Genomic DNA, 69,958 nt, shown 5'->3' with positions numbered 1-69,958 from the left:
TATGCTAATTTAATACAATTAACTTGCAAATTAAAGGCTACAGGCACAGTGCCAATGTCTGTAATTATGTTATGTGTTTTTTTATTCATTATTTGAGCTAACCTGTGTGTTACTGGAAGTGTTTGAAAATAATATTGTTTTTGCTATTCTGTTTGTTAAATGACACACTTTCTCTTAAATTTGAAGTATTAATGAATTCTAGTTGAATTGCGCAGTTTTGCATCTGCACAGGATTCCTTTTATTAAATCAGGTAGAAGAGCAACTACATCATTGTGAACTGAAGTGTCCAAAATATCTGGGAATATTTCCACACTATGGTATCTAAAAGAAACTTAAAGAGAGAAATTTTGTTTTGTAGGATTGCTGTTGATTTGTTGGAAAATCCCAGCTGATGTTTTTTAAGTTGGTGATGTTGAAGATGTGTGGAGATCTACTTTGAAAACGTGATCGAATTAAAGCAGTCAGAGCTAGGAATTTACTTTTCAAGCTCAAAGCTTAAGGGCCCCATGAACTGTCACTCATTTTGACAGCTACGTCTGTTTTGAATGTTACACTTTCTTCTTTAGCATGAAAAAATAATCTGATTGACAATAGACATACGAGACTGAGTGCCTGCATTTTGAATCTGTCACTTAATGTAAATATAATGAAAAGCAAGTAATGATTCTGATATTACTTTAATTTGGAGACAAGGTTAGAAACAACAACAACAAAGCAGAAGCATCATACACCTGTTTTTCTGAGGCAGCACACTACTGTAATGTAGATGCCTCAGACAAGAAAATTAAATGTACACATTCCTTGCAAATGTATAAGACACAAGAATCTAGAACAGTGTTTTTTAAATGAACTGAGATGATGTTGGTTACACACACCCTGATAAAGGCATGTAGTTGCAACGCATAAATGTACCTTTTACCAAAATAATTTTAACGTATAAAGCCAGTGATGCAATAAAGGCTTTTTAACTTTTCACTATAATTCGAGTGCCTTGGAGTTCTTGTCCTTAAATATATATTATCCCATACAACCAAAGAGCACCAAGATTTCATACCCACAATTTATGAGGGGGCTGGTTAAAATAAGGAATAAACCTATAGTTGTTTTAGCTGATTTCAATGCTTTTGTCTTCATTAATTAAATAATTGGAAGTCATTTTGAGGCCAGAACCGGATTCAAATTAAATCTTACTTTTTTTTTTTGAACAAATAAACCAAACAAAATACTATTGAACTTGACAGGCAGTGACCACATAATTACACTGAATGGAAAAAGATGTTTAATATGGAAAAATTAATGCAATTTTTGAAAGAAATAAGGGTTGATATTTTGTTTTCAGATAAATATTGATTAAGTTTACTTTTTTTTTTTTAGATCTTATGTAAAGCCATTCTTCAGTCAAAATTAAAGAGCATTTTGAATCAGTGTTATGTAAATATGACTATTTGGGTTATTTAGACTATTGTTTGGTGTGTCAGCACAGTGGCGGCTCCAGACAATTTTGATTGGGGGGGCAATGGGGGGGTCCTGGTCTTTTCAAGGGGGGTCTCATGAAAACCAACAAAAAATACAGTGGACACGGCTAATAACTGCATATTTCTGCTACTAAACAACAAAAACACCTTTGCAATGTAAACAAATGACAGGCTACATTTGTTATTCATATCCTTCACACTGCACTTTCATTTTAGGTATATTATGCATTTTTATTGACATTGATATTTTTACATTTATTTCCAGATAGATATTATTGAGCTTACAGGCTAAAGTGGTCTTGCTGTTGTAAACACTGTTGCTATTGTAGAAAAAATATTTGCATCACATTTAAAATCTGAATTGTTTTTATTTTTATAATGATAATTCAGAGATTGAGAAAATCTGAATAAGCCTTACCAGTGTTGTGATAATTATTTTTACGTGTTAAAAATAAATAAGTACTGTAATATAATAAAAGTTTATTCAAATAACATAAAAAAGACCAGACCCCTCGATGCCTGTGAAACTTTTCTCCCTCAAACAGCACGCTACTGTTACTTCTACACTACAGGCTACACACAGCAATATAAGCAACATATCTGCATGTTCTCACATCACATCGTTCTTGTAAAATAATAATAAGTAAATAAACACCAAAATCACTTCGCTGAGAATGAAACACCACTTACCAGCTGCCACGACGTTGAAAATATCCTCTAGCAATTAAAAAAATGCACGTGCAGCATGAGGAATCTTCCCGGTTGGATGAGGTCGTAGTCAGGTGAACGGTCATCATGTTAGTCATTTTATTTACGGCTAAATTATTATTAATAAATTGTACTAATATTATGATTGGGCGTGGGCAGGCATTCACAAAAGTTTATGTTATTACAAAAAAAAATTGAGGAAATTTTGCTTTGACAAAAGGGCACTTAAGGGGCAAAGGAGCAGGTGCTCAAGTGAACCGGTTCTTTCGGACAATTCGATCAAATAAACCAGCTGAAAAAAAAAATGGTTCACCGGTTCTTTTGCGCTCGATGTAATGCCGTCATTGGCGATGATTGCCCTTCATTCAAGCCTTTGGTTTACCCGCGCTTATAACATTAGCACAGAATCAGTTCAGAATCAATCACCAAAAGAATCAGTTCGGTTCAGATGCGCTCTGTGTCAGTCTGCTTCACGCTGAATCACGAATGCGCAGTTATCATCAGATCATCTGTTCTCGAATCGGACACGTCCGACAGAAACGGTTCTCGGTTCAGTGTATGAATAAATGTCGAAATAATTATTATTTATTATTGTTCTGCTTAGTTTGAAGAGAAACATTTTTGGATCTTTATCCCGAATATATATATTTTTTAATCAGGAAGAGGCTGGGGGGTCAAATGGGGGGTCAAGGCATTTTTTGGCAGGGTCTTGAGACCCCCCAAGACCCCCCCTGGCGCCGCCGGTGTGTCAGCAGGGGCGGATCTACTGGGGTGGTATAGAGGAAAGCCTTGCCACCCCTGCTGCCACTCCAGTTGGCAGCAACAAATTAAAGGTTATAGCCAATTTGAAAATTTAGGAGAGCGAATCTTTCGTGATTCGTGTTCCCGCTCCGAACTCCCGAACTGACTCAAATGATTCGCGATCCCCATAACTGACTCAAATGGTTCACCATCCCACTCCGAACTCCCAAACTGACTCAAATGATTCGCCATCCCCCTCCGAACTCCCGAACTGATTCAAATTTTTTCGATCCCCAAATTGACACAAATGATTCCCGAACCCGCTTTGAACTCCCTAACTGACTCAAATGTTTCGCGAACCCGCTACGAACTCCCAAACTTATTCAAATGATTCGCGATCCCGCTCCGAACTCCCGAACTGATTCAAATGATTCGCGATCCCTATAACTGACTCAAATGATTCGCCATCCCGTTCCGAACTCCCGAACTGATTCAAATTTTTTTCGATCCTCAAATTGACTCAAATGATTCGCGATCCCGCTTTGAACTCCCGAACTGACTCAAATGATTCGCGATCCCCATAACTGACTCAAATGATCCGCGAACCCGCTACGAACTCCCGAACTGATTCAAATGATTCGCGATCCCGCTCCGAACTCCCAAACTGACTCAAATGATTTGCGATCCCCATAACTGACTCAAATGATTAGCAACCCGCTTTGAACTCCCGAATTGACTCAAATGATTTGCTATCCCGCTCCGAACACCCGAACTGAAATGATTTGCGATCCCCAAACTGACTCAAATGATTCGGGAACACCACAAATTATTGTTCTTGTAGCCATGGTAACTGCAAATTAACCATGGTTTTCTTACTTCAAATAATAATTTACCAACTATTAATATACTGTAATATATATATATATATATATATATATATATATATATATATATATATATATATATTTGCTATAAAAACAGACCTAAGACATCAATAGCCTTTCAAATGACTTAAAATGCATTATATAAAAAAATAATGAGGCAATAATGATTGGGTAATAATAACACTGTTACAATAATGTATTGCAGGCTTTATCTTAGAAAATCGCTGGTTCACTGAAAAAACCGAACCGTTCAGTTCTGCACACACGGTTTGTCCCGCGCTGAGACCGCTGTTCAACTTAAATCTGAGAAAGCATCTGTAATATGGTTTACTATAAATAACAAGTAAAACAAACAGGGTTCAAATATGTTTCTGTTGATGCATGGGCATTCTGGATTCCCAGACATTACAACAACAGCGATGAAAAAAGTCATTGACTGTTGTTCAATACTAATACGAACAATGTATCACTGCATTCTCTTAAAGTGACAGTCTTTATATTAATCGAACAGCAACAACCGAGAAATCACTCACTGCTCTTGATTAAAAAGCTTTTTTTTTTTTTTTACTTTAATAAAGAATAATCTTTAATTTATAGTCCAAAATGCAATTCTATATTACATTTGATTACTTTATTTAATTTCTGTACCTAAAAAGTAATGCAAGACCTACCTGAAAAAAAAAAGAAGAAAAACCCTGGAAGTCAGTTTATTTTATTTGTATCTTTACTCTTTTGTATTTATTTGTGCTGTTGCTTGTAGTTAGAATATTCTTAATAATATGATAATAATATATATATATTTTTGAAAGTATATTTTCTCCATAACCATAGCACATACAACGGTACCGAAACCGTGAAACAAACTGAACTGTGAAAAAGTTTAGCTGTTACACCCTAATATTTACATAATCATTTGGCAGATGGACGCTTTCATTCAAAGCGACTTGAATTGGGTGGTGACTGGAGCAACAGAGGTAGCCTGGGGTGGAGTCAAATTCCCGGACTGATTTACTGTCCCAGTCCGCCACTGGCGGCTATACAGGAATAACCTGTGATCACGTGATCGTGTTGTCGAGGTAGACATCCTGACACACACACAATACCCTGATCTTGGTGTTTTCAGCTCTTCACTATATTGACGCATGATGTAGGCTACACACGTGCACGCCAGTGCTATGAGAAGATTTCACCATTTCATTTGATATAACTATCGTCATTCATACGTATCATATACACAGACTGATAGAAATGGCAATGTCTTTATGACAACCTGTCAAAATAAAATCTCGGCATAACTTGAAGAAATTCAAATAGAAATATAGTACTATTGCACAGTAGAGTATGCTATACGTCAAGTAGGCTTAATAGCTAATAATAATAGTTAATTAAAAAACACAGAAACTCTGTCTACAACCCACCAAAATAAAAGTTCGGTCTAACTCAAAGAAATTATGTAAGAAATTGAACAGTAAAATATAGCCTTTAAAAATATATATACTAAAACATTATTTTAAAGGAATATCTCACAAGTTTTCATAGAAGTTTTAATTTAAACTTGCCAAAACAATAACACCATTTTTCTTTCAAAAACAATTTCTAAAAGTACATTTGTATTTGTGCCTATATTTATTTATTTATTATTATTTTCAGCTAATAAAACCTATGCTTCAGAGACCATATTTATATAACATCTAAGGCTAAATGTAGCTCTTGACTGGTTGAGTTAGATGGTGATTTACACTAAACAATAGAAAATCAGTTGAGTCTCCCCAGCTGGAAATGTCATTGGCTATTAAAGTCTTGTGTTTCTTATAATAAATTGACATATTGATAACACTGAACCTTTTATAATGCTCTTAATTACATGTTGATGCATACTGTATGCACTAGTGAGTGTGGTGGTGCTTATGCGGTATGGTCACTTATTCCTTATATGAACTGTTTCAAATGCAAGACATTGATTGTATGAGATTAAGTTTGTAAATGATAGCCTGTGTCCTTTTGTAGTGTGCACATATATTTATCATCCATCTGTGATAACTGTGACTAAATTCAGTATATATACGTCTGCCATATGTTGCCACCCCTCAAAAATCCCTGCCCCCTTCTCGCCACCCCATCAATATTTTTCTAGATCCGCCCCTGTGTGTCAGGGAACACAAACTCAGTTTAGTGGAACAACAGTAAATTATTTATTGATGATATCTTTACACAAGCTCTGTAATAGCGATGACAACAGAGCAAGGGAGATAAGGACACTCCTGGAAAAGAGATTTTAATCACAGTGAATCATTTTCCCGGTTAAATAAAGGTTATAATAATAGTAGTAGTAGTAGTAGTGCACACACCAATGGTCTTGAGTCACTGTATGGTAATCATTGGTGGTTATATTATCTTACAGGTAGGTGATGAACACAATGGAGCCTGGAGAGGGAGACTGGAGCTTCAGAAACAAGCAGAACAGTACACAAGGTAGGTATCCGGGTAAGTCAACTGTACGCGTGAATAAGTAGTCAACAGTCGTAGACCAGACAGTGACTGAATGAACAGGGCAAAGGTAAATAGCGCTGGAGATGAGTGTGGCCATTGAACACAGGTGGCAGTGATTAGAACTCAGGGCAATGTATTCACTGTAAGGCAGTGTCATTTTAGTTACGTTTTTTTTTTTTTATTCCTTGAAATTTCAGTGCTTCAATTGATACGTATTTCAGCATTATAATTATCATTCAATGTAATTTTTTGTGTCTAATATTTATATTTATTTCCGCTTATCTTTAAAAGTGCAAAATGTTTTTAATCATTTTATTCTTCTTTTGTCCATAACAACCCTGTTCTGAATCGAGTTTTTAAATATTAAGCTTGTCTCTTAACAGGTTTATGGGGATCGTTTACCCTTTCCATCACCGCCTGAGGCCTTTCACTGCATTCTTCGCCATCATCTTCATTTGGCTTCTTGCTTTTGCCATCATCTTTCCTTCTGCTGCAACCCTGACAGTCATTCAACTGGATGACATGTACATGGTCCAGGACAACCAGATATATCCACTCTTCGTGTGCTTTGAGGACTGGGCCAGAGCAGATATGCGGCGAGTCTATACCTTGGTCATCTTCTTCCAGGTGTACCTGGCCCCACTCGGAATCATAAGCATCATGTACGGCTGCATCGCTGCCAAACTCTCCAACAACCTGCGTGAGAATCGAGTCCGATCCAGGAGGAGAATGAAAGTCATTAAGATGCTCATCATGGTTGCCATTCTCTTCATGGTCTCCTGGCTTCCACTTTGGACTTTGATGCTTCTCGCGGACTATCAGGATCTAGACCGCCAACAGATTGACTTCTTAAGCAGCTATCTGTTTCCCGTAGCTCATTGGCTGGCCTTTTTCAACAGTGGTGTTAACCCGATCATCTATGGCTTCTTCAACCAGAACTTTCGGAGGGGCTTCCAGGCGGCTGTGGCATGTGGCTCCTGCAGATCTTTTGTGTCGGAAATTCGTCACACACACTTTGGTCTCCTGCCTCCTAACAGAGTATCTGACCATGATGGGAACCATAGGAACCATGATGTGACCAGCGTGAGGAAAGACCGCTGCTTCGCTGCAATGCCTCAAGGGACGGGTCATGGGATTCAGGGAATTCTCCTGGAGGACACGAATGGAATTACAGCTTCCCACAGAGTTCTTGGAGCCTGGATGGAGTGAATTGTGCAATCAAGGAGTTTATATTATATTCCAGGCGAAAGCTATAGCATTCCCAATTAGTTTGAAATTATGTCATTCCAGTATATCCTTTGATTTCACTTGAAGTATTTCAGGGCCTTTAACCAAATTCAGTTTATCCAAGAGAAGACGGTCTCATTTAGTGGTTTAGCTGAGATTTTACCTCCAGACACTGGCTTTCCTTGCTAAAGTGCCAAAAAACAAAACAAAAAAACAATGAAAATGTTTTTGACAAACAGATAACAGGATGTATGACAAAAAAAAAATCTGTGCTCATTTTAAAAAAAATAATCTTGTAAATACAATTCTTGGTTTGAGGAACATCAGGCCACAGGTGCCTTGAGTATGTTTGTAGCAAATATTTATTCATGAATTTACCTTACTGTTAAAAAATATTTATTTTTTATGATTTATTTATTTATTATTTTACATATGTGGATCTTAATTCACTCTCAATAACCTACTGTCGTGTGTTTCTATTTTGTCAGTAAAGAGCGATACAGATTTTTGCAGTGTTTTGCATTTTTGCTGCAAACTTTCGTGTGCATGATTATGTGTGGATATTGTGCCCATTACTTGAATTGAATAGAAGTGACATGTGTTAAAGGGAAATGCACAGACAAAAGAATGTATTTGCATGTGTTATACTTTTATGTGTGGTGATGCCATGCTGTTATTTTTATATGAAAATAATTTTTATCAGTTCAGTTCTTGCCTTTAAAATTCACTTCAGATAGTGTTATTTACGGTAGCCGAGCGAGCTCAAGGGCAAGAAATGATAAAACACATGCAAATAGAAAAAAAACAAAAAAAAAACACCAACAAATTAAGAAAACATATTTATCAGTTTGACAACACATACGTATTAGGATTATTAGTACCTTAAAGGCAAGTGTCATGAATGGATATCATTTCAGTGACAGCTTTTGTACCATTTCTTTTTTGTCTTAGTTTGTTTTGTTTTTTGGAGAGTGTATGTTTGTGCCAGGTTTACCAATTTAATGCAAACATGCTGCAGACAAAATGTTGTGTCAAGCCTTGATCTGTGAAGTTTTACCAAATTTTGTATCATTGACATGATTGTTATGAAATTTAAAAACATTTAAAACACATAAATTGTTGTTTTGTACCTGGGTATTGCTGATGTTGTACTGTAAGTCAATTTGTGCTGTTATTTTAATAAAGATGCTAAAAGGAGAAAACAATACAAAGTGACTTTTCTTTGAAATTCTAAAAGTGGATTTAGCACAGGAAATTAATATGCTGTATAAAGATTTATAATTAGGCTTCGAAAGCACTGCATAAATAACTTTTATTTTTGAGCCTGCCACCCTCTGAGCCTAATTGGTCACCAAGGATTTTAACGAACAGAAATGATTTTTCTTGAACAAGTCATAATATATTTCAGGAAAGCGAAAACACATAAAAGCTATGAGAAAAAGCTATAATAAATAGTATGACTTTCCTAAACAGTGCCTGAATCGCATTTAAAATAGGTGATTCCTCAGGAGGAAACATTTAATATCTGCCAGGTGTCAGCTATAGCATGGAAATTGTATGATTGGTATTCCAAATAAATGTAATCTGCAATAAAAAAATAAAAATAATTCCAAATCCAAATTGCGCCGGATTTTTATTTTAGACAGGAGCGTTTTCTGCTGCTGCTCTGGAGTGAAACGCACGAGCGTGCGCGTTCGCATTCTTCTCTCACACAGATGGGCTCAGGATGTTTGAGTCCACTGACCTCCGATCTGTGATGTTGGTAAGCTTGATGCTGGCCCGAGTCCCGGGTATGTGAGCGAATCACTGGACTAGAATAAAGACAGTGAAGAGAGCAAAGCCTCGCTTCTCTAAACCCGCCTTCCCGGGAGCTCCCATTTCCCCAAGTCCTTCCTTACAAACTCCCAACCGCAACCCACAGCTTTCCGCCGGCTCCAGGTCCACATCTGCATCCGCACTCATTCCCGTCATGAATTCCCTGTGGACATATTTGCTTATGTTCAATCTTCTTCTACTACCGATCGCACTGAAAGTGGATTCAAACTATCACGCAGGTCCAGGACAAAGTGATGAAGTTGACTACAAAGACCCATGCAAAGCTGGTAATAGCCTTTATAATTCACACAGTGTTTTTAAACTTTATTAATCAAGAGTTTGTTTTTGTTGATGATGTTATTTTGTTTTGTTTTGTTTAATACTGCATTGTTTTATTTTAGTTGCCTATTTGGCTTTGCTTTAGTTCATTTGTGATGTTTTGCTTAATGGTTTCTTTTGATTATCAAAGTTGTTTTGTTTTGGTGAAAATCGTTATTTTTGTTTTATGTTTAGTTTTGGTTAACATTTAGTTTTATGTTTTGTTACATTTTGTTATGTTTTGTTTGCATTACTTTGTGTTATTTTGTTGTGTGTTGTGCTGTGTTGTTTGTGTGGATTTGTTTTGTTTACTGCATGACAGCATGAGATCTGGGACAAGTGAATGGGATCCTGGTGATTCGGCACCTCCCCCTATCCCAACTCAGAAATCAGCATCCTCAGGCAGAGCGTGTAGAACTAACCTAATTTACAGCACTAAGTGTACTTCACAAGCTTGAGTTCCCAAGTTTTGATGGACTATAGAAGTTTTAACTATGTCTCACAAAGAGCAGAGGGCAAATTTTTGCTACAGCAGTGAACTGCTGGCCACTGAATAGACAGCTAATTAAATGCCTGCTATTATAACTACATTTAATATTTTACAGTGTAGCCTACATGTCCCCATGTTCAAATAGCACTTTGCAAACTGAAACAAAAAGTTTTAAAGCTTTCATAAGAAAAAAAAAAATATAATTATATATTATAAAATGATATATATATATATATATATATATATATATATATATATATATATATATATATATATATATATATATATATATATATTTTTTTTTTTTTTTTCACCTGCTTCATTGTTTTACACATGTGGATAACAGCCATTTTAGGTCACTCGGATGGTTAACAATTGAAAGAAGAGTAGCGTTCCTAAAATAAAAAATTGTAAATAAAATAATTAACAATAGATTCCTAGTATATTTTACTTCATATTTTTCACAGGTCAATTTAAGACATGGATTTTATACTAGAAAGACTAATGGATCTTAATCTATGTAGGTGTAGGACTTTTTATATTCAGAGTTCAGTGTTTATAATTGTGAAGTATTTTATTTTGTATGAATTGATGCTAATAGTGACACATGGCTAATTTTTTGTCAAGCTGTTTAGACAGCAGGTTAAATTTAAGCCTCAATTGAGAACTGCGTCACCTCAAAATGGGTATGCTGTGGCTTGTTTCTTCATTCTTTTGACACATGAACATGGTGTGAACATGTCTTTATACCTGTATGCGTGTTCATTGATTTGTCAGCTTTGTTTGAAAACCAATGGCATCAACATGCTTATTTATGGGGTTTTGTGCTGTTAGGTTTGTTTAGCAAATGCTTCAAGCCTAAAATGTCCTGCCAGGCTAAAATAATAAGTGTTCCCTGCTGCTGCAGAGTATATAAACCAATGAATTCTGCTGCTAGATCTCAAATCCCAGACATGTAAATGTTGACAGCCAAGCAGAACTATTGTGTCTTTACAGAATGTAAAAGATAAATCAAATTGTTGACCCCGTGTGATCAAGAAAGGATTTATTGCTTTTATTTCTCATCAGCTCTGAATTAGAAAAGTTGACAAAATTAACTTATCATTAAAAAAAGAAGTATTGTACAAAATTATTCTTGTTTGTACAATAAATGTTCTTGAGAAAAGAATAACATGTTCTCTTTGATATACCCATTGTTCTCTTCCTGTCAATAACAGGTACATCAAAGTAGAAAACATTTTTTTTTAAATGTGAAAGTCTTAATTTCTCCTTTCGCTTTTGGAAAAGGGTAATGGGACTACCCATGCAATTGCTGCACTTTAAATCCCAGGAAAATGGAAAGTGTTTGCTGAAAGACAGCTTAGATGTTTTTAGAAAATTTAGGACATAGAATAGGCATTTACAGTTTTAAAGTGCCTTTCAAATCCCTTAATTTTAAAGCCACAACACCTCTGCCATATAATTAATGGCTTCTGCCTGAATTGCAAAGTGTTCATTAGAATAGCCTTAGAGCAAAGTCACTGTAGTCTTTTTTCGGATGTTGTTGCTGGCATGTGGTCCCTTTTCAGCATCTCCCTACATCCTGACTGGCCTGTATAGGAGCGAATCCATTAAAAGTCAGCATTGAGCCTGGCATACAAGTTGCAGCTGTGACTTCTGAGAGCTAATTGTGACTTTAACCTTACAACCCCCAGATTTAGTTTCTGGGGACCTGTTCACAGCCACATTAAGCTGGGCTGAATGCTTCTCATGGTGAGGTTTTTCCCTCATCTGTCTCAGAGGGTTGCATGCTGCTTGAGAAATTCACCTTGTGATGTGTTTTCACTCTCTGTTTTAGCTGCTTTTCTGGGCGACATAGCCTTAGATGAGGAAGACTTGCGCTTTCTTAAAGCCAACTATTTCTTCTATTCTAGAGAGAATGACTCTTCTAACGTCTCTATACCTGATTCAGGTGAGTATGGTTATAAAGCACAGACTGCTACTTCTATTCAATGATATTCAGTGCTGGGTAGTAACTCGTGAGATCATTTGTATACAGTAATTAGATAATTTTAAAATGATATTCAACAACATATTTGGATGATCACAGTGTGTTTTACTTAGATGATTTAAAATGATTTCGTGGAATGTTACATTGTTATTATTAACTTCATTATTAACTTTTTATCAACTCTGTACTTCCTTTAAACACTTTAATACACTACATGTTGTGGAAAACAAAGTATGGAATATTTTCTTTCTTTTTTCATTTTTAGATAAGTATGGTACAAAATAATCCTGTGTGATATTAAAATCTACGAGTTAGGTCAAAAGTAATCTTAAAGTAATAAGAAATCCAAAAAATTCATCAGATTATGTGTAATCTAATAGAATATGTTACGTAATGCACATCATGTAATTTGTAATATTGATGATTAAATACTTTAATCTGTGCAAACTTTATAAAACATTTTGAGTAAAGCAGAAAACTATGTTTCGTCTGAAGTATTGTCTTTGCCCTAGCAAACAGATCCTCAGCTAACGTCAATGCAAAGGATGACCCAGTTTTGGCCAAACAAAGCTTCCTACGCAGACGAAGGGCAGCCACAGCCAGACCCGAGAGAGTTTGGCCCGATGGCATAATACCCTATATCATTAGTAGCAACTTCAGTGGTAAGTCTCCATACTTTTGTTTCGTTTTGTGCTTTTGTACATGCTCTCTTAATATTCCAGTGTAGTGTGATTTTTCCATCCTCACTCAACTTCACACAAAATCTTATAACCTTTGTAATTTTTAATTAGGCAGTTGGCTCTCTAACTCTCTTTAAGTGTTATCTAGATTTACTGATTTAAACCAAACCCCTGTAGGCAGCCAGCGAGCCATTTTCAAGCAAGCCATGCGTCACTGGGAAAAACACACTTGCGTGACCTTCATGGAAAGAAGCACAGAGGAGAGCTACATCGTCTTTACTATCCGGCCATGTGGGTGAGTTCGCGTCTTGCCTGTCTCTGTGGAGGACAACTGTTGCTCACCATTAATGTCTCTCCACACATATTGATTAGTCCAGTTTCTCCCACCTCTCTGCCAGCATTCAAAAGCTCCAATCTTTTCAGCAGTTTTCTTTATCTGGGTTTCTATAGGTACTGACTGCACAAACATCTTTTCTTAATCTAGAGCAAATCTGGCTCCCAGCAGATAGTGCTGCATTGTGGTTTGTGTCTGTTTCTGGGTTATGCTTTTTCCCCCTAATTGCGTTCTTTCTGATTTTATTATACGTTTCATTCAAGTCACCATGAATTGCCATTCACAACCAATTTTCACAACCAACTCATATTCGACGTGACTTGAATAGACACTTAATGCAGCCAGACCTAATGTGAATTAGCAAAATCAATGTCTTGGCTATTGGTTTATTTTAAAATATAATTTATTCCTGTAATGCAAAGCTACATTTTCAGCATCATTACTCCAGTCTTCAGTGCATATGATACTTTAGAAATCATTCTAATATAACCTGGCATTCATCTACAGCAAATCATTTGTGAGCATGCACCATTTCAACCAGACCTTCTTCTAGTTTCTAGTAGATTTTTTATCAAATGGTTTGCCACCTAAGTTTTTTAGCACTGAATGAATGATAGACTGTGAGTGTCCTGTATGTGTGGCTATTAGTAAAAGAAGGACCTTGCTGAAGTTTCATGGCTCTGACAGCCACGTCACTACACCACAGTTCCCACAACAGTATTCCCATGTGACAAAATTCACATTTCAGATTCAGTCAGGACAAAGCCTTATTTTCTCAGCGGAGGCAGATCCTGACCTCAAGGTCTGAATGACTGCTGCATTCAGCTCATCGTATGCCTCCTTTGAATTGAACTAAACTTTATTGAACTTTGATAAATCAAAAGACTGGATGAAGAGGGATGAACTTGATGGTTGGCCCTCGGCAGAAATCAGCAAGGTAAGGGGCACAGGGACCGAAGTGACCGGGCCAAGTCCAGAATGGTTTGAAGAACAGAAAGTTCAAAAGAACATTAATTATTTGGAACAGGAATCTTTTGTAACATTAAGGGTCAGATTTACTACTTGACTGAAATATCTTGACTCTCCTTTGGCTAAAATAAAACCTTATTCAATGTTGTTTCTGCAACAGAGCAAGAAAGTAAAGATACAAATACAAATCAAACATTAATTCACCATTTATTTACCAAATGTGTCTGTTTTTTAACCCATGGTTGGCTTCTTCGAAGGTGCTGCTCATTTGTCGGGCGGAGAGGTGGAGGTCCCCAGGCTATATCTATCGGGAAGAACTGTGACAAGTTTGGCATCGTGGTGCATGAACTCGGACACGTCATTGGATTCTGGCACGAACACACACGACCCGACCGGGACCAGCATGTTGATATATTTAGAGAAAACATCCAGCCAGGTACACTAAATGTCTAAACCTCTGCTGCCAACTACTGTAGAATGACTTCTTATACTCCGGTATATGCTTTTAGTTGGTACTTATAGCCAGAATGTTAAATTTTACGCATTAGCCTATATCTAAAATCCAGGTTATTTTTTTAATTGCATGGCATTTAGAAGTGAGATAAAGGCTATGTTGTACTTTATAGGTCAGGAGTACAATTTCATAAAGATGGAGCCAGATGATGTGGATTCGCTCGGGGAGGTTTACGATTTTGACAGTATCATGCATTACGCCAGAAACACCTTTTCCAGGTTTGGACTCAAGCATTTAATGGCACTTGTACACAAGAAGATATTGTCTTGTAGAGAAAATTTGATAATATAGAACATACACTGAAATAAACAGTGACTCTTTACAGTAAAGTGTAATTTGTTAACATTAGTTAATGTATTAACTTACATGAATTAATAATGAACAATATATTTGTATGTATTAATCTTTTTAATGTTAGTTAATGAAAATACAGTTGCTCATTGTTCATATTCATAGTGCATTAACTAATGTTAACAAATACAGTTTCTGATTTTAATTATGTATTAGTAAATGTTGAAATTGACATAGATCAATAAATGCTGTGGAAGTATTGTTCATGCTTAGGTCAAGTTGACTTAACCACTGTTAACTAATGAACCTTATTGTAAAATGTAACCGAATCAATTTGGTTTAGAAACAGTTTTCACTCAGAAAAGGCTGAATGAATTGGCATGTTCTTGTAAATGTACTCCAGTAATCATTTTTATTTACAACTAAGTGTACAAAGTGGTGCACAGATGAACACGAATTCTGCTAAATACCACTTCGTTCTGATTATGCAGCCTCCCGCTGGCTCTCTAATTATACTCTGTATGGTGATTGAGAAATCAACCATTATTTGTTCTCCAGCATATCAAACAAAAATAAAAATACAGATAGTGATTTCACTGCATTCATTCTAAATGACTGAGACATCATTGCATGTGTTAGTGTCTTGTTTTTAAGACAAGCGTTGAGCTGATGGGACAGAGCAGGACTTGAGGACCTGGCGCTCTCACAGACTGCTGACTAACCTGTTGTTAGTGGCTTGAGGATGGAGGTTTCAGCCAGCTGCTTTGAGGGGGCCTGTTGTTTAGGACACGCAGGAAGGAATTCAGACAGGGAGCCAAGGCTGAAGTGCAGATACACTTTCGGTAGAGTGGCCTTTGGTCAGTTCTTTAGGGTCTCACAAAGCTGCTCTGAATTGACCATTTTGAAAACACGCAGACAGTTTGGAAACACTGAGGATAATTGTTGTGGTCAGCTTCTGTTAGTTCTGTAAAAGTAAACATTACTCTGTACTACTGTACTATAGTCAGTGTTCACATGGTCATGAAAACGCCATTAATTTATTTTCATTTATTGTTTTATTTTAATGTATTATTTCATTTTTGGTTTGATAATATTCTGTGTTTTACATTTTAGTTTGAACACAATATACACTAAAAAATGGTTAAAAACTGGGGTGGCACCCTTTCAAAAGGTATTAATATTTTTCACTTCCTTTGTAAATTTTAAAATATTACAAAATGTTTCAATATTTAAAAAGTACAGTTTAAATAGCATTTTTATGTGACTTTACATAAAGAAGGGGGATCAGAAAAAAATTGTAAACTAAGAAACTATCAAAATAAAAGATGCAATCAATTATCCTCAAGTAGTAAAACCAGATGAACTATAACCCCCAGCAGATTTGGGGATATAATAACAGAGCTAGGTATAACTGAAGTTCATTACTGATTACAGATTACAAGATCAAGAGAAAGAGAATGTGTTACATTTTTAGAAAAAAGAAGAAATCGGGAGAATCACTAAAATATGAGTTATTTATCACCATTGTGTGAATGATGTGCCATCATGTAATTCATAAAAATGTAAATGTAATCTGATTATGCACATTTTAAGATGTAATATACTCTAATTACAAGTACTTATTTTTTTGAATCGAATAATGCAATCCAGCTTACATGTAATCAGTTACTAGCAATCACTGTGAATAAGGAACAAAGATGTACCTTTTTACTTTTGTAACAAACCAGTGACAGCTTTTCACCTTTTTTCTGAGAGTGTGGAAATACTTTTGAGTAAAATGCATGGGGTGAATGTCTTTTATCTAAAATCTAAGGTGCACAGTCAGAATCTGACAGAAACTTCACATCAGTTATTAGCGTAAAGGTCTGTGGGAAGCTGGCATGGTTTCTCTGCGATCTTTATTTTTGGTGTTTTGCAAAGTGGCCCCTTTCCTACTGGCCCCTATAGCAGGAATATTCACATTGTGCGGTTTTACCTCAAACATTTTGCAGGCAGGGAATCCTGGAATCAGGCCAAAACAAATAAAGCTCTTCCAGGCTTTTTGTCATGGACAATTGCAGGGCTGCAGGGCTGTTGTTCTCTGGCATGCATGGTGGGCTCCAGGGAGTCGCAGTGCTTTCAACTCCACTCTGACCGCTCTGTGTCCAAATACTGAACATTCAGGGTGCTGTCGTCATGAGAAGTATATGAGAGCAAAGAGCAATCATTCTGTCCTCCATACAGCAGAGAGAAAAACTATACAGTATGTAGTGGAAAGGTGGCATTGGTGGATTGATCGATGTCATAATCATTTACAGTGGCATCAAAAACTATTTGGACAGCTAGGACACTTAAATATTTCTAAAATAATTTCTTCAGCACTAAATCAATGTTAGAATGATTTCTGAATGATCGTAGGACAATTTACCTTTGTTTATATTATTAAGTAAAACTAAAACCATTAAAAATTACTTAAACCAAAATAAACATGCGCTGTAATAAAATGAAATTTAAAATGATTTTATTTCAGCTAGTTGTAAAAAAAAACATTTTTGTTTATTTTAACTTGAAGTACTAAAAGAACATAAACAAAATAAACTACAACTATAAAATATATAATGGAAAAAAATATAAAAATAAAAATGCTGAAATTTTAAACTAAAACAGAAAATATACAAAATTTCATTCAAAATATGAACAAAGCTAAGAGCATATAAATAAAATAAAATAAAAAAATACTGAAAAAGAAATTAAAACAAAGAATAAATAAATACATGTTAAACAATGTCAAATTTATGGAATTAAGTGAAATAAAGTGTCCCAGAAAAATTAAGTTAGTTTAAATAGAGGCTTGCAAAGTATTTATTTCCTTGCAATGACATTTAGACAACTGTGGATTATTTATCGGTTAAAAAGAGAAATAAAAATGTACTTTTTAGTTCACTGTGGTCTCATCACAAATCAATCATGTAATGTTGACTGAGTTCACTCATGTACACTTTCATTACGATACTCTGTGAGTGCTGCCATGATTGGATTGTTTTTCAGAGGCATTCATTTTACTTTGAAAGGCTTCTGAGTGTTCACTCACAAATAATTTTTTGAAGGGCTATTGCTTTTGTGTTTGAAAATTAGGGGCATCTATCTTGATACCATGCTGCCAAAGTATGAAGTTGAAGGAGTCCGACCTCCCATTGGCCAGCGGACGAGACTGAGCAAAGGGGACATCGCTCAAGCTAGAAAATTATATAAGTGCCCAAGTAAGTGGCCCTTACATCTCAGGCATAAGGTCTTTTTCTCTTTTAAATAAGGCACAGCAGCCAATGATCACTGCCCGACCATCAGAGGAAGCAGCCAGCTTATTCGATTTCATTCTGCTCTTGATTCCAAAGTGCAGGTTGTTTTTAACAGGTGCATTCGTGACTGTGATATTAGTTTAATAATTCATGTAAAGTGGGAGAATGAAACAGTTGTGTTATTATATTATCCAATGTAACAGGACATTTGTTTTTGCGGTCATCTCTTTTAATGTTAGCTGGAATGATGGCGCTTTCCCAATTCAAAATAAAAGCATGATCCTACAAACTGACCTTACCATCTGCAAAACTCCTACTGTTTTCAAGTAAGAGGATCCAGTTTGCAGGTCAAGCATCTGTGAGTTTGTCACGATGTGGTTTCGACTCTGGTTTGTGGACAGGATGTGGCCAGAGCCTTCAGGACAGCACTGGAAACTTCTCCTCCCCTGGGTTCCCTAATGGATATTCTGCTTATCTTCACTGTATATGGAGGATTTCAGTCACGCCTGGGGAGAAGGTAGAACTTCACACTGGATACTTACACATATATGAGTCTTTTGACACCTTTTGCAGCTAATAAAAATAAATAACTAAATATTTCTTTCTTTTTTGCATTACAAACAATATTACACTTGTATTATCCTTGATAGAAAGTGAGAGCAAAGTGATTTCTAAAGTAATAAAAAGATGTACTGTTTATTTTTTTAAAAAAAATGCTTTTTCTATTGAACTTTTGAAGAATGCTGAAAAAAATATATCACTATTTCCACAAAAACTATTAAACACTGATAACAATAAGAAATGTTTCTTAACAAATCAGCATGTTAGAATGTTTTCTGAAGGATCATGTGACACTCAAGACTGGAGTAGTTATGCAGAAAATACAGCTTTGCATCACATAAATAAATTCTGTTTTAAAATATTTCGCAATATATTTTTTTCTCTATATATTTTTGCTCATATAAATGCATGTCTTGGTAAGAGTAAGAAACGTCTTTAAAAAATATTCATATAAGATAGTCATACTGACCCCATATTTTTGAGCAGTAGTCTAAAACATATTTTTTGACTCCCAACTTCTCTCTCCTTTTGTCTGTGTTTCATTCTTTGTAAGATCATTCTTAATTTTACGTCGATGGATCTGGACAGAAGTCACTTGTGCTGGTACGATCATGTGGAGATCCGTGATGGATACTGGAGAAATGCACCTTTGAAAGGTTCTCCTTATTAAGATCATTTCTGCATTTTTTTTTTTTTTTGTCTTAAATGCATGTGTATTATTAATTTTTCGATAAATGAAAAATTGGCTGTAAAATTATTGGAAAGAAGAACAATGTGTATCCAAGTTGTTCTGGAAGAAATATGAGCCCCTTTATTCTTCAATCGATTTGTTGCATTTGCTTTAGGCCGTTTTTGTGGAGGCCAGCTTCCTGAGCCCATCGTGTCCTCCGACAGTCAACTGTGGATTGAATTTCGCAGAAGCAGTAATTTGGTGGGGAAAGGCTTCTCTGCTGTCTATGAAGGTATAAGTCCACTGATCATCAGCTGAGAGCCTCATCTGTTCCTCTGAACTGATGTAGAGTTATTAAGTGATGTCCTGTCCATGGTCTCAGCTATTTGTGGAGGAGAAGTGGAAAGAGACAGTGGGCAGATTGAGTCACCCAATTACCCTGATGATTACCGGCCTAATAAAGTGTGCATTTGGAAGATCATCGTACCCCAGGGGTTTCATGTGGGCCTCATCTTCCAGTCATTTGAGGTAGGGTTCATTTGTCATGTGTTCTATTACTAGCCTCAGACAGCAATGCACCAGAGTGTCTGAAACTACAATAACATATACATTATTCCAGCTCCGTCTCAGGAAATACAGTCATTTGTACACCATGACTATTGGTAATATAAATAATAGAATAATTAACTTTTTCATTAATAATGAAATTATAAAGAAATCCCACTTAAATTAGCTATATAGAATTCAAATTATATTTATTATATACAGCTGCATTGTATTTCCTAGTTTTTTGTTTTGCACAAATTTTAATTAGTTAGCTTTTTTTTCTATCCAAAAGTACATGAAAAGTCTAAATCAAAATTATTTAACATAAAAGCAGGTTCTGTTCTGTTCTGTTCTTTCCTAAAAAAGAAGTGCACTTCGGCATAATTTTGAATTGAAAATAAATACTTATAAAGAATATACTTAAGTGCAAAGTGAATGTAGCTTTTGGACAATTAATTGCACAACCTAATAACTTATTATTAAATGCAATTAACTGAATCTTAGAGTACGTTTACGGACATCTTTATACAAAATATCATTTCATAGTTATTTCTATTGTTTTTGAAATATATTTAAAGTGTACTTTATACCTAAATTATGTTCTTTTTAAATGCATTTAACTGACAAATTTGTAATGTTTATAATATAATGACATTAAATTTAATAAAAAATAACACACTTGTTCAAATTAAGTATTTACATGTGCTTTAATTTGTTAGTCCACATCAAAATAAGTGTACTGTACAGTATTTACACATGACAAAGATTATGAAGAGAATGATTTAAAATGAAAGAAAAAGAGAAATGAATGTGGAAATGTCATGAAAGTCGAAAGCATAAAACTAATAAATACCTGTGATTAACTGTGACTTTATCTTGTTGTCTTTTCATTACAAGTGTCTATTAGCAGTACTGATAGTGAAGCATTCTTGTGCAGTTTCTTACTGATTGTTCTGACTGAGGTATCGCAAGAAACATTTCTGTTACAATCCTTTCCTCAAGAGCTTCTCTGCTTTCACACTCAGACTGAGAAACATGACAACTGTGCGTATGACTACCTGGAACTGCGAGATGGCGATTCTGAGAACAGCCCTTTACTGGGCCGCTTCTGTGGCTACGAAAAGCCAGACGATATCAAGAGCAGCTCCAACCGGCTGTGGATGAAGTTTGTATCTGATGGCTCTGTGAACAAAGCTGGGTTTGCAGCAAATTTCTTCAAAGGTGACGCTCCGTAATTGCAAATCGACTGCTTTGCCTACTTTGTGACCTTCTGACCTTGAGTTGTGTTTGTAATGCAGAGATTGACGAATGCTCCAGGCCTGATAATGGTCACTGTAAGCAGCGCTGTGTCAACACCCTGGGCAGCTACCATTGTGCCTGCGACCCTGGCTATGAGCTCGCCCCGGACCGCCGCAGCTGCGCAGGTGATACCAAAAACCTGTTCATGTAAACCAATGCACTACATACCATGCACAACACTCTAGTTACCTCAAATTTAAGCAGAAGTTATTCTTCTACACTACCAGTCAGATGGTTGAGTCCACTAAGATATTTCAATAAATAGATAACATTTTATAATTTAATATATTTTAAAATGCAATTTATTCCTGTGGTGACAAAGCTGAATTTTCAGCAGCATTACTTAAGTCTTCAGTGTGACATTTTTTTTCAGACATTAAACTATATGCTGATTATGATACAATATTGCAGGGAGGGTAAACTGGTATCTAGCTGTATTTATTTATCTTAATGGCTAAAACACAATAGGGGATCATGTTCTACCCCTTTTCCCCAGGCCTTCGCATATGCAAATGTAATTTATGTAGATATATTAAATACATATGTATGAAATATGTTGTCATATTAAGCAAAAACTATTAGAAACTGGAACAATTTCAGCTTTAAACAACAGTTTTGTTTAAAGCGCTATATAAATAAAGGTGACGTTAATGTTTGTATATATTTGGCCCATATTAATTCATCCTAAAAGCTGTCAAGTAAATATAAAAGATTGAAATATGTTTCAAAAATGTATATATAAAGTCATATGCACATATATCTTCATTAAACTTATCTTCATCCACCCAGAGAATGTGCAGGACGTATGTTAAAATCATGTATTGACTTCTTGATTATATATGGCATTATGATATTTGTTGATATTTGTTGATATTTAAGATTATAAGGAACAGACTGTGAACTGCTGTAACTGATCTGGAAAACCAGAGTGCGGAAGCTTAATTATGCTCCAGATAAAAGAGAGCTGTTGCTGTTTCATTCACTGCTCTCCAATCAGGCTTTGAAGATTTTATGATTGGGAACACACGCCATCATATCAGCTTTGTCAGATTTTGATTGCATTCATTGTTAATGTAATTGTAGTGAGAAATTAGAGCATGTCTGTGTGAGGTCACCACTTTGTTAATGCTACGGACATGAATGGTAGGAATGACGCAGATAAATGTGGACTGAGGAGAGGGCTGCTGTTACTTTTCTGAGCAATCATACTTCTTACGCCTGCCTAGAAACCAGAATATTATAGAGAATTAGGGCTGGGCTCTTTTGTTCCAAGGAAGTAATCAACCTAAGGAACGATTAATGTCAGTATTTCTCTGATATTGCAGTTTTCTTAGATAAGCTATTACTAAATATAATGTAGAAACGTTAATGTTAAAGCTGCGGTAGGTAACTTTTGGCGCTCTAAAGGTTAATAAACAGAACTGCTTGCATCTTGCGGAAGAACATCGTAGCCAGAACTACTTCTCTCTGTTTATGTCTATGACGAATCTCAAAGGTACTGGGTTACTCCGCCGCGAAGCAATCTAAAATAGTCCGAATATAAACACTTATTATAGATGTACCCTAGTGATTCAGGACAAGCTAAAAACACGGTTAGAAAATGGATTCATTGTGTACTCCCTTATTATATACATTTTGTAAATTTTGAACACATAAAAAAGTCACGGACCGCAGCTCTGATTGGTTGTTTCTTAATGGGAGCGATGTATTTCTACAAATAGCAATAGGACCACTGGGAGGAGCCAGAGGAGCTTATTTTTTTCACAGATTATCTGTCTCATATTCTACTGTCAGGACATAATAACAGGTTTAACAAATATGTAAAAAATATATTTTTACAAAAGTTACCTACTGCAGCTTTAATTTGCATTGTGACAATTTGCATTTACTTTGATATTTTTCTGTTTAATTTTAATTACAGCTTTTTTTGCTTGTTTTTATTGTTTTTAATACATAAAGTTAAACTAAATGAAACATTGGCTATTTGCATCTTAAAGCAATTTAGTGTTTACTGATTGGTTCTGATGATTCTTAAGATTTGTAACCAGCTGTAATGTTTCTGACAATGGCAATGGTTATACTGTAGTTGCTGAAAGATGGACATTTTGTGTCATGTTTGTTTCATTGCTTGCGTGTTGCACAGTCAAGCAAAGATAATAATGGTTCTTCCATCTGATCCCAGCAGCTGCCTGTGGTGGATTCATCTCCAAACTCAATGGCTCTTTCACTAGTCCGGGTTGGCCGCAGGAATACCCACCCAGCAAGAACTGTGTGTGGCAGCTCATTGCCCCGGTGCAGTACCGCATCACTCTGCTTTTCGATGCTTTTGAGATCGAGGGGAACGATGTAAGTTGACCATGTTGGAGATTTTGTGATTTGTTGCCAAAACCAAATAATCTTTTCACTGCAATGATAATGCAATTCACAGTACATTCATATGAAGTCATTTGTTGATGTCTGTCTGTTCCCAGGTTTGTAAATATGATTACGTTGAGGTACACAGTGGCTTGTCCACTGACGCAAAGCTTCATGGGAAATTTTGTGGCACTGAGAAACCAGAGGCGATCACATCCCAACTCAATAGTATGCGTGTTGAGTTCAAATCTGACAACACTGTGTCTAAGAGAGGCTTCAAAGCTCAGTTCTTTTCTGGTGAGCATGAAAATGACCTGTTCTTCAGCTAACTACTGCACTCAAAAATCACATTTACAGTAATGTGCTTACTTAACAATGAACTTACAATGGGTGCAGAACTGTGAAGTTTCCTTTAAGAGGATGCATGAATGTTGGAGACTCTTTGTTTCATTGTTCTATATGCAATTGGGCGTATTTGTGTCCATCAACTGACTATATAATAGTGCACTTCCTCTTTTTCTCTGGAAGACATGGATGAGTGTTCTAGGGAGAATGGAGGTTGCCAGCATGAGTGTGTGAACACATATGGGAGCTACAGCTGTCAGTGTCGCAGCGGCTTTGTGTTGCACAGCAATAAACATGACTGCAAAGAAGGTTTGGCTTGACATCCCATTCGCAATCATTCTTGCATTGAAAAATATTTGTATTGTGCGAAATAAAATGATTAGAAAGGCAGGGAAACTCTAAGGTGTTCATTTCCTTTGTAACTTAAAAAAAATGCTGAATTAAATGCTTCAAAGCATTCCTTTCCAAATTCCTTTTGAAGTCATACTTTTTTTATAGTTATTGCTGTGAGGCTGCCCTGAAAACACTTCCTTTTCCTTTTTCTAAACTCTTTAAACTTGAAGTCACGATTACATCTTAAAGGAATAGTTTCCCAAAAAGTTGTAAATGTCACCATTTACTCACCCACATGTTGTTTTAAACCCATAAAAACTTTGGTTAATGAAAACTGGGAGGTGCCTGTCCCTCTACTGACTCTACTGACTATTGACTTTGATATATATAATTATTATCTTATACGTTTTTTTTTTTCTTCGCATTTTTATCCTGCTCAGTATGTCTACAGAAATATTACGCATCCATTCCCAACAATCATTTATGAGATTTATGTCCTGGTTTTGTGCTTCCAGTGGGCTGTGATCAGGCCATTACCAGTGTTTCTGGTACTATTACAAGTCCAAACTGGCCGGATAAATACCCCAGCAAGAAGGCCTGCACATGGACCCTATCCACCACCAAAGGCCACCGCATTAAACTGGTGCTTGCATCATTCAGCCAGATAAAATTATTGGTTAAAGATACAGTATACTCTGGTAAGCAAGGGAATGGTTAAAACCATTCTGCCAGCTCAAATTGTATCCTCTCCCATAGGCTATTGACGAGATTGACATGGAGGCTCATCAGGAGTGTGCTTATGACCACTTGGAGATATATGATGGCCCAAATGGCAGAGCAACCAGTTTCGGTCGCTTTTGCGGGAGTAAAAAGCCATCGCCTGTCATTTCCAGTGGCAATAGCATGTTCCTGCGGTTCTTCTCTGATAACTCGGTACAGAAGAGGGGGTTTAAGGCCTCCCATTCAGCAGGTATTTCATTCTCTCAGTAAGTCCTCCATAATAAACGTTTGATTTCAGTTAACAATAATCCCTCTTGTCTTCAGAGTGTGGCGGTAGTTTGAAAGCGGAGATAAGGACCAAGGATCTGTATTCCCACGCTCAGTTTGGTGACAACAACTATCCCGGAGCTTCTGACTGCCAGTGGGTGATCTCAGCAGAGAAGGGCTACGGGGTGGAGCTCATCTTCCACACTTTTGAGATTGAGGAGGAAGCTGACTGTGGCTATGATTACATGGAGCTGTTTGATGGCGCTGATGTCAAAGCTCCCAGGCTGGGACGCTACTGCGGGTCCGGGGTAAAGCCAGGACTTAACATCTTTGCTAGACCAACATAAGCAATCATCATGCTTAAAAACGTCTATACAATTTACAGTGCTAAGATTTATATATTTTAATTTTTTTTTTTTTTTATAGCCGCCAGAGGAGATCTACTCAGCTGGCGATGCCATTGTCATCAAATTTCACTCGGATGACACCATCAACAAGAAAGGTTTCCATGTCCGGTACACAAGCACCAAGTTCCAGGACACCTTGCACACTAGTAAGTGAGTTCTTCATGAAGAAAGAGCTCTGGAGAACATAGCCAGGGGCCTCTGATACCTCCTGTGCACCTGTGTTAGTAATGCCACCCAGGGCCCCTTGTCCACCCCCCCCCCACCCCCAACAGACTGCAATGAAGAAGACCTAGTGGTACCAGACCCTTTCAAAGAGCTGAAGAGGGCAAGCTTGATGTAGGGATATGGCAATACAGTTTGCCCTGTTGTGCTTCAAACGATCCGTTGAAATCTCAATAGGTAAACGGAACATCTGAGCGGCAGATAGTATCACTATAAAGAGCATGGTTGACTCCAAGCCAGCAAATAAGGAAGAAGTCGAAAATGTCCCTGATGGACTTTTGCCTCTCAGAGATCTGCCTCTTTCTGCCCCTCAAAGACTAGAATCTAAGATATTTTTAGATGATTCTTTTATTATCAAATTTTATTATACAATTCACAAATCATAATTCTTTATTGCCACACATCTAGGTTGGTGGTTTGGAAATGTATAAAATATAATTCAATGATAATTACAAGAATTACATCTTTTGTAAATAAAAAAAAAAAAAAACATTCTAGCAATATTTCTTACATGAGTTGTACATGATTATTCAGACTGTTAGACTTAAATTATATGACATGAAATTATGTACCTGATGCAATGAACTGTATGACAAAAATGTTAATGCGACTAATAAACATCACTTGAAATGACATTGTTTATATTGCTTTTTGTATTAAATGAAGATGTATAAATCTTCATTTGAGCTAGGATCACCATGAGATATGAGTACACAGAACAAACTTGATTAGAAATCTTGGTCTTTTGATTGTTACTTGTATAATATTTATTGTAATCCTGAAGCCTTGGACTGCAGTTCAATGTGTAGTAGTGGGCCAAGCTGGCTAAAAACATCTCAGTTCGTTTGTCTTTATGATTTCTTCATCTTTTCTGGTCTCCTAGCTTTGGTCAGACTGATCTGTTGGTAAATTTAAAGGGGTTTTGGACACTTGGACACTCAGGCTTAATATAACCGCTTCAAGTGAAATTAATTAATTTCATGGAACAAATAATACATAACAAAATACCAAGGACATGTTTTTGAATTGTAGTCCATTTCATCATTTAAATAAAACAAAATCATTAAGTGCTATCCTTCCGCCGAAAGATATAACCCCTCACGTAAATAATCTAGCGTAAAAGTATGCTGCGCATTGATACTTACAAAACTATGGTTTAACGTCCTACTGTATATTTAAACATGGCTAGAAACTTTTCGTTGTTAAAAAATTCAACAGTCCTGACCTCCATTATTTATTTATTTATACACGCTATAATTGCAGGGTTTTTATTACTACATTTATATCTTCAATTTAAAGTTGTTAAGTGGGATCCTACAGGACAAAATACAATCAGATCAGAGTTACTCGTTGGGCGGTGTAAGTTTCCTGAATGACTTCATTACTCACTTGTTGGTTAATTTTCTAATCATTATAAAGGTGGACTACATGAGCTTTGGCGTGGGTCCAATTTTAATTATTTTGCGGCTCCTATAAAACTAGACGCTGCCGCTGATTTAGTCAGTCGGTTCTGTCTTTTCTTGGGGGTTTACGGAGCGCATCAAGAGTACAATTGCTCCTCCTTGTGGTTAATGATGGTAACTGCATAGACCTTATGAAGTCCTGAGGAGGGAAACATTTTGTTAAGTCTTTATGCGATAGTAAAAAAAGAAGCAAAACATTTTGTTGGTGTTTTTTTAATAACTTCTTTCATTGTGTACATGTTTGTATCAAAAATGATATTAAATCAATAGGCTTATAGATATTAGACTATGCTAGCGTGCCCTTCATCCTTTGACTGTAGCCTAGTGGTATTTCTGGCGTTTTACATTTGTATATTTTCTCTTTTTCCGCAGGATTTGAATGAGAACCGTGTTTTTCTTCTTGCACAGAAGCCTAGTTTTCAGCTGCTGCAAGTCTAAGATGCCATAAACCTAACCCTTAATTTAATTTTGCAGTTTTCAACAGTGAGGTCTGTAGTGTGTATTAGCATTCCCATTCATCCTTGTGGCAGTTGAAGTATACTTGTGTCCAGCTTTGCTCAGTAATAACTGACTGGTTGATGGCACAAGAACATGCATAGCTCCTCAAAACACCTGAGCTGTGATGTTAAAAGCAGCAGATAGAGGAATAAATAAGTCTATTTTAATGCATTTAAGATCCTCTAAATAGAATCAGCCATTGGTTAAAAATATAATACTTCCTCATAATACTGTAATATACTGAAATACATTTGATGATATGTAGCTTAAAATACACAGCCAATTTTGAACGGCAGACAATTGAAGAAAAAAAAAGCCTTTTGCTTTTACAAAGGAGTAGTTACAACAATGCTGACCAGCCTAATTCTCACCCCTTTGTTTATTAAGCCTAGGAATATCACAGAAACATGCAGAATATATGATATCTGCCAGGACTTATGTTTGGTAACGTGGGAAATGGTCATAGGCCATGGTTTCCAACCATTTTTATGACTTGGTTTCATTTTCCATGTGCCTCCACTAACCCACTGGAACGTTAAGACGTTATTTATTTACTTATTTATTTTTATTATTTGATTTTTTGCAAGTCTCATAAATTGCTTTACCTTCAATCAAGATCAGATTTCTTAAATGGCTTAACTTAAAATATCTAGGTCCAGCCTAGTGTTTATATATATATATATTTAAAGAGAGAGAGATATTAATATTATGAAACAAATGAATAGAAATTCAGATTTTAGGTAGAAACACTTTAAGAGGCTCATTTTCATGCACTTTATCCAGGAAGCCGAGGTTAAAATAAGGGTAGAGGGTCTCAGTGAAGGTGTCCTTGAAGGTGTAGAGGTGCGTCATGCTCTCGGCATTGTAGAAGGACACCAGGCCTCTTTTGTAGTCCAGATACACGCCGATCCTCGCCAGTGGCTCCTCCAAAGACAGCAATGTTGGCGGAGACGTCCCGGCCATATACTGAACTCCATATGATAGTGAGAGCGTCCAGAAGCCGTTGGCAGGCATGGTATTGATGACACCTTTTCTCGTGACGGATTCACGAGCAGCTCCCACGGTCCACACGGTGCTGCTGTACACCTCCACCTCCCAGTAGTGGCGGCCTTTAGTGAACCCTTGACTGCCCAAGAGAGAGAGCGCGGCGTTGAATCGCTGGGGATTGTCCTGCACCGCGCTGTTGAAGGTCTGGTAGCGCACACAGGTGAGTGAAGATGTAAGACTGAGCCAGGGGTTCGCTGTTTTGGAGTTAAATGTGATGGCTGAGGGAACTAGAAAGGGAACAATGTAGCGGAGAAGAGTTAGTTCATGCATCCTAGAAATGAATATTTGCTCACGCTCTGGTCGTACAAAATGCAGGTGAGTTTGGGTGCCATTGGTTCAAACAGCTGACAAAAAAAAAAAAAAAAAAAATATCCACAAGTAATCCACAGAATTCCAGGCTATGAATTAATGTCTAGTGAAGCAGAAATCTGCATGCTTGTGAGAAAAAAAAATATATATATATATTTCGAACTTCGAACCAACTTCTGGCTAAAATATGAATCTATTATCCATAATATTTCCATAATATGGATTTTATTATTTTGGATAATGGTCTTGTATTTTGTCTAGAAGTGATGGTTAAAAGTTAATAATATCTTAATGATGGATTTGTTTCTTACAAACAGGCAGATTTTTGAGTGGAATGGATAATTTGTGGATTATTGTGATGTTTTTTGGACTTTCATTCTGACGGCACCCATTTGCTGCAGAGAATCCATTGGTGACTAAGTGATGTAATAGTAAATTTCTCCCAATCTGATGAAGAAAAAACTATGTCTACATCCTTGACATTTTTTTCATGTATTTATGCAGCATTATTCAATGTGAAAATGTATATTATACTTATTTTTTTTTATTTAGGATCATTCTCAAACCTGGATAGATGCTTCCCTTCAGTGACTTCCACACTCTGTACTGCAGGGGCCCAGCGAAGCGGCCCTCACACAGTCTGGGAGGCTTCAGTGCCGGCTTCTCAAACTTCAGTGGCTGCCTGCTTAAAACAACACAGGCCCAGACATAAAAACAATTCAAGCACTTCCTCGTGAAAATATTAGTGTTAATATCAAATGTAACAGATCCATAGAGGTCTCTTACCTTTGAGGCAGGCCCTTTATACTCTGTAAAACAGACAGGAAAAAGGAGATTGATGAAATTGGCTCAGTTCGAGAGGCAGGGACAGAAGTTTTCCACATGAGATCAGTGTTTGAATCGAAGCTACACATTTTTTTTCTTTTCATCCACAACTCTGGAAAATCCCCTGGTGCTGCACTAATGACATTATCTTCCCATTGCAAAGCTGAGATAATTACACTGTATCCTGTGTTGGCCAAAGTTATACCCCACAGAGCTTTCTGTTAGCAGTAATGTATTGAAATGATTATTTAGGATATATTATAACTTTACATCCTTAATACATGTTTAAACACTGCTTAAAAATATTATTTAGTATCATTTATATGAATATATTACTGTGTATACAACATTACAACATTACATCTTTCTTTAAAGGGTCGTTCACACAGCATATCATGACATGACATCATGAAAGCATATCATTTGAGGACACTTGATTGTAAGTAGGCGTTCCTTCTCTACTGCAGTATCCAACTGTATCTGATGCCAGATTACACAGGCGTCACTGTCTGCACATCCATTGCCAACAGTCTGACACTTCAGTTTTGCCTCAAATCACCACCTCCCAATGAAAATAGATGTCTTTTGTTTGCTTTCTGTCAGTGTGACGTGTGGCTTTGCACTCACCCTGAGTAGTCTGTGAGGATCATTTTCACTGAGTTTGTCCTCGATGTCATTCATGGCTCTGCGAAGGCGTGATATCTCCACACTGAGTAGGGCCTTGTGCTCATCCAGCCTTATCAGCTCTCGCCGTTCCTCCGTCTTCAGCTTGACTTGCAGGAGTTTCTCTTCCTGGTACAGGAACTGATGAAGCTCGCTGAACTGCGCCTCTATCCTCTGCTTCAGATCTGCAGTGTGGTCCTGGGTAGAGAAAGGAGAATTCGAGGTGATGTTTTGCCTCAGAGGTGAAAGTCAACATGCTTTTGCCAATTGCAACCTAATTCGATTACAGGATGTTTAATAAAAACATTTATTAAAATTGAAAAGTGACCATTTTATAGCAGAATGAGCCCCGAATTTTTCTTTTTTCCAAATTTTTGGTCAAAGTTTTTGCTGAGTCTTAAGCACCAATCAATCACTTTACACACATACTGTACAAACACACACACACGTTTTTCTGTCAGCATTTATGCACTCACAATGTTCCAAAACTGCATTTTATACTTCTGCAGAACATTTTTTTGGAAAACGTGTCTCACTGAAAGTCAGTGGAGTACAGTGATGTCATTGTATGGACAAAATCAGTTTGTCTTTTTGTGTTTGGAACAACATGATGGTGAGCACACTTTAAATAATGGCATCTATGGGTCCAGAAAAATGCATGGAATCTTTAATTGCACAAAATGTTCTGAAAAAGAGTGTAAAATGACTTTTAAAAATACTTTTAAGAACATAACTTTTAATTAGCGTAGAACTGAACCTACAAGTTATTATACTTATTGGAAAGCATTAAGAATTTAGATGATTAGCTGTCAGTCAGGTTAGGATTAGGAATCCTTTCCAATGCTTTTCGAGTTAAGAGGTATTGGAGGTAAGAGGTATTATTTTCTTCTTACCTTCAGTTTCTTCACCTCCTCTTCAGTCTCTTTCTCACACTCTAGAGCACTGTTGAGCTCTTTTTGAAGAGCATTTGCTGAAGTAGTCAGAGAAGCCTGTTCAACACAAACACGATGAGCTTTCAGCTGAGCCGAGGAAGTTAGAAAACATGTCTTTGATTCTTACCCTGTATCTCTTCTGTGCATCTTGCAGACACACCAGCGTGTGAGCCCGGTGATCCTGAGAGATCCCACACACCAGACACACCAGCTCCTGGTCTTCCTCGCAAAACAGCTTCAGCTCTTCTCTGTGTCGGTTGCAAAGCGGGGTCGGGGGAACTGTGTCTGCTGATAACCCGGTCAGCTGATCCCCACTTTCCTTGATCCCTTGGCAGTAGCTCTCCACAATGTTGGCCACAATACGGTTGGGTCTGTAGCTCTGGCCTGGAAAAACTTTCCGGCACTGAGGACAGGAACCAGATCCACAGTGGACTTTTCCACGAGGACCGCCCCAGTAACTCGTAATGCAGGCCTTGCAGAAAGTGTGGTCGCAGGGCAAGGAAACCGGTTGCTTGAACAGGTCCAAGCAGATGGAGCAGGTGAGATCCCTGCTTAGGCGCTGCGCAGAGCTATTGGACACTCGAGGACTGATTTCAGCTCTCAGTTTTTGCTTGTCCATTTTGTCCGGTGTGGGAAGATTGTTGGACATCTAGTGTGTTTTGTGCTTTGATCTTCTGTGGTGTTTTCCTCTTCGTCTCTTCTCTCCCAGCTCTCTCAGAGCTCTGGCTGCGTATTTCCTGTTGATTATGAGAAAGGATAGGGGGAGCTGAGGGGGCGGCTCTAGTTTACGGCTTGATCCTGCCGAAAGTTGGCTGGACTTGCACGTCCCTCTGGTTTGCTTCATCGTGACGTCAGACCTACAGCCAAAAAAACATTATTTTTAGAGAACGCCCCTTCTATGCATTGGTCCCCATGAATTCCATTACAAGAAACTTTATTGCAGAAACACAGTAACCTGGTATTTATCCAAAACCCTTTAATCCTCTCCATATCATGGTGCGTATGTCAGCACATAAAGCTTTGTGAGTAAAACCAGATGTGCCCTACTTTCTTTTTAAACTTTCATAAAGAACAAGAGTGTATTCAGATTTGAAAAGCTCATTTCTTGATGCATCATTCATGTTTGGTCTTACATCTTCCACCTAATGACTTTTTAATATTTTATTTTATTAGATTTATCAGCGTATGTATCAAAGTTCTCTCTAACAAATTCTACCTAGTTATTTTCTATTCTATTCTATTCTATTCTATTCTATTCTATTCTATTCTATTCTATTCAGAAAATAAACTTTTCTTGCACTAGTACCAGTTACTTTTATATTAATTAATTCAATCTAAATCTCAGTTTGGTCTCACAACGTTCAATATGTTTTTACTACTACATTCTCTGTGCTTTGTAAGTGCTGTTGAGTTTCCAATGTTGCATGCCTCTGTCATTAGTGAAGCAATAAATAGTTTTCTCTCCTGAGTGACAATAAAGTTAATCTTATTCATTTATTATAATAACCAAATTGTCATTTAGTATTATTTCAGTGTAAAATAGCTAAATTTTCAAAGTAAGTATTTGAGGACGACTGCAAGGACAGTTGTTCATCTAGTTGAAAGTGCCATTGTGGTCTGCACATGCCTGCAGCAGTGGCTGCTGTAATCTCAAGGGACTGCAAGCCAAAAAGAAAGAGTTGGATTTGAGTTCCCTCCCCATATTCCCCAGGACCGCTCGGCCTACGCTTCCTTCCTGTTCGTCTGGTATTGTTGAAGTTCAGTTCCATATATCCTGCCCCTCTTCTAAGTTCCCTGAAGAAAAAAAAGAGATGGTGCTACAGCTATAATTTAATACAGAGCAGAATAGTCAAAATGATGTTTGAATAAACCTAGATAGTCGTGGAGTGTCTCTTGGGAAATACAAATTCAAAGTCTCGAGGGCTCAGAGCGACTCAGAAATGGGTTTTGGTTCAACTCTGCAGTCTCTGATGGTATCGCAGTCTTCACAGGAAACTTGGCAGTCATGATAGGGGCTTTTAAATCACAGACTCTTACAGTTGTTTACTAACATTGGGAAATTCCACCCCATTTCATTTGGGTGGGTTCAGGAGCTTTGAGGCTGTATTGGGAAAACAAAAAACCCCGCAGTAGGAACCAGCTAGTAAACCCTGCGGTTGAGGATTATGCCTGCAACATGGGACAGTGTTTGGCCGTTCTCTGATTCGTGTGAATCAACAGCTTACAGTCTCGTGTGAGTTTCAGCTTGAGTCACCATTTGATCCCATTCCAAGGATGTTATCATGCACTCCTGAACAGATGCTCTTATATTCCCTTTGTTAGAACATGCTACGGAGAAATGCTTATATATACACAACCTGAGGTCATGCTGTAGATCGCTTTTAATGCGAGAGACTGCAAAATAATAACTGTTGTGACGTTTCAAAGATTTGACAAAGTTCATCTATAATATAGTTCAACCTATATATATATATATATATACACAGTATATATCAGTATATAAAAGTTATATAAAAGTATATAAAAGTTATATAAAAGTATATAAAAGTTAAGTAGAAAAAGGTAGAAAAGCTAGTTTTCTGCTATAATTTTTAAAGTTTTCTTTCTTTTTCAGTACTCTGAACTGATAGTTAATCTAAATCTATGTATAATTATTATACACATAATTATTATGCAGTTGATTATTTATTTTTTTCTTCTTACTTGACTTTAGCAGTTTTCGTAGAAACATAGGTAAGGTAACATCATACGTCTTATCTCCTGATTGCAATAACAGAAAAAAAAAAAAAAATGGCAAGTCAACCAATAAAAAAAGGCTCAAATGATATTGATAAAATATCAGTGAAACAAGTCATATCCAGGCCTTTTTTATCATAGTCCATGATCAAACAACTGTTCACCACATAAGTATTATATATATGAAACAATAAGGACATCTTTTATAAACGCAAATCACTTTTTCCATAAACATTTAGTTAGAAAATATCACATTGGTGGATCAGTTAGTTAATGTAAATGGGTTTCTTTTTACCTATAAGGTGTTTATATATATATATATATATATATATATATATATATATATATATATATATATATATATATATATATATATATTGTCTCTATATTATTTTGTATACAAAGCAAAAAACACTTAAAACGCCGAAAATGTGTAAACTTTTCAATATTGCGTAATATTTTTTTTCTGTTATTGCATCTCGACAAGCTGTTTGTTAATAACAGTGTGCCCTCTTGAGGCAAAATGCTGAACTCCAAAATTAATAGTTTTCAATATATATATATAGAGAGAGAGAGAGAGAGAGAGAGAGAGAGAGAGAGAGACAGAGAGAGAGAGACAGAGAGAGAGAGAGAGAGAGAGAGAGAAAGAGAGAGAGAGAGATAGATATATATATAGATAGATAGATAGATAGATAGATAGATAGATAGATAGATAGATAGATAGATAGATAGATAGATGTGTTTTACATATACACCCAGATATTCATGTCATTTTTTTCAGCCTTTGTTCATCCTAAATACTTACTTTAAATTGTATTTATATGATTACATTTCCATTTTAAAGATTAAAAACATAGTAGTAGTTACTGGTTTGACAAAGCACAAGCTCACGCAGCACGCAACCAAATGCGTATGAAATTACGCCCTCTTGTGGTCAGGGGCTGCACTTCCGTCCGTGTTCCAAGAGGAATCCAGCGTCACAGGAAATGACGAAGGCAAGAGTGGGACAGTTTATGAAAGTCCCAGCAAAAGCGCGCGCAGTTACATTCAGAGCCTCGAGAGAACAGAAGACGGGACAGATACACCTGTGTTTCTTGCAGACTCTTTGGATTTGTACGTGCTGCCGTTGAAACACTTCGATAGGCTGCGATTCCTACATTTGAAGACAAGCAGAAAACCAGGCCGCGCTTGTGTCATAACAGGAATTAGATAACTTTTTTTACCCATAAAAAGCAGCACGATGTTTGAGGCACGTCTCGTTCAAGGATCAATCCTTAAGAAGGTTCTGGAGGCTCTGAAAGACCTCATCACCGAAGCCTGCTGGGATGTCAGCTCCTCGGGCATCTCGCTGCAGAGCATGGATTCATCTCATGTGTCTCTGGTGCAGCTGACGCTCCGGAGCGATGGGTTCGACTCCTACCGCTGCGACAGAAACCTGGCCATGGGTGTCAATTTGAGCAGGTAACGTTACTGAAGGAAATGATACGGGTTTAGTGTTATTTGTCATGTAACGTTAACCGCGTAACTTAGAGCGTGAAATCTGAACATGTCTGTTTATTATGCCCGCCTGTGCAAGGTAAAAGGAGCCCGCCATTTGTAAGTAGTAAAAATGTGGTTTGTTCCTTTCCCGATTATGAGTTTTGTTGAAATGCATTTTTAATGAGTCTCAGATGATTACAGTTCAAAAAGGTTTAGTGGTATTTGGCGCGTAGAGTGTTTCCTGCATTCTCCCCTCACTGTTGAATGTGACGTCATTTACCCGCGCTCAAGCTGGTTGGCGCGAAAAAGAGCCGGGCTGTGCAATTAGACAATAAAAACTTAGTCAAAAGAGACGCAAACCAACGTTTAGACTGAAAGTCAAATAACTAATGGAATAGTAACTACATATAGTGTTTTAAAATAAAACGTAATTGCATTTTTCAGTAAAAAGTGCCCAAAACTAATTATTTTTCTTGTTTTCTAGCATGTCAAAGATTCTGAAGTGTGCTGGGAATGAAGATATCATCACACTTAGGGCAGAAGACAATGCGGACTCTTTGGCACTTGTCTTTGAAACACTCAGTGAGTTCATAAGGCTTTATTACAATTTATTCGTTACATATTTAACCTAAAATTCAGAATAAGAATTCCAGTGTACATAAGCCATATCTATTTTTTTTACTGGCTAATATGTATTTACTGATAGTGTCCTATAAATTATTATAGTAAGAGCACTTGCTGACCTTCAAGTGTGTTTTCAGATCAGGAGAAAGTGTCGGACTATGAGATGAAACTGATGGATCTGGATGTGGAGCAGCTAGGGATTCCAGTAAGAATTATTTCACAAATTCTGATATCAATGTGCATGTTTTCTTTTTGCTTTATTTTTCTCCAGAGATTATGTCCTGTTCTGTTTTTCACTTCAGGAGCAGGAATACAGCTGTGTGGTGAAGATGCCCTCTGGTGAGTTTGCCCGTATCTGTAGGGATCTGTCACAGATCGGTGATGCTGTCATGATCTCTTGTGCCAAGGATGGTGTGAAGTTCTCTGCCAGCGGAGAGCTGGGCACAGGCAACGTCAAGCTCTCACAGACCAGCAATGTCGACAAGGAGGATGAAGCGGTAACATTCTTTTTACACTGGGAACAAAAGTCAAGTGTAGCAGTTGTGCAGATTTGTATGGTATGAATGAAATTGACAACATCGTGTTCCCTACAGGTGACGATTGAGATGAATGAGCCTGTGCAGCTCATTTTTGCTTTGAACTACCTGAACTTCTTCACCAAGGCCACTCCTTTGTCCAAAACAGTCACACTCAGCATGTCCGCAGACATTCCACTAGGTAAGGAGAAACGCTTACATGATCATATTAAATCACCTTTTGAGTAAAATCGGTTGAAGTGATTGACCGTCTTTTTCCCTTCTGCAGTGGTAGAGTACAAGATTGCAGACATGGGACACGTCAAATACTACCTGGCACCCAAGATTGATGAAGAATCATCTTAAATCCAAGTTCAAGACTGAAGTCTGGCATCTGTCATATCAGACATGATTTCAATAGATGTTTTGGGAAAATGCATTTTATTCCTCTTTGTCTGCTGTGGTTTCCAGTTCAATGGATTCACATTTCTGTGGCCATCTAAGCCAGTTTGTTTGATTGGCAGATAAATAGCCACACTTCACCAATGGTAGTTTGGTAATTCGCTTTACCTGGCTCTGAGGGCTGAATCTAGAGTTCTTAAGACTCACCTTTGACTCAGTCTCATTTTCCCTATCTTTGTGCTCTTGTCTTTTTGACTCCACTTAGGGTTTCTGTCCAACTGCTCATTTCAGTGTGTAGATAATGTCTGTAAATATGCTAATTGGACACATCCAGTCAACCATTAATAAAACTTTTTGTAATGATGATTTGTTTCTGTGTGTTTTCTTATGGCATTACATACTCTATATTTTAACAAAATGTACTTGTAGTAAAATGTAATGAAGGGTTTAAAAGTCTGCTTGGAGCAATGTAAATTAATTTGGCCACTAGAAGGAGCCAGCGATTAATGAAATGTACTGTAGTTTAAGGTTTGCACAAAAATCAATTATATATTTTTTGGCCATTTCCTTGTCGAAGGCCTGCTGAAGATTCCCAAAAGAGTTATTGCAGAGGTAAGAAGTACATGTATTTTGAGACTTTGCAGAACAAAAGTGGGCGTTATGACTTTGTGGGTGTTTTTTAAACTGCTGGGTGTTCCTAAATCATGCAATCAAAATAATCCCCCTTACCTAGCCCCACCCCTAAGCCTACCATCACTATGATGTCAGCCAATCAGGTATGGTCTAAAAACACCCTGATCTGGTAACTCCCATTACTTTCCTGCAGAGACCTATACTTGTGTATTTTCAATTTAATTATGAAACTACTTATGCAGGTTTTAATGTTTTTATTTAACTTACATATTTAACTTTCCAATATAATAAACATCACATATTATGTGATTTTCAGAGTATTTTTAGTAGTTCACAGTAAAGGAAGGTACAATTAAATATGCATCTAACAGTCCTTATTACGGTCTACAGAATTGTAACATCTGTAGACTAACTATAATAGAACTTATGCATATTTCGAAAAGGTTCCCTAATTATAGTTGTATACATACACACTTTATCTCACAAGATATTGCATTCTTTGTTATCCTTATGCTTTTTTCTGTGAGGGTGTGCTGTGGCACTATTTTCCTGCATGTCAGAAATGAGGTCCAGAAGTTTTTTCACCTGATGACTGGATTTCTCTTTGTTGTTGTTAAATGCACAACATCTTGAATGACAGGTTTTGATCAGTTCCTGAAGTTCCTTTTCGCTGCCGTTGATGTAATCCGTTAAAATCTTGTTCTTCAGCTTCTCTTTACCCGTGAAAAGAATTACAGTCTTTAAAGTCACATCGTCGCCAAACTCTCTCTTCAGATGTGGGAGAACCTCTCTCTCGCCCTCTGTGAAACGGCCAAGCTGCATGACCAGCAAATACACATCAGGCCCTGGCTGAGCGAGCTCCTTGCACTTCGTTATCTGTTTGTCCTGGTTTTTAAGGTCTTCATTAAAGAAATCTGGAGTGTCTATAACCCTAATCCTCATATCATAAACAGTTTCCTCTGCCATCTGGCACACCTTTGTTACTGGCACAGAACTAGCATGTGATTCAAAATGGTGCTTTTTTAATATTGTATTTCCTGTAGCACTCTTCCCACATCCTGTCTGTCCCAGCAGCACGATGGTCAAAGGTTTTGGCCGATCCACCTTGTATCCACCTGATGCTGTATAGTTAGAGTTAGTTAGATCATACAGTCCATGCTAACAGTTTCAGTGCAAAGGAACCAAACTGTTATTATCTGCTGGTATATATGTAGGTGACATGTTATTTTAAAATGATTTCTAGTTGACTGATTGAACTCACCTGTATTATTTAGTGATTGAATCTCCTTATTGGCATGCATCCCTCTGGAATTTAAAGAGTAGTTCATATGGGGTTATATGTAAATTAATTAAACTCTTATTTCCTACTGCTCATAATATATTGCCTACCTTACTTTTGTAGTTTCTGATGTTTGGTTCTTCATGCTTTCTTTGTATATCATCAGTTCTTTGATTAGTTCAGTACTCTTAGTGAGTTTGCTGTAAACACACTGTCTGTTTCCCACACTCCTCCAGGATTTTTTCGTGGTCATTTTTGTTTGACAATGGTGTGTCCATTTTATTTGAAGATGCCTTTTTATCACCATTAAACAGCACAATTGTTTGTTCAACCATTTTCGGTCCAAGCTTCTTCTTTACTTCATTAAACATCTCCATCTCTTCTGGTAACACCATACTGTCCTGGAGTACAAGAAGGAACGCACGTGGACCTGGGTATGATGGCTTTAGCTCGTCCATTCTGTTAGCTTCTGGATCTGATGAGCTTGGTTTATGAAAAAGGTCTGGAGTGTTGATAATACAGACCTCCTCACCACCAACATTATCCACTATCTTCTCACACTTGGCCCTCTCTGATCGGAAATGATCTTTTTGGAAAATTGTGTTCCCTACGAGACACTTGTTGTTGCTTATCTTTCCCAGCAGGACCACTGTCATCATGTCTTTACTTCTAGATGTCTGAACGCTCTTTTCTGTAATAAAATTCAAACAAATCTTTGATTTAAAAAAAAAAAAAAAGCTAATTAATTAAATAAATAATTATTTTTAATTTTATTTTTTTATGCAGATTCCATATTGGGCATCAAGTGGTGATCTAACACAATACCAAGTCCATAATTAGTTCATATTTTCATAGTGTCGATGATGAGGTAATATCACCAATATGTTGATGTTGATGTATCCCAAATCGTTGAACACACTCTTTGATAGCATTTGTGTTGTTTTCATTTTACTGTACATGAGTTGTATTATCATTATTCGCATTTAGCATTTTTTTGTCCCTCAGCTGTCTGCAACCCTATCAGAACATATCTCCTGATAAACACTGATTTATCAGACACTTCATTGTGATCTTGTACTTTTGGTTACTTGTAGTAGTCAAATGCAACTTTTGTGAATTATACTTTCTGTGGCAAATATGTGTTCAATAGGAATATGCGTTACTGCTTACACGTTTAAAGAAAAATAATAATAAAATAACTTTAATCACGCAAGCTTTCTCAATTGTGTATTGAGATCACTTGACTTCATAATGATGGGAAACGCACATAAAAAAATAAAAAGCATGTTGATTAAATTATTTTTGTATTCTTAAAATAATTAATAGAGACAACAGAGAAAGGTAAGATGAGAAATTTGTAAGATATACCTTTGCTGTTTTCAGACACCCATGACGCTTCATTTTTTGGCCTCATTTCTAAATATGCATCAATGTCCTCATATGTCGGACTGGATTGAGATGATGTTACAGGTTCAGTTCTAGGCGTAAAGGGATTTATAGTTATGTACAAAGACTTTTTTTTTTACATTGATTTAATCCCTGCTGTCATACGTGTCTTACCTCTCGGCAAGTGTGGAGTTGCTTGATTCTTTAACCTGCTTTTCATGTATTTTCTTCCATTCTTTCATCACCAGATTGGTCAGCTTGTTAGCATTTTTGTTGTCGTGAACACACATTCTCCGTCCACACTCATCTAGTAGTTTTTTGAGATTCTCATCTGCGTGGTCATATGGTTCTTCAGATGTATTCTCCTGATTGTTAACTAGCACTACGACAGTATTTTCCACCATTTTCTCTCCAAATTCCGCTTTCAGTTGGTTGAACATTGACATCTCTTCCTGTGAGAGCTGTTTGTCCTGCAGAACCAGAAGAAACATGCGTGGCCCTGGATATAGGGTTTTTATCTCCTCTATATTCTCCTCTGTTTCTCTATTTTGGTGGAATAGGTCTGGAGTGTTTATGATACAGACCATCTGATCATCTACTCTTTCTTCAGCTCTTGTACATATGTTGTTACTACCTATGAAACAGTTTGCATTTAATATGGTATTCCCTATCATAGACTTATCATTGCTGTTTTTTCCCAGCAGCACCAAAGTGATCTTGTCTCCTCCACCAGATTGCGTCACCTTTGCATTCTCCACTATAATAAATCACAAGCATAAAGCTTTTGAAATCTTGTTAAGCGAAAACTGGATGTTGTATTATGATAACTTGAAACTTTAATCCACAATAATGTTACAAAATTAATTTGCAATTCACAAATATTTGAGAAGATTTAATTTTACAAGACAGAGTTGGAATTGAACTTGAGTATCTGATGCCATTATTGCAACTATCAATCTCTGTCAAGTCAAAACACACTACATTCTTACAAAAAAAAAAAATTGACTAAAATTTATCGAAGAAAAGGTTTACTTACATTGTGACATGCTGATTTGTATTTCAAGAAACAAATGATGTGCAGAGTGTCGAACGTGTCTCTAGCACTCAGTGATAGTTGTAAGTAAATGAAAGTGAAATAATACACTTGTCTTAAATGCATGAGAACAGAGGGCTTGTCCAAAATCTGGTAAAACACGTTAAGTCACTAGTATGCTAGATAACAGCTGTACTTGGCTTTATTTCTTCATTGCATGTTTTTTTAAAATGGTTGGTCTTAATGCAGTAATCTAAAAGAATTTGTATAATTTAGTTGGTTTTTGATTATGGGTGGAAAATGAGTAAGAGTGGCCTAAGAAAACATTTGTTAACATTTATGTTATTTGTACTAAAGGTAAAATATCCAAGCAATGGTGGGTGGAGTTAGTGAAAATAGCTTTTGGCAGTTTTATGCAAATAACACCGAACTCCAGTTTCCATCTATTATCGTTTGTTACTGGAAACTCTAGCAAAGATGTTTGAACAGTGATTTACTTCAGATTCATGATAAGAAACTGTAGACTGTTGTGTTGCTTATGTTTAATTCACAATCTTTTGGATACACGTATAACACTGTAGGAATATAACATTTATTTTGTATTCAGCTAAATCAGTTTTATGGCACAATATCAACCACACAGTACATATCAGCTGGGCTGAGCTGATTTCTAACTGGAATATTCAGTTTTTCTCAGATTCCTGCTTGCATGTTGTTTTGTCCTATAAGCTGTCCAACCAGCTCAGTGCTTTTCACATTACTCCTGTAAACATAAACCGTCTCCTTACACTCATCTAGAATCTTTTTGAGGGTCTTATCAGCTTCAAAATTCTTGCTTAAGTTATTTTCTTCGCTACCTATAATCACAACAAACGTGTTTTCGAGCTGTTTCTTTCCAAATCTCTCCTTCAGTTGGGCGAACATCTCCATCTCTTCCTGTGAAAGAGTTTTGTCCTGCAGTACCATGATGAACATACGTGGACCTGCGTATGATAGCTTCATCTCCTCCATACTATCAGCTATTGAATCTGGGCTTGGTTTATAGAAAAGGTCAGGAGTGTTGACAATACAGACCATCTGATCAGCTACTCTAGCCACAACCTTCTCACATGTGGCTTTTCCAGCCACGAAACAATCATACTGGAGAATACTGTTCCCTATCAGGCACTTGTCATCGCTGTTCAATCCCAGGAGCACCAAGGTGATGATACTGCAGTCACTCTCCCCTTATGGATAATAAAAAAACATTTTATTAATAATTTTGAAATAACTTTTTTTGTTTAAATAAATCTCTCATGCTCACCAAGACTGAATTTATTTGTTCAAATAAAAAAATAAAGCAAGCAGTATTGTGAAATATTACAATTTAAAAGAGCTGTTTTCTTTTTCAGAATATTTTAAAATGGAATTTATTCCTGTGATGGCAAGGCTGAATTTTGTTAAATTATCCTAACATTATTGTATATATTATTAATTTTTATTTTTATTATCAATGTTCAAATTAGTTGTGCTTAAGCTTAATAATTTTGAGAAAACTGTGATACTTTTTTTTCAAGTTTGTTTGATCAATGGAAAGTTCAAACAAACAGCATTTATTTGAAATTTAAATCCTTTTACAAGTCTTTACTGTGAATTTTGGATCAGTGTGATTCTAATTTTAATACAGCATTGCTGAATAAAAAAATATTGATTTATTAAAAATAATAAACGTACTGACCCCAAACATTTTAACGTAAGTTTACTTTCATTAAAAACATTTTCAGTGCAACATTGTTGGAATATTAATAATTTCAGATAATTCAACATAAGTAAGCATTACCTGGCATTGTTTTTGGTTGTTCGGAGTCAACTTCATGGAATCTACAAGATAATGATGAAATTTAGGGAAAAAGACAAAAATCAGCTTTGTGAACAAAGCAAGACACAATGTTTCCGAGTTTACCTGCCAGGATCAGCTTCCTCTTTCTCTGCCGTTTTTGTAATATGTATCAATAGCTGTCTGACCAGATCTGAGTCTGCCGTATCTTTGCTGAAGACACAAATTCTCTCCTCACATTCATGTAGAATCTTTTTGAGGTGTATATCTGCTATGTTGCAGGACTGTCTTGATGTCTCTCTGTCGTCGATCAACACCACAGTAATATTTTTAGTCATTTTCTCTCCAAATCTCTCCTTCATTTGGGTAAACATCTCCACCTCTTCCTGGGACAGCTGTTCATCGTGGAGCACCAGGAGGAACATGCGTGGACCTGTGTATGATGGCTTCATCTCCTCGATAGTATTAGCTTCTGGTTCTTGGAATATTCTCCAGAAAAGGTCCGGGGTGTTTATAATGTAGAGCAGCTCGTCTTTCATTCTTCCCAGAGCCTTTTGATACATGGACCTTCCTGGCTGGAAGCAGTTATACCCAAGCATGGTGTTTCCTATCAGGCACTTATCAGCGCTGTTTTGTCCCAGGAGCACCACGGTGACAACGCTGTCATCGTCTGTAACTTGTGCTGTTTTATTTTCTCCTGTGAAGATTTCAAATTGTTTTCCCACAATTAAATGCAATAGACAATTTTGAAGTACAAATATAAAAAGTGGCAGAGAATATAAAGAAAATGAGCAAAATAATTACATCTTTAAAAAGTTGATCAAAAACTCAAACCAACAACTATGTTTTACCTTTTGGCATGTTGAATTTCCAGTTTGTTCACCAGGTTGCGAGAAGCACCTCTGGTTATATCTGTCATGAGGCGAAGCAGGAAAATAGTGATCAAATGAAAGTAAAAGATACATATATGTAAAAAAAAAAAAAAAAAAAAAGAAATAATACACTGGTGGCGTCACAAGAAAAACTGGTACTAATAGGGTCAACCATAAAAACAGTTTCAGTTGTTGTCGAGAGAAACTGTTGCTGAAGGAAATGGCCTGTTCTAAGTGCCGGTATTGTTGCCCCTTTTATACTCCAGGTAAGTTGTGTGGTAAACCTTTTTACTTGACTCTATAGTATTCTAGTCAAGAAAGTTCTTCTCATAACTGCTCAAAGATTTATCATATTTAAATAGTTTTGAATTTTGCGAGTAAATGGAAAGTGTCTTAAGTATATTGTCAAATATTCTGTGAAAGCAAACAAGGAATCTGCAGATTATTGTTTGAGTAATTTTTGTGAAAACATAAAATATGCATTAAAAATACAATAAGTTAACATCAAAGTTAAAGGTCAGATAATTATAATATATGACTTCTTAGTACAGTTGGAGGGATTTCTTAATGAGTATTAATATGTGATGGGTATATGACTAATACTTTTGATGTAATAAAAAAAAATAGGATTTGCACCATAAAGCATATATGCATATAAATATTATAAAATATAATAAGCCAGGCTTAAAATGCAGAACGTGGTTTTATACAGTGTCTCAAGCATACCACGCTCTGTCTCTTTATCCATCAAGGCCGTTGATTTTGTCCGTACACGTTTCATCATCTTTTTTTTTTCATCCTTTGTTGATAGGTCCACCACTTCGCATAGTATTGATTGGAAAAACAGGAGTGGGAAAAAGTGCTGTGGGAAACACTATCCTTCGTAGAAAGGTTTTTGAATCAAGCCCTTCGGCAAACTCTGTCACTGAGCGCTGCAAAAAAGGAATGATCAATGAGCGAAGAGAGATTTATGTGATTGACACACCTGGAATCTTGGATACCAGCAAATCAAAAGACCTCATCAAAAGAGAAATATTGAGATGTATTCAGGTTTCAGCACCAGGTCCTCATGCGTTCCTGCTGGTGTTACAGATTGGCCGTTTCACTACTGAGGAGCAAAGATCAGTCCAGGCCCTGCAAGAGCTCTTCGGACAAGAGGCTTCAAAATACATGATCGTGGTCTTCACTCATGGAGACGCACTCTGTGGCAAATCAATTGAAGACTATGTGAAAGACGGCCACCCAGAACTCCGCAGAGTGATCCAGAGTTGTGGTAGTAGATATGTTGTTTTTAATAACAATGATGGGAAGAATCGAGTTCAAGTGAGGAAATTAATTGAGAAAATTGATGAAATGGTGGCAGCAAATGGGGGACAATGGTTCACTCAGGACATGTTTAAAGAAGCAGAAGAAAAGATTCAGCAACAGAATGTGGAGAGAGCAGCCGCAGAGCTCATGGAATATCAGTTTAGCTTTCTTGGGATGCTCGACAACAGAGTTGCTTTGTTCCAACAAGTATTGTTGGAAGGCATTCGTGAACAGTTTGGTCTTGATAGCGGCTTTTATGGGACTTAAATCGGACATCTTAGAAAGTTGGGAACACAACTTCTGAACATAAACACAACTCATTTGTGTGATGTTACACAGTGGTGGAATATGATGTTATTTGACTCTGCAGCACCTAGCAAAATGAATAATTAATATGGAAGCTTGTGAATCTAATATGAAGGCACTGTATTTTATAGCACTTTTTGGTTTCTGTGTTGTGTTCACTGATCTATAATATATAGATCTATGGTTGTGTACACATATATATATTTTTTTTGTTATTATTTTTTTTTATACTAACACGTCCAGTCATGATATGTCTAAACTACTAAATGTGATAGTTTGACTGATCTAAAGACCTTTGATTTAAATACTAAGTTTTAAGACTTGGTTTAACCCGATACAGCAGATATTACCAATCAATCCAATTCAAACAGGGACTCCACTAATAAGTGTAATATTTGTACTTATATAGTGATTGTATACATTAGAATAACAGTCGATTATATACCTGATGTACAGTAATTACTTAGATCAAAATCATTTTAGATTTAGTAAATAAAACGGCTTTATAACGGTTAAATATCACTGCCATTCTTTCTTCTTGAAGATTACGTTTCTTAAGAGTAATCTGAATATTAACGTATAATATTTGCATATTCATTTTAAGACAACGAGAACAGTGGGAAAAAGTGTAGTTTTTCCATCATCCTTTAAGATATGCTAAGATAAAATTTTGCTCTGTAAAATTTTAAAAGTGTTAAATTCAAGTAAAATGTTTATACTGTGAAAGCTCTGGATGTGTTTATATATAATTTGTTAGTATTAATAGTATATTAGTATAGTTAGTATATTAATACATAATTTTTAATTGTTTTCCTTTATTTTCCAAAATTATTATTATTTTTATTATTAGTGTTTTTGCTATGCACATTCCTTAAAATAATTAAAATAATAATAATGATAACAATAACAATAATATCTAAGTATTTTGAGGCTTTTGACTGGGAAGAAGAAAAAATAGCATTTGTACATTTATGCATTTGCCACTTTTTACACAGTAAAATTTTTATTCGAGATATATTTGATCAGTTCACACATTTCCTTTACCTTTTGAGCAACATGAACACATTTGACCTTTTGTGTTCCACAAAGAATGTCCTGTTGGTTTGTAGAAATATATATTTTTAACCTTTGTATTGTGCTGAAAATTGTTTACCTAATTTGGTATTCCTGTGCAAAAATCATTGACCTTTAAAAATTGCTTGTACAACCCCAATTCCAGAAAAGTAAAATGCAATAAAATAAAAAAAAAATCTGTGATTTGTTCATTCTCTTATAACTTTCTCATAACTTTTATTTAATTGACAAAAGTACAAGAAAAGAAAAGTTTTCCCTGACCAAATTCTGATTTCGATGGCTGCAATACACTCTAAACAAGCTGGGATAGAGGCAAAATAAAAGTGAAAAAGTGAAAGAACACTCCAATCAAACTGTTTTGAAATTGTTCACAATTAAACAGGTGACCTGGTAATAGGTGAGGGAATATGTTTGGGTATAAAAAGAGCATCTCAATCTTTGCACGAAAATCTGGATCACGGCTCATCATTTTGTGCCAAATTTCATGAAAGAAGTACCAAACAAATCAAAAATCTAATTTCAATGAAAAAAAAAAAATTCAATGAATTTAGGTCTTCCACCAATTACCATACAAAAAATTGTGAAAAGATTCAGGTAATCAAGTGAAATCGCAGTCTGTGAAGGGCAAAGCAAATGGCAAGTCCCTCAGATGCCATTGCATAAGAAACTGTTGCGCTTTGGTGATAAATATAGCCATATAGTTCAGCATAATCAAAAGGTCAGAGGTGTCCACATTTAAACTTTATTTTTTTCTGGTAAAAAAATGGACATCGTGTCAGGGTTGATGTAAGATTTAGCCAATTATATTGTGCTGTATGTGCAGGGAGGGGGGTGCAATATAGGCTGTTTACACTAAGTGCAAATAGATATAGATTCTATTTATACTATTTTAAAAATACCAGTTTATTCTGCTAATTACTTATTGAAAATAGTGCAGATTTTCTGCACTTCGGCACTGTGATACATTACAAAACAGTATGCAGGGATAACTTATTGCATGTAAATTTTCAATGAGTGTAAATTTTCATTTTAATTAAAAATTTTAAATGGATGTCACCTTATTGGGACAAAATAAGCTACACCCCTTGCTACACCTACCCTATCCCAACCCAATACTTTAATTCAATCTTTTTGATCATTTTTTTTATTTTTATAAATCCTTCTCTAATGTAATATGAAATTTCAGAGTCGATCTTGTCAAAAAAAGTATAAACCACACTTCAGCCTCTATGCCACTGAATCTGCCATTTTATTGACTATCCCAATCATACGTTGGTGGGTGAAATTGATGTAAATAGCCTCTCCCAACAAGGGCAATGTCATCAACAAGAGCAAATGTGCGAAGATACCATCGACATTGAGGCGTATATTGGAACTGTACAGAGACACATACTGCCATCAAGATGACATCTTTCTTGGAAAGTCCTTGGTTATTAGATCAAGAAAATGCCAGGTCCCATTCTGCATGCACTACAACAGCATGGTTTCATACACACAGAGTGAATATGCAGTCCAGATCTGTCTCCTATTGAAAATGTTTGACAAGTTATGAACAGACTGCTGAGCATCTGAAGTCTTGTATCAAGTGAGATTGGACAAAATTTTGCTTGTAAACTTTAGCAGTTAATATCTTAAATTTTCAAACAATTAAACATTGTAATTTAAAGGAATGTTGATGTGACACAGTGTTAAATATCCCTCTGTTCCAACTTTGGAATGTGTTGCAGTCATAAAAATTAGTTTATATTTTCAAAATAAAATTAATTGGACATTTTTTCTTTTGTACTTTAGTCTATTAGATAAAGTTTAAAGATAATTAATAAATAACATATTCTTGATTTTTATGGCATTTCTCAAAATGTTCCAACTTTTCTGGAGTTGGGGTTGTAAATGTTGTGTTTTGTCCAAATCTTGAAATCAGTCTTTTTGTCAACTTGTTTTCTTTAGCGCGCGTTTTGTTTTCTTCAATGATATTCAGTGGGGACCATCAACTTTACAGTTACCCTCGTTTTTCAAAATATCTTCTTTTGTGTTCAACACAATAAAGAATCTCATTTAGTTTGGAACAACTTGAAGGTGAGTAAATGATGAATGAATGTTTTCTTTCTGGGTGAACGATCCCTTTAGAATTCCTGTTTCTGGTATGAATATGTAAACTATGTTCTAGAACACTTCAAATAATGTTCAAAACAACCCTCTTAAGCTTAACAACAATAAGGAAACGGTACACCTGTATATCTTCTCTGTTGATCAGATGTGCATGTTTTTTAGAAGGAAGAAATTCTTCAGCTTGTTTCTTATACGGAAGAAACTGTATTTACGCAGAAAGTTAATTATAGGCATAACCTGTCAAACTATAATTTACATTCTCTTGCTGTCATCTTAAAAGGAAGAAACTTTGTAGCTTTAAACATCACAAACATGTATGGAAACTTGTGGGACCACATTCTCTTAAAATTTTACCTCTGACTAGCACATGGAAATGGTATTCAGGTGTGGATTTTTTCGAAGGTATTTATGGTACTGAGTTTCAGGATCCAGATATTGTTTCAGTTGTTTGACCTACAGTAGTTGTTTGCACAGATACTATTTACACTGAACTGAGCTGAATTCAATGATGAAGTGCCTTTAATTGAAAACTGACTGTTAACTATTGTCATTTTGCATTATTGACACACTATTTTCCTATTTAATACTGTAAAGTTGCAAACTGTATTGTTAAAAGCGCTATATAAATGGATGTGACTTAAAGATGACATGACTTGTTCCTTCTGACAATAGAAACGGTAGTGCATGAATAGGCTTTACATTTTTTTTTAAAATCTTTATTTGTAATTGCACTTGATAATACATTTAACATAACACCAATTAGCAAAAATGAACGAATGTTTTTAAATCATACTACTATCACAGAATCAGACAATCAGATTTGAACAACCGTTTGCAATTTCTACTGAATTCTGCAGTCTTTTTTCTCTGATTCCTTACAAAATGAGTAGTGTTCTACAGTATCAGCACTTCCATTTTTCTTCTTCATTTCCAAAATCATCTCTATCAGTCTCTCAGGCTGTGAAACACTGTGGTCATTGTTGTTAAATGCATGACACCTTGACCCACAGGCTCTGATCAGCTCTTGCAGTTGTGTGTCAGTGTTTTTAATGTACTCCGCCACAGTCTTTCCTCGTAATTTCTCCTTGCTAGTAAACAGAACGATGGTTTCTTTTACCACTTCAGCACCAAACGCTCTCTGGATGTTCTGAACTATTGCTCTCTCTCCATCTGTGAATCGGCCAATCTCCATGACCAGTAAATACACGTCAGGCCCTGGCTGAGCGAGCTCTTTGAACTTCTTTATCTCTTCTTGTTGGTTTTTTAGGTCTTCGTCAAAGAAATCTGGGGTGTCAATGACCATGATTTTAATTCCACAAACAGTCTCTTCTGCCATCTGGCACGTCTGTGTTACCGGCACAGAACTGGCATTTGATTTAAAATGATGTTTTCTCAAGATGGTGTTTCCAGTGGCGCTCTTTCCACTTCCTGTCTGTCCCAGAAGCACGATGGTCAAAGTGTTTTTCCTCTTGATAGCAGCATGGTTTCCTTCTTTTTTTGAATAATAAATAGATAAATACGTAAATAAAATGTCAATTTAAAACAGAATAAAATTATTTACATTTAATTTTGGTTTGTACACTTGTAAAATAGGTCCAAAAGAGTAATTTTCAGTGGACTCCAGGAAGGATAAGCGTTCAGTCTAAAGTAATTCATCCTCATCTGAGGTCTTGGTACCATCATCATGCCACATCATGCTAAAATCTTCCAAAATCCACCTCATGGAGAATGTGTTAGTCTGTATAAAATTTCTAAAATCTACTGTACTTTCTCAAAGTTTAATGCCAAGTGCAGATTTATCACTTTATCTCTATTCTCATGGAATGTTTTTATGCTTTAAATTCAGTGTGTTTTTGTTGTTGTTGTTGTTGTTGTTTTTTTTTTAAGTATTGAACCGATTTAAATATGTCACCAGGGCAATAGCATTGCAAAAGAAAAAGCTATTTATTTTTGAAATTGTAAGAAAGATTTTTGTTTGTCTTGGAAGTATTTGGAAGTAAATTCTCTTATTATGTGAAAAGTTTTTCTCTAAGTCTAGGAAATTCTTTCTTAATGTGGAATTATAGTGTGAAATGCTTATTGTGTTTTAGTTATTATTTTATAATGTAGAATAATAGGTTATAAAATAATAATGGATGTTACCTGATATTTGCTCTTGCGTCACTGCTTCCTGTGGTCTCCATGTCTCTCTTTCCACAGAAAGGGATGAGCTGCAGTTGAAAAGAAAATAAATTACTCAATGGATATGTTGCTTCTGGAATCATGAGGATAAACTCAGATTTTTCATCTTACTTTTCGTGCTGGTATATGTGCAAATCAGGCACACTCTGCCAACATATCATAAGTTGTTCGATTAAGTCACTTTGCTTTAGATTTTTGTTAAAACCACACACTTTCCTTCCACTTTGATAGAGAATTCTTTCCAGGTTTTCATTTGTTACTTTGTTTGGCCTTGCTGATGTCTTATCATCGCTGCTGACCATAACTACAAGAGTATTTTCCTCCATCTTCTTTCCGAACATCTGCTGAAAATGTGCAAATGTTTCTATATCCCTCCGAGAAACATGGCCATGTTGCAGAACAAACAAAATCATGCATGGACACCTAGGTGATGTCTCCATATGCCTCTTAATTACAGTCTGAGGCTCATTAATAACAGTAATCCATTGGTCACCGATCTCCACTGACACCTCTTCATCAAATGTGGACTGCTCTGGCAGGAAATGTTCAAAGCCAAGAATATGATTTCCCACCAGACACTTACACCAGCTGTTTGCACCCAGCAGAAAAATGCATCCACAGAACCCTTCAGTGTGGCCATCTCCTGTAAATAAGTTCAAAAAAGCATTTATTAAGATTAAAGCACACCTAATTACCTAACATTAATCAATGAGCAACATTTTCAGTTCAAATAGATTTACATTAATTTGGGGGTTCACTTGGAATCAGTCCTAAGACATTGGCATTGCTACCACACAGTTCCAGTTGAGTTTAGGCTAAGCTCTAAATCTTACTCTTTTTTACATAACATCAGTGAGTCTCTGAAACATGCTTAAATGTATAAAGATTCTCCAATAGTGAGCCTTCTAAAATTAAAACACGTTAGAAGCTTACCTTTCGACATATCGAAATCAGCATGAAGTTTCTAAATATTTCACAAAAAGGCAGTCAAAACTTCAGACGCATTTTTAAAATGTTTTTTATTTTTTAAAGAGAATATCTGGTAGGCGTTTGCAGTAACTGAAAGCGAAAATCTAGTGGGGTTGATTTTTTTTTTTTTTCAACAAGGAAAAGGGCTGGTTCACCTCTGAATGTACTTATTAATTCACTTTACACTGAGAGTTACATTTTTTGTGTGTAATTACATGCACATATGTATAGATGTGTATAAATAATGAGAGAAATACTTGAGGTGAACATCATTTCAGCATTTGGTTTATTTATAATCTTCCATTTCAAGAACAAAATTATTTAAAAACTTGTATTTAAAGTGTGTGTGTCTGTGTGCATATTCTTTCTTTTTTTTTCTTCATAAAATGTAAATTAATTCTTAGAAATATCTTTTTATTTCCAGAAAAATAAAATGCTTGACATGAATGTACAATTTTGGGTGAATGGTAACATCTAGTACTATGAGGCGATTTGTGTAATTTCTGTGCCACTGTTATTGCAAAAATAATTAAAGTTTCTAGTTTTCTGAGCTATAAATTAGCATGCCTAAAAGCAGTCTTTGATCGCCTCCTAGTGGCTTGTTGCAGAAGAGGTCATACACGCCACTGTCGGTCTTCTTTTTTTCTTTTTTGTTTAACTGTGATAGTCTATATTTTTAACAGTGATAGAAGAATTTTACCACCAGAAAAATTAAAAATAAAAAATAAATAAATAAATAACATTGATGCTACACTAATCAGCCACATGATTAAATCCACTTGTTTAATATCGTGTACGTCCCACTTGAGTTGCTAAAACAGCTCTGTGTGTTTAGACCGTAGACATGGACTCCACCAAACTTCTGAATGTGTCATGTGGTATATGGCACCTAGACACTGGCAGCAGATCGTTTAAGTTGCAATTTTTGAGCTCAGGCTCCATGGACTGGATGTGTGATCCAGCACTTTCATTAGATGCTGAATTGGATTAAAATCTGGGGAATAATAAATAAATAAATCTAATTAATTACAAACCAAATTCTGAAGTGCAATCTTCAGTAGTAAATGAATGTTTGTTTTGTTCATTTATTTATATAGCACACTTTAATACAACTCACGTGGCCCAAAGGGCTTCACAGTCACAAGCTAAACACAAGAAAATGCCAGAGATATACCTATCCGCCTGAACATGGGTATTGAATTGGCAGATCGAATAGATTGACGGAGATCATTCCACAATTTAGGGCCTGCTCGAGAGAAAGTTCCATTACCTCTATGTTAATATTTTGTCCTGCTAGTGCTAAGCAGAAGTTGATTTTCTGATCTCAAGATCATGAAATTAATAATGGAGTCACAGACTCATATTTCTTTGCCGACTTGATCAAGTGCTCCGAACATCAACTCCATAATAAAGGGTAAAACTTGTATTTAATGCAAATTTGTTTACACTTTACATTTTTATGTGATTATATCATGTTCTGTAGAGTTGCTTTCTAACTGTGTGACTCTTACTGTCACTCCTGTTTTATTTATTCCATGCTTACCACCAGTATTTGACTGATCATGGGACCTCATCTTACCCAATGAAAGGTGGCCTGCCATATGTAGAATAAAATATTTTTTATAGGCCAGTTATATGAAGGAAGTGCCTTTTTAAAATGTCTTTTTGAAGTGGATCAAATTAATTAGTGACATGTAGTCTGCCTTTAGGGGTGGGAGCTCTCGCGACAGGTTTATTCCCCTCAAGCGCGAGGACAGCATACTTGATGGTTTTTGTCAAAGGCATATTAATTTAACTCATTTTAAAACTTATATAACTTTGTTCTCTAATGTCTTCTGTTTTACAAACAAATCTCTTATACATAAAACTTGTCTGTTTATGTGTTTGTAAACATTTAAGTCATTCAGCGAATTCATATCGAACCCTTTATGTTGTTGTGGTTTTGTCTGACAATGCCTTGTTGCAGTTGTCACATGCTCCATGGATGGTGTGACAGTTTAAAAGTGCAATGGAAATAAGAAAACATTTTTGTGTGCATAACAATGTGTAAGTGGTCCCACTTTATATTAGGGGCCTTAACTACTATGTACTTACATCAAAAAATAAGTACAATGTACTTATTGTGTTTATATTGTATTGTAAAACACTTTTGCTGCTATTGAGGTGGGATAGGGGTAAGGTTAGGGAGAGGGTTGGAGGTATGGGTAAGTGTGTAAAGTATGGGTCAACAGTGTAATTATAAATGTAATTACAGAAATTAAATACAGATGTAATTACATGTAATTTAAAAAAATATATAAGTACAATGTAAAAACATGTATGTACACAATAAGTACATTGTACTAAATTATTAATGAAAATGTAAGTACATAGTAGTTAAGGCCACTTAATATAAAGTGGGTCCTGAATTATCTTTTGTGCAAGACTTTTTGTTGAAGAACTCCTGCTTGAGTTTCTTATTCTAATAATTTTCTCTCATTTGGGTCTCCAGCAACAGGCTATCATGAGATCTTTAGAACAAAAGCTTCAGTGATTTTAAAGTAGGAATGCAATTCTGGAGAATGATCCAGCCCTGTGCAAGCCAACGAATAAAGTAAAGGCAATTTAGAATCAGAATCAGAATCAGAATCAGAATCAGAATGAGCTTTATTGCCAGGTATGTACACATACGAGGAATTTGTTTTCCGTGACCGAAGCTCCGGCAGTACAACAGAAAGACAGCGACAGAACAATAAAACACTGAATAAAAGAATAAAAATACAAATAAGTAGATAGTGAAATAACAATAATACCAAATGACGAATTGGTAGGCAAGTATATTACAAAATGAAGTTAGTATGTACATCATATATTGTGGTGCAAAATTAAAGTGGTAATACTAAAGTATGTGTGGTTAGATAAATAAAGTGTGTGTGTATATAAATATAAAGTGTAGTGTTGTCCTGCCGTTATTATAAGCTGTTCATAAGATGAACAGCTTATAATAAAAAAAGTCAAATGAAATTGTTGTTAATCTCCCCAATTTTTTTCGGATTCAGGTAGGGCATTTATGGCACACTAATGTTTGTAATGTCTGCTTCATCATATCTAAGAAGAAAAGGACGAACATTTGAGTAATCCTGTTAATCTCTATCATAAAGCTATGTGTTAAAAGGGAAAAGAAAGTTAAAGGTCAACCTGGTCTTTCTGTGTTCTCTGCACTTTACTGACATAATGACTCTCTTGTGACCAATCAGCACTTTTACTTTTTTTATTTTTATTATTACCATGTTATTTATCTGACAAAATGTGTAATACTCTAGAGAGACTATTAGCACTTATCACAAATGTTTGGCATCCATAATGATGTCTCCTTTCAATGTAAAGTGTCTAGAGAAAAAAAAGTCAAAAGACAGAGTCAAAGTTCAGCGTTGTCTCTAGTGTCTTCTGTGTTTGACTTAAGATGCAATAATTCTCTGAACTCTTTTGTGACCAATCAACAATTTTACCATGGCCTGTTTTTTGTTAAAATGTGTATCTCTCTTGAGAGTCTGTTAGCACTTGTCACAGACATTTGTCATCCATAGTCTCATTAAAAAAGCCTAACAGTCAAAGGTGTTATGTAAACTGATTGGAGCTGATGCAACTAGAGCTGTTGTAGAGATTGTACCTGAGATCCCTTCCCATTGGGAGTGGGTTACTCATCATTACAACAAAATACTTGTTTGTCTTGTACAATTTAATTTATAGTTTAAATGGTTTAGGAATATTTGGCAGAAAAAAGTATATACACACCCTTCACCTTCAAATCTCTTTTAAACAGTTTATACTAAAAACTTGTCTGTTTATGTATTTGTAAACATTTAAGAACTCCTGCTTGAGTTTCTGATATATTTAGTAATCATTTTCTCTCATTTGGGTCTCCAGCAAAAGCACTTCGTGAGATCTTTAGAACGAAAGTTTCAGTGATTTTAAAGAAGGACTGCAATTCTGAAGAAGGAGAATGACCCAGTCCTGTGCAAGCCAATAATTAAAGGCAATTTAAAAAGTCAAATGGATTGTTTAATCACTCATTAATTTCAGGTATCATTTATGCTATGTCTGTATTCTACTGTGGAACAGAACACAAGATATTTAGAAAAATATTTCTTTTTTTGCCATAAAATGAAAAGTAATTCTTACAAATATCCTATTTTGATAAAAAAATAAAAATAATAATAATTAAAAAAAAACCTTGAAATTATTTACAATTTTTTGGGTGAACTATCACCTTCAGATATTGCAAGGTGAAGTGTTTAATTTCTGGGCAAAATGTTATTGCAAGAATAATAATAATTTCTTCTTTTTGAACTATGAATTGGCATGGCTAAAATCATTTCATTGTTTTGAGAGCATCATAAACCCAAAGTGCATACCATGAATGGCAAAATTTATATTTGGCCCTGTCCTAAATAGCCTTCTAAACCCTCACAGTCTTCCTCTGAGTCCAGTCTTTTGTGGTGTAATGCCGCTTTGACTGTCGGTTAGAAGTCTACTGCGGACCTCGCCTTAGTGCAGGCTCAACAGAATTGTGCATCGAGGGCACGATTGGACATGAGCCAATCTACAAAAAAAGACACATCTATGGTCCATATTTATAACTGTGATGAAATATTTTACCATCAGAAAAAATACACCCTTCACTTTTAATGTCAGGGTTCCCACAGTCATAGGAAAATCTTGATTTACTATGAAGTTAAAATGCATGGCTCCATGATCAACTGTAAAATATTTAGGGCCAGATTTACTGACAGCTTAATTTACTTTTATAAATGTTTTATTTTATTAGTGTCATGGTTGTTAATTTTTTTTTTTATTATTTCTTCTGACCTTCAAATCAAAACAGACCCATGATTTTATGCCATGACATTGATAACTAGTATTTAATCACCTTTATGGGCTGATTCTGATAACGTTTTAATAATATTGTTCATTCGTATGAAATATATTTCATCTTATATATTTGGAACTGGACATTCTGTCACATTTATGTACACCCTTTTCATTCAAATTGAAAATAATGGAAAAGTCATTGATTTTCATAGGTAGCTAGGTATGGGAACCATGTTTTGAATGCTGTGTGTATGAGAGGCCTAAAGAAAAGAAGGTAGGTTAGATAGGTAATCGTTGGCTTCATCAAATATAAGAAGAATAGGACAAACATTTGAGTATTCCTGTCAAACTCTATATCATAAAGCTACATGTTAAAAGAAAAAGAAAGTTAAAGGTCAACCTGGTCTTTCTGTGTTCTCTGCACTTTACTGACATAACGATTCTCTTGTGACCAATCAGCACTTTTACCTTTTATTTTTATTATTACCATGTTATCTGACCAAACGTGTAATGCTCTAGAGGGAGTATTAGCACTTAACACAAATGTTTGGCATCCATAATGATGTCTCCTTCAATGTAAAGTGTCTAGAGAGAAAAAAAAAATCCAAAGACTGAGTCAAAGTTCAGCGTTGTCTCTAGTGTCATCTGTGTTATGATGCAATAATTCTCCGAACTCTTTTCTGACCAATCAACACTTTAACCATGGCCTGTTTTTTGTTAAAATTTGTATCTCTCTTGAGAGTCTGTTAGCACTTGTCACAGACATTTGTCATCCATAGTCTCATTAAACAAGCTGTTAAAGCCTAACAGTCAAAGGTGTTATGTAAACTGATTGGAGCTGATGCAACTAGAGCTGTTGTAGAGATTGTACCTGAGATCCCTTCCCATTGGGAGTGGGTTACTCATCATTACACCAAAATACTTGTTTGTCTTGTACAATTTAATTTATAATTTAAATTACTTTGGTATATCTGAGAGAACTTAATTTATGTGTACATGAACACAAAAGGCAATAATGTCAGGTACAACTAAAAATTCTTTAAGTTTCTTTATTTATTTCTATAGCACCACTGTTGGCGTATCTGTTAGATGGACATTTAAATACATGTTGCTGCAGTCTCAGTTCCCAGTTAGGATGTTTACACTAGTAGTTCAGACCAAAAAAAGATAAAGTAAATACATTTAGCAGTTAGCTTAGTGTTGCTTAGTATCATTTTTAATGATGAACCTAAAGATAGAAAACAAAGGGCATCGGACTACAATCACAACCTGATTGTACAGTCTTATGACTAGAGATGGGTATCGTTTGAATTTTACTGATCACGGTTCTGATTATCGCTTCCAATCAGTTTAAATTCCAATAAGAAAACAAATCCAATATAAAAAAAAGATTATGTCAAACATTTATTCTGTATTAATATTAAAAATATTAAAGTGTTAAAGACAAGTAAAGACAAGTAAATAGTCAGTAATAAAATAGAAAGAAATCAATTAATAACGTAAATAAATACACTGAACCAAATGTCAGGTCAGGTAATTAATTAATAATAATAATTCCTTTCATTTACATAGCGCTTTTCTAGGCACTCAAAGCGCTTTACATAGACAGGGGGTATCTTCTCATCCACCACCAGTGTGCAGCATCCACCTGGGCGGCAGCCATATTGCGCCAGAACGCCCACCACACCAGCTTACTGGTGGAGAGGAGACAGCGTGATGAAGCCAATCAGCAGGATATGGGGATTGTTAGGAGGCCATGATGGTCAGAGGCCAATGGGCGGATTGAGCCAGGATGCCGAGGTCACATCTCTACTCTTTTCGAAAGACATCCTGGGATTTTTATGACAAGAGTCAGGACCTCGGTTTAACGTCTCATCCGAAGGACGGTGCTTGTTGACAGTATAGTGTCCCCATCACTACACTGGGGCGCTAGGACCCACACAGACCACAGGGTGAGCACCCCCTACTGGCCTCACTAGCACCTCTTCCAGCAGCAACCTAGTTTTCCCAGGCGGTCTCCCATCCAGCTTCTGACCAGGCTCAGCCCTGCTTAGCTTCAGTGGGCAACCGGTCTTGGGCTCCAGGGTGATACGGCTGCCGGTTACATAAACTGTTATTAAAATTTTAAAAACACTACATAGTTTCCTTTACAGAAGTAAAATATATTTTCTTTCTCATCGGTTTACGTTCACTTAAGACAAAAACGCCTGTGTTTAATGATATACTGATGTAGTTTTCTGTATACTGGTCAATAAATATGAAAGAAGTCAGTTTTGGCCCAGAACAAACTTTTCTACAGTGGAAATACATGGAATGGTTCGATAACGAACACAAATTGGGAGCCCACACCGCGACCGCTGTTGGGTTGTTGAAAAATTTATTTTACAGTTTTTGATTTTACACAATTTATTACAGACTACAGCGGAGCTTTGAAGGACTGCGGTGACTTTAGGGTTCGGCAGGCGGAAGGAGCCATTGCAGAGTTATGTGGAGGTTCTCGGTGTAGGGTGAGCTTGGGAGATGGAGCGCATTTCTGCGGGAGCTGGATGACAAGGTTTGGGAAGTCTTTTTACTCTCTCAACCTAGAAAATCTGAATCATTTAAGAACAGTACGAGATTAAATCAACTGAAAAAAAGAAGAAGATCACAGCAAATTATTTAATCATCCAACCCCAGCATGCACTTGAAGTGGCATCGTGCCAGCTCATCCGGTTACAGAGCTCAACCTCAGACCACCCTGCTGCAAACCCCAGAGCACGTTCTCATCAGCAGTCCTCATTTAAGGTCTGTTCTTCTGTTACAGTTGTGTCTGAGGAAGGCGGACAGTTGCAAACAATAATCTTATATTGTATGGACGATATAAGTCTATTTGGTGATTTCCACATGTATTGAAAATGCGATATATAGTATATGGTAGATTGCCAATGGTATTGAAAATGATTAGTTGGCATGAAATCAGAAATGACCCTCTTAACTTTTTGTGACATTAGTCCATGGCTTGAAGCTTGCAAGTCAGTACACTGGAAAACAATTTCTGCCGGCTCCTGTTTTAGAATGGCATTCTTGCTCTGATGATGTCAATTTGCTTGGGGAAATCCCTTTGTTAAGGTCATGTTGTAAGGACTTTGTTGTCCGGGTCCAAGCTCTAAAATCATTTCACTTGAATATACTATTTCAACAGCCATTTATGAAAACTATTTAAATAATTTTACATATGTAAGATAAGCAATTAAAAATTTGCTGTGCACATGACATTCTCTTTGCTCACAGTGTCTCAGACAATATTTTAGCCTAATCACTATCTGGCCTTCTGGGATTTCAGTATAGACAATTTGGTTAGGGTTATAATTTTTCATGACATTGGGGGTGTATATTAACAAAGTTTGTTGTTTTCTTGGGGGGTTTGGTAGAGCGTTAGGACCCAAAAGCGGTGAAGCTTAATATCATACAAGCAGATAATCTTAACCACTTCCTATCCAACCATGAATCTGCTATAAGCAAGAGGTGGAGTGGAAGTGTGCACCACAAACCCTGCCCTTTATTCATTATTCCATTTCACTTGGAAATACATTACAAAGTCAGTTGCAACTTCCGGTTCACAGGTACTTTGATATTGATATTTTTCAAGGTACTGAAGTTAGATATTCCTGTATTATGACCACTAATGCACGTACAAACCCGATTCCAAAAAGGTTGGGACACTGTACAAATTGTGAATAAAAACAGATGCAATGATGTGGAAGTTTCAAATTTCAATATTTTGTTCAAAATACAACATAGATGACATATCAAATGTTTATACTGAGAAAATGTATAATTTTAAGGGGAAAATAAGTTGATTTAAAATTACATGGCATCTCAAAAAAGTTGGGACAAGGACATGTTTACCACTGTGTGGCCTCCCCTCTTCGTTTTATAACAGTTTGCAAACATTTGGGGACTGAGAAGACAAGATGCTCAAGTTTAGGAATAGGAATGTCGTCCCATTCTTGTCTAATACAGGCTTCTAGTTGCTCAACTTTCTTAGGTCTTCTTTGTCGCATCTTCCTCTTTCCTTATTATGATTCCTTTATTTATGATTCCAATGGGTGAAAGATCTGAACTGCACGCTGTCCATTTCAGTACCCGGATCCTTCATCTACGCACCCATGATGTTGTAATTGATACAGTATGTGGTCTGGCATTGTCATGTTGGAAATGAGACGACATCTGGATGGGAGCATATGTTGTTCTAGAACTTGGATATACCTTTCAGCATTGATGGTGCCTTTCCAGATGTGTAAGCTGCCCATGCCACATGCACTCATGCAACCCCATACAATCAGAGATGCAGGCTTCTGAACTGAGAGCTGATAACAACTTGGGATGTCCTTGTCCTCTTTAGTCTGGATGAAATGGCGTCCCAGTTTTCCAAAAAGGACTTCAAATTTTGATTCTTCTGACCACAGAACAGTTTTCCACTTTGCCACAGTCCATTTTAAATTAGCCTTGGCCCAGAGAAAACGTCTGCGCTTCTGGATCATGTTTAGATATGGCTTCTTTTTTGACCTATAGAGTTTTAGCCGGCAACAGCGAATGGCACGGTGGATTGTGTTCACTGACAATGTTTTCTGGAAGTATTCCTGAGCCCATGTTGTGATTTTCATTACAGTAGCATTACAAAAGGAAAAAAACACTCCTTACAATCCGATCAAAATTTTAGTTGGATCTGGCCAATTCAATCTGATTGACATGTTTACATGTGACTTTTTTTATTCTGATTGTGCTTCTAGTCCTATTACGATCAGATTAGTAGTGTCCATGTAAAAGCAGCTACTGTTTGAGTGGAATGTAGGAAATATACCTTGTGTAAAATTTAACAGTTAAAGAAGTTCTGAATTGCACTCTTTCATTAAATTATTATTTGATTCGTTTCAGTAATTTAAAACTAAATCTGATTAATCCATAATATTTTACCAGTAGGTGGGTCTAAATGTGAATAATCAGACGTCATGTTGAATGGGTGGTCGCAGTATAAAACTGAGTCATGTCCGTGATTTGCTTCAGGAGGCCAAACTGGCAAGCATCCTTGAACAGATTTGGAATAGCTCTTTGATGAAGCACTGAGTCTACTCAAGATTGAGCTATTGCCAAAATGCTTAACTGGGGAGCGACAAACACGGACAATGAAACAATCCAATACTGCTTTCCGAACAACGAGTTGTCTTGTACCAAAAATGTAAAACCTGGAGCTGAGTATATTATGATGTACATATTCATTTCTACAGTATCAGTGTTTACTGTGTTTCTGAACCTGCTGGTGATCATCTCCATTGCTCACTTCAAACAGCTCCACACTCCAACCAATGTGCTGATCTTCTCTCTGGCAGTGGCTGATCTTATTGTGGGACTGATTGTTACGCCAGTACAGGGCATCAAATTAATTGAACCATGTTGGTTCTTTGGTGAAATATTTTGCTCAATATTTCATTTTATTTTCTATGTGGTTACTACAGCGTCTCTTGGTAATTTGATTGTTATATCTGTGGATCGCTACATTGCTGTGACTGACCCTTTGCGATATCCAGCAAGGGTCAATACTAACAAAGCAGTTTTTTCTGTTGTTGTAAACTGGGTATTTAACTGCATATATTCTTTTTTTCTTTTGTATGAGTCTATAATCTATCCAGAGAAAAATCATACATGTATTGGAGAATGTATGCTTATTATTAAGTTGGGATATATCATAACAGATGTCATAGTTACTTTAGTAACTCCATGTTGTTTAATAATATCTTTATATATGAAAATCTGCTTTGTAGCAAAACATCAAGCTGAGCATATAAATTCACTTTTAGACAAAAAAGTCAAATCGGAAAAAAAGGCTGCAAGAACCTTAGGGGTTGTTGTAATGGTTTATCTTCTTTGTTGGATACCATACTACATAGCCGCTCTTTCGCTTGGGCAAGACTCAGGTGACACTCTTGTAATTAATATAATGTACTGGATTTTATGCATGAATTCATGCTTGAATCCACTTATTTATGCTATGTTTTATAGATGGTTTCGAATATCGACAAAATACATTTTGACTCTGAAAATATTTGAACCTTCATCAAAATACTTAAATTTGTTCATGCAAGAGAAATGATTTTATGCTAATATTTTGCTGTTGCATGACTGTAAAACATGTAATGCACACATAAGAGAGAGATAGTTCACCCAGGAATGAAAATTATTATTTGTTCACCATCATGCTGTTTCAACTCTTTGACTGTCTTTCTTCCGTGGAATACGAAACATACTTTGAGAAACATCTCAGCATTCTTTAAAATATATATTATTCCACAAAAGAAATGGATACCAGTTTGAAATGACACAAAGTTGACTACATGATGTCAGAGTTTAGATTTTTGGGTGAATTATAGCCTAAAGTTGACTTGTTTCCAAACAGAAGAGTTTGCATTCTATTGTGATCTTCCTTGTGGTTTTGAAATGTTTAGGTACAGTTTCTAATGATTACTGTAGACCACAGTGATAGATCTGAGGCTTTCAAATCATTATCATCTAAAGAAACGTCTTAGAATTTATTAACTCAAAAGTGGAAAACTGGTGCAAACACAAATCATGTGTAGACATTAAGAATTATGCTGATGAATAGAGAGAGTTAATCACAAAGTTTGTTTTGGCCTGCTTAGCTGTGCAAAGGCTAAATCAGTTCTAAGACTTCTAAGACTTCTAAATGGCAGTAATTGAGAGAGAATGCAGTTGTTTTTGCTAAGTTCAAGTAGTTTTCAGAGATAATCTTCATTTAAGTGAGAGACTTAGCATTGAGCCCTGAGGATTTTTTTTTGCCACTGGCCTAGTGGGACGGGTGGTCACAATTTCTTAAATAAGAGATGACAACAGGGAAATGATGGATGAAATTACAAAACATTTGTGAGACTGATATGTGATGATATTGGACAGTTATCACATCTTTCATGTTTCCTCTTTTCCTACTAGTGCCTCTGAACTTATTTAACACAAAGCTATGAAGAGAGATTACAGAAGCTGTGAAGAGCAGAGTTTCAGAGTTTTTTTAAATAGGTGATTCTGTAATTACTGACTTTAAATATTAGCCAATTTACTTTACTTTCATTTAAATGGACCTAAAGTACACAAGTCGTGAGAACTGATGAGGTCATTGTCACAGGGGAGGAGTGGCGAACTCCTGGGGGAGGGGGGATTTGTCATTTGATACAGCAGCTACGATAGCACATTTTAACTGATATAGGCTTGTTTTATTCATTTATTCATTTATTTTTATTTAAAACAATTCCAAACATGCTTAATATATCAGGAAATATCTCAAATCTCAAATATGCGTTTTGCACCTTTGTAGATTTGTTATTTGATCAATAAATGGTGATGTTAAAGTAGTGTAATCTATTAAATGCACATAAAAAAGTGCCATATATATATATATATATATATATATATATGTATATATATATATATATATATATATATATATATATATATATATATATATATATATATATATATATATATATATATAATACTTTTTCCAGCCTTTAAGAGTAAATTTATAATTTTCACTTGCCGTTGTGCAGCATCACAATACAGGGAGATGCAAAGGACAAGATCAGGTCACTGGCTCTCCAGGCAATACTCATCATATAAGGGCACTCTCCATAGCACACTTCTGTTTTGTGAAAAGTGTCAAAATATCCATTGTTAGTTACAATGTGTTGTAGAGCTAAGGAAACAAAACCAGCAGAGAAAGATGCTCATTAAAGTTTTAGTGGTGGTTATTTTCTGTGGGTACTGTAAAGGACAACACACAGCCACATAACGATCGACAGCAATTAAAACTAAATTACAGAGAGATGCTGATAGGAGCAATCCAAGGGTATTTATAAACACTCCAAAAAAAAATTTCTCCAAAAAAACAGCATTGTATTTATGTTTGGAGCATTTTCCCTTGATACATGATGAGTTGATGGCAGGCAATATTGAGTCTCATGAACTTCAGTCTCATAGGCCAGGTGTGAGTCTCCTCCTGTTAGGAGTTTGTTCTGCTTTCCTTCCTTTTATTTATAGTGTCTGGATTAGACTGGCCAACCCATCTATGGCTAAGTCTAAAATTCTGTAATGACATTGTCTCGTGCCTCCTCCATCTAATAATAATAATAAAAAATATTTTAGGAAGAGTACTCATATTAGATGAAAGCATATAGAAACACATGGAATATATCCACCTTTTTCCTGACGTAAAAATTGGCCCTACCATTTGTAAATTCTATGGGTCTGGCTTCCGGTCTCATTTGCATCAAGCTATATTTATATGTACAAAAGAGTTCATTTTGCTGCTTGATATTGACAGTTGATGTGACCTATCATATCATTTTAATCTGTTTATTGTCATTATTAATACTGTTATTCTTGACTAAGAACACACTGGTTTGTACTGCAGACAGTTTTACCATTTACTGCTCAATGTTATTCTCCTCATTATGAACATATAGCAGCTAATGAAACAGAAGTCTCAGCCATAGACTTACTTCCACATTGAGGTCAAAGGTGGATAGGGCCTGATGATTTATGATAAATTATATATAAAAATATAATATGAAAAAATAGGAACAATTTTTACTGAATTCAAAGTGCCCTACATAGTTCCACAAATGACTGTGAAAATTTAAGAAAATTAAAGATAAGTCCTGGAAATTTAATAGCTTATTCCAGTTTTACTAGAGGTTTTAGTTTTAGACCAGATGGTGGATCGGCACCTAGAAAGGACCTCTACAGCCCTAAAAAGACAGCGGAGCTCGGGACATCTAGAGACCCAGATACAGATCCCCTGTAAAGACCTTGTCTCAGAGGACCACCAGGACAAGACCACAGGAAACAGATGATTCTTCTGCACAATCTGACTTTGCTGCAGCCTGGAATTGAACTGCTGGTTTCGTCTGGTCAGAGGATAACTTTCTCCTGGGTTTCTCCCAAGGTTTTTTTCTCCATTCTGTCACCGATGGAGTTTCGGTTCCTTGCCGCTGTCACCTCTGGCTTGCTTAGTTGGGGTCACTTCATCTACATCGATATCGTTGACTTGATTGCAAATAAATGCACAGACTCTATTTAAACTGAACAGAGATGACATCACTGAATTCAATGATGAACTGCCTTTAACTATCATTTTGCATCGACACACTGTTTTCCTAATGAATGTTGTTCAGTTGCTTTGACACAATGTATTTTGTTTAAAGCGCTATATAAATAAAGGTGACTTGACTTACTAGAATCTAGTAATCTCTATTGCTCTTTCTTTTGCTCTTTTTGCTCTTTATTAAAAGCCCTCTTAGCAGATGGCCTGAGAAGATTTTAATGCAGAATTAATATTACATGCAGTATTCAGGTGTTTCTCATGAAGGTTATAATTTAATTCTTTCTCATTTTTTTTAATCAAATTTTTATTGTTATTTTAGCATCTTTTAAATCTCTTTTTGAAATATCCCCAGTTCTAATCAGCAAACCTCTAATCTTCTCCAAAGTTTCACCCAAAGTCTTGCTTTCTTTTGAACCATGAATATGCACAGTGAACAATTTGAGATGCATCACTTTTACAAGTGAACACCCAATCTTGCTTATGGCAGCTGTAAGGTTAGAATTAAATTCTTGTGAAGAATGACATTTTGAAATGAATACTTTATGTGATGGTGGGTAACATGACATAACAAATTAACACTAAATTTAATATTTTATTCTCCAGTTGTTCAAATAAAATAGCATAATGGATATAAACATGATAATTAAGTTTCCTGACAAATTGACAAAAATGTACAGGTTTGCTTTGTGAAGAAGCAAGAGAAATTGAAATGTGAAAATTTTGGTTAATAATTAATGTTCTAATAACACAACATGTGAGGCAGTGTTGCTGTTTAAATTTCTCCCTTTGGCTGAAATGTCACAGTTAGACAGAAGAATTCAAGTAAACAATACATTTATTTATTTGAGACATAGATTTATTATGGATTTTTTATTATGGATTGTCTATTTAAAAATGATCTCAAATGCATTCTAAATGACAATATATAGTGTACTTCATTAGGGATTGCTTTATTGGTTTGAAGCACAAATAGTGTTAAAAATATCATGAATGATGATTTGTAAAAATATCGACCCGAGAGGATGCTGGTTGAAATATTCTAAAAGTTAAGATGTATTTAATTGATTTTCTAAACCAGGGGTAAAATAAAGCATAGATAAGAGGATTCAGACATGAGTTAACATATAAGACCCATACTAGACAATAGAGTATGTTGGGTGGGATTGCACTGTTTTCAGTTAGAGTCAAGATATAGTATGGAATCCAGCAAAGCAGATGAACTGCCACATTGATTCCTAATGTCAGAGCAGCTTTGGTCTCAGATTTCCTCCTTACTGAACCTCCCATTACACATTTACCTCTCTTCATTAGAGAGTTTATGACTTTCACCTGCTTTTGTGCAACATAAAATATCCTTAAATATAAAGTTATGATCACGGTACAGGGAAACAGGAAGCAGAATATTAAATCATTTACTCTCCACTCATATGTAATCATGATGTTACATTCACCATAACACACATCTGCTCTGTGTGAGAAACTTATTGCAATTGCAATATTATAAGCCAAAGAAAAAAACCAGCAAAGACAGATAACAATTAACATTCTAGTCATGGATATTTTCTGTGGGTACTGTAAAGGGTGACACACAGCCACAAAACGATCAATGGCTATTAAAACTGAACTACTGAGAGATGCTTGGAGGACCAGTCCTATGATTAACACAAACAGACTACAGAAAGTGTCTCTGAAGTACCAGCAAGTCTCAATCAACTTGATGGCCTCTATAGGTATGACAATAAGTCCAATAAGCATGTCGGAAACAGCAAGAGAGAGAATGACCAGGTTGGTTGGAGTGTGAAGTTTCTTGAAGTGAGAGATTGAGATGATCACCAGCAGATTCAGAAACACAGTTAATGCTGACAGCAATGAGAAAAACACATATAAAACATTGTATTCATGTCTGGAGCGTTTTCCCTTGGTACATGATGAGTTGATTCCAGGAAAGCAGTATTGAGTCTCGTGATCCTCTGTCTCATAGGCCATGAGTGAGTCTCCTCCTCTTAGGAGTTTGTTCTTCTCTCCTTACTGTCGTTTAATTTATAGTGTCTGGATTAGACTGGCCAACCCATCTATGGCTCAGTATAAAATTCTGTAATGACATTCTCCCCTGCCCCCTCCATCTAATAAAAAAAAAAAAAGAAAAAAAAAAGATTTTAAGAAGAGTACTCATATTAGATGAAAGCATATAGAAACACATGGAATATATCCACCTTTTTCCTTACGTAAAAATGGGCCTTACCATTTGTAAATTCTATGGGTCTGGCTTCCGGTCTCATTTGCATCAAGCAATATTAAGATGTACAAAACAGTTTGTTTTACTGTTTGATATTGTCGGCTGATGTGTCCTATCATATCATTTTAATATATTATTGTCATTATTAATACTGTTATTCTTAATTAAGAACACACTTGTTTGAACTGCAAACAGTTTTACCTTTTACAGCATGTTGTTATTCTCCTCGGTCCCCTTCAGGTACCCGAGCTGCATCCGAAAACACTATGGCAACGCCCTTCAGCATGACCAGCTCTGAATAATATTTGAAATCAGTCTCATGAATGGGCGTGACGTCATATCAATCAATCAATCAATCAATCAATCAATCAATCAATCACCTTTATTTATATAGCGCTTTAAACAAAATACATTCAAAGCGTCAAAGGTCTGAACAACATTCATTTGGAAAACAGTGTCTCAATAATGCAAAATGATAGTTAAAGGCAGTTTATCATTGAATTCAGTGATGTCATCTCTGTTCAGTTTAAATAGTGTCTGTGCATTTATTTGCAATCAAGTCAATGATATCGCTGTAGATGAAGTGACCCCAACTAAGCAAGCCAGAGGCGACAGCGGCAAGGAACCGAAACTCCATCGGTGACAGAATGAAGAAAAAAACCTTGGGAGAAACCAGGCTCAGTTGGGGGGCCAGTTCTCCTCTGACCAGACGAAACCAGTAGTTCAATTCCAGGCTGCAGCAAAGTCAGCCAGGAATGGGTGTCATATGTGGGTGACGTAGCGACCAGGAAGCTATAAAAGCACATGAGGTGGAACGAGCGTCAGCTTTTTGTCATTCAGCTTATTGTCATTTTGTCAGAGAAGTTTTTGGGCTAAAGCAGGCAGTGTTCAGGCAGTTGTGTTTTCCCTGCTCTTGATAATATATAGGTGTAGGGACACATGCAGTATGTTGTCTGCTTGAGAGCGAAGCCAGTAGAATCAGTGCTCGAGGGAGTTTATGGCCCGCGATGCAACCGTTTGTTACTGCTTTGTTTCACTCTCAGAAGGCTGTCTTTGAGGAGGGAGCCTTCACTAGCGTTTCTCGCGGTGCCGGTCCTTCTTTTACACAAGCAATATTATGAACTAATATTATATTGAGCAGCAATAATGAGGAGCGTAGCATGCACAGTCGGCTCTAGAAGAAAAATAAGGGGACTGATTGTGCGTCTCCGCTCTCGTGCTTGTAATCTTGCGATTCCTGTCCAGCTGTTGCTGAGGCACGACGGCGACTAAGTTCGCAAAGATTGCACGAGATCTGGCAGACAGGTTGGAGACGGTTCTTCCTATCTCCACCA

General features: G+C 36.2%; 10 protein-coding genes across 12 annotated transcripts in view; 5 read left to right on the top strand and 5 right to left on the bottom strand.

The window, feature by feature from the left end:
• The window catches only part of npffr1l1 (neuropeptide FF receptor 1 like 1), an 8,501-nt gene extending 793 nt beyond the window's left edge, over positions 1 to 7,708 (top strand). The window contains exon 3 of the mRNA XM_026220158.1: positions 6,683 to 7,708. Coding sequence (XP_026075943.1) covers positions 6,683 to 7,508 — 826 coding nt within the window. The 3' untranslated portion in view covers positions 7,509 to 7,708. The remainder of the gene's footprint in view (positions 1 to 6,682) is intronic.
• A 1,534-nt stretch (positions 7,709 to 9,242) lies between these two features.
• bmp1b (bone morphogenetic protein 1b) lies at positions 9,243 to 26,560 on the top strand. Of its 2 annotated transcripts, none has more exons than XM_026220155.1 (20): positions 9,243 to 9,628; positions 11,987 to 12,100; positions 12,652 to 12,801; positions 12,997 to 13,114; positions 14,380 to 14,558; positions 14,749 to 14,854; positions 18,042 to 18,166; positions 18,604 to 18,719; positions 19,317 to 19,419; positions 19,609 to 19,725; positions 19,816 to 19,961; positions 21,005 to 21,200; positions 21,278 to 21,403; positions 23,464 to 23,624; positions 23,750 to 23,930; positions 24,162 to 24,287; positions 24,827 to 24,954; positions 25,068 to 25,281; positions 25,356 to 25,606; positions 25,725 to 26,560. In XM_026220155.1, exons 1-20 carry the CDS (start codon positions 9,496 to 9,498, stop codon positions 25,857 to 25,859), a joined length of 2,925 nt encoding a protein of 974 aa, XP_026075940.1. In that variant the 5' UTR covers positions 9,243 to 9,495; the 3' UTR covers positions 25,860 to 26,560. The 2 variants fall into 2 exon arrangements, with proteins under 2 accessions (XP_026075940.1, XP_026075939.1); XM_026220154.1 differs by having other exon boundaries at positions 23,461 to 23,624.
• Positions 26,561 to 27,587: 1,027 nt separating this feature from the next.
• Positions 27,588 to 32,478, bottom strand: trim69 (tripartite motif containing 69). Of its 2 annotated transcripts, none has more exons than XM_026220156.1 (6): positions 31,792 to 32,478; positions 31,626 to 31,721; positions 30,697 to 30,930; positions 30,031 to 30,053; positions 29,811 to 29,929; positions 27,588 to 29,162 (listed from the first exon to the last, which is right to left on the bottom strand). In XM_026220156.1, the coding sequence occupies exons 1-6, from the start codon at positions 32,311 to 32,313 to the stop codon at positions 28,618 to 28,620; spliced, it is 1,539 nt and encodes a 512-aa protein (XP_026075941.1). In that variant the 5' UTR covers positions 32,314 to 32,478; the 3' UTR covers positions 27,588 to 28,617. The 2 variants fall into 2 exon arrangements, with proteins under 2 accessions (XP_026075941.1, XP_026075942.1); XM_026220157.1 differs by having other exon boundaries at positions 29,811 to 29,926.
• A 2,915-nt stretch (positions 32,479 to 35,393) lies between these two features.
• pcna (proliferating cell nuclear antigen) lies at positions 35,394 to 37,786 on the top strand. Its single transcript, XM_026220153.1, has 6 exons — positions 35,394 to 35,861; positions 36,364 to 36,461; positions 36,641 to 36,708; positions 36,806 to 37,000; positions 37,097 to 37,220; positions 37,308 to 37,786. The coding sequence occupies exons 1-6, from the start codon at positions 35,641 to 35,643 to the stop codon at positions 37,382 to 37,384; spliced, it is 783 nt and encodes a 260-aa protein (XP_026075938.1). The 5' UTR covers positions 35,394 to 35,640; the 3' UTR covers positions 37,385 to 37,786.
• A 501-nt stretch (positions 37,787 to 38,287) lies between these two features.
• On the bottom strand, positions 38,288 to 41,845 carry LOC113054535 (GTPase IMAP family member 8). The gene is given in 7 exon segments (XM_074559842.1): positions 38,288 to 39,174; positions 39,315 to 39,358; positions 39,443 to 39,549; positions 39,551 to 40,023; positions 40,701 to 40,810; positions 40,893 to 41,475; positions 41,755 to 41,845. Coding segments are annotated over 7 exon segments (1,968 nt in total). The 5' UTR covers positions 41,765 to 41,845; the 3' UTR covers positions 38,288 to 38,533.
• Positions 41,846 to 41,934: 89 nt separating this feature from the next.
• On the bottom strand, positions 41,935 to 44,512 carry LOC113054536 (GTPase IMAP family member 8). The gene is made up of 4 exons (XM_026220151.1): positions 44,419 to 44,512; positions 43,694 to 44,264; positions 43,571 to 43,611; positions 41,935 to 42,977 (listed from the first exon to the last, which is right to left on the bottom strand). Exons 1-4 carry the CDS (start codon positions 44,426 to 44,428, stop codon positions 42,445 to 42,447), a joined length of 1,155 nt encoding a protein of 384 aa, XP_026075936.1. The 5' UTR covers positions 44,429 to 44,512; the 3' UTR covers positions 41,935 to 42,444.
• Positions 44,513 to 44,561: 49 nt separating this feature from the next.
• LOC113054537 (GTPase IMAP family member 7) lies at positions 44,562 to 47,272 on the top strand. Its single transcript, XM_026220152.1, has 2 exons — positions 44,562 to 44,705; positions 45,251 to 47,272. The coding sequence occupies exons 1-2, from the start codon at positions 44,660 to 44,662 to the stop codon at positions 46,012 to 46,014; spliced, it is 810 nt and encodes a 269-aa protein (XP_026075937.1). The 5' UTR covers positions 44,562 to 44,659; the 3' UTR covers positions 46,015 to 47,272.
• A 2,805-nt stretch (positions 47,273 to 50,077) lies between these two features.
• On the bottom strand, positions 50,078 to 50,929 carry LOC113053927 (GTPase IMAP family member 2). The gene is made up of 2 exons (XM_026219091.1): positions 50,914 to 50,929; positions 50,078 to 50,727 (listed from the first exon to the last, which is right to left on the bottom strand). Exons 1-2 carry the CDS (start codon positions 50,927 to 50,929, stop codon positions 50,078 to 50,080), a joined length of 666 nt encoding a protein of 221 aa, XP_026074876.1.
• An 11,442-nt stretch (positions 50,930 to 62,371) lies between these two features.
• LOC113054858 (trace amine-associated receptor 13c-like) lies at positions 62,372 to 63,367 on the top strand. The gene has a single exon (XM_026220640.1). The coding sequence runs from the start codon at positions 62,372 to 62,374 to the stop codon at positions 63,365 to 63,367; it is 996 nt and encodes a 331-aa protein (XP_026076425.1).
• A 4,005-nt stretch (positions 63,368 to 67,372) lies between these two features.
• Positions 67,373 to 68,493, bottom strand: LOC113053926 (trace amine-associated receptor 13c-like). Its single transcript, XM_026219090.1, has one exon. It carries the CDS (start codon positions 68,372 to 68,374, stop codon positions 67,373 to 67,375), a length of 1,002 nt encoding a protein of 333 aa, XP_026074875.1. The 5' UTR covers positions 68,375 to 68,493.
• Between the last annotated feature and the right edge of the window lie 1,465 nt (positions 68,494 to 69,958).

This window comes from Carassius auratus, chromosome 35, assembly GCF_003368295.1.
Source record: "Carassius auratus strain Wakin chromosome 35, ASM336829v1, whole genome shotgun sequence".
Lineage (NCBI taxonomy): Eukaryota > Metazoa > Chordata > Actinopteri > Cypriniformes > Cyprinidae > Carassius > Carassius auratus.
This window is presented reverse-complemented; position numbering and strand designations above follow the sequence as displayed.

What these genes read in the sequence shown, in the direction of transcription:
- LOC113053926 (XM_026219090.1), bottom strand. Translation starts at nt 68,374, where the DNA reads ATGGCCTATGAGACAGAGGATCACGAGACTCAATACTGCTTTCCTGGA.
- trim69 (XM_026220156.1), bottom strand. Translation starts at nt 32,313, where the DNA reads ATGTCCAACAATCTTCCCACACCGGACAAAATGGACAAGCAAAAACTG. An exon ending in ATCCTCACAGACTACTCAGG is followed by an intron (nt 30,054 to 30,696) that starts GTGAGTGCAAAG and finishes TCTGTTTTACAG; the next exon opens with AGTATAAAGGGCCTGCCTCA. An exon ending in GAAGGGAAGCATCTATCCAG is followed by an intron (nt 29,163 to 29,810) that starts GTTTGAGAATGA and finishes TTCCCTTTCTAG; the next exon opens with TTCCCTCAGCCATCACATTT.
- pcna (XM_026220153.1), top strand. Translation starts at nt 35,641, where the DNA reads ATGTTTGAGGCACGTCTCGTTCAAGGATCAATCCTTAAGAAGGTTCTG. An exon ending in ACTTGTCTTTGAAACACTCA is followed by an intron (nt 36,462 to 36,640) that starts GTGAGTTCATAA and finishes GTGTGTTTTCAG; the next exon opens with ATCAGGAGAAAGTGTCGGAC. An exon ending in GTCCGCAGACATTCCACTAG is followed by an intron (nt 37,221 to 37,307) that starts GTAAGGAGAAAC and finishes TCCCTTCTGCAG; the next exon opens with TGGTAGAGTACAAGATTGCA.
- LOC113054537 (XM_026220152.1), top strand. Translation starts at nt 44,660, where the DNA reads ATGGCCTGTTCTAAGTGCCGGTATTGTTGCCCCTTTTATACTCCAG. An exon ending in TTGCCCCTTTTATACTCCAG is followed by an intron (nt 44,706 to 45,250) that starts GTAAGTTGTGTG and finishes CTTTGTTGATAG; the next exon opens with GTCCACCACTTCGCATAGTA.
- bmp1b (XM_026220154.1), top strand. Translation starts at nt 9,496, where the DNA reads ATGAATTCCCTGTGGACATATTTGCTTATGTTCAATCTTCTTCTACTA. An exon ending in GCCAGAAACACCTTTTCCAG is followed by an intron (nt 14,855 to 18,041) that starts GTTTGGACTCAA and finishes TTTGAAAATTAG; the next exon opens with GGGCATCTATCTTGATACCA. An exon ending in TAAACATGACTGCAAAGAAG is followed by an intron (nt 24,288 to 24,826) that starts GTTTGGCTTGAC and finishes TTGTGCTTCCAG; the next exon opens with TGGGCTGTGATCAGGCCATT.
- LOC113054536 (XM_026220151.1), bottom strand. An exon ending in GAGGAAGCTGATCCTGGCAG is followed by an intron (nt 43,612 to 43,693) that starts GTAAACTCGGAA and finishes ATTATCTTGTAG; the next exon opens with ATTCCATGAAGTTGACTCCG. An exon ending in ACAACCAAAAACAATGCCAG is followed by an intron (nt 42,978 to 43,570) that starts GTAATGCTTACT and finishes ATTATCCATAAG; the next exon opens with GGGAGAGTGACTGCAGTATC.
- LOC113054858 (XM_026220640.1), top strand. Translation starts at nt 62,372, where the DNA reads ATGCTTAACTGGGGAGCGACAAACACGGACAATGAAACAATCCAATAC.